The sequence below is a fragment of the Globicephala melas genome, chromosome 6 (genome assembly GCF_963455315.2).
Source record: "Globicephala melas chromosome 6, mGloMel1.2, whole genome shotgun sequence".
Classification (NCBI taxonomy): Eukaryota; Metazoa; Chordata; class Mammalia; order Artiodactyla; family Delphinidae; genus Globicephala; species Globicephala melas.
In genome coordinates this window covers 26,104,319-26,176,407 of record NC_083319.1, presented here as the reverse complement: position 1 = coordinate 26,176,407, position 72,089 = coordinate 26,104,319, and the positions used below count along the sequence as shown (strand labels likewise).

At 39.7% G+C, this 72,089-nt stretch overlaps 1 protein-coding gene across 2 annotated transcripts; it reads left to right on the top strand.

Moving 5' to 3' along the window:
* The first annotated feature begins 18,372 nt into the window (after positions 1 to 18,372).
* On the top strand, positions 18,373 to 61,857 carry RAD23B (RAD23 homolog B, nucleotide excision repair protein). Of its 2 annotated transcripts, XM_030859101.2 has the most exons (10): positions 18,373 to 18,833; positions 31,592 to 31,673; positions 34,541 to 34,620; positions 37,523 to 37,797; positions 42,698 to 42,753; positions 49,173 to 49,300; positions 52,530 to 52,662; positions 54,531 to 54,658; positions 56,203 to 56,373; positions 61,284 to 61,857. In XM_030859101.2, the coding sequence occupies exons 1-10, from the start codon at positions 18,768 to 18,770 to the stop codon at positions 61,395 to 61,397; spliced, it is 1,233 nt and encodes a 410-aa protein (XP_030714961.1). In that variant the 5' UTR covers positions 18,373 to 18,767; the 3' UTR covers positions 61,398 to 61,857. The 2 variants fall into 2 exon arrangements, with proteins under 2 accessions (XP_030714961.1, XP_060156644.1); XM_060300661.1 differs by lacking the exon at positions 31,592 to 31,673 and having other exon boundaries at positions 18,374 to 18,833.
* Positions 61,858 to 72,089: the final 10,232 nt, after the last annotated feature.

Below are 72,089 nucleotides of genomic sequence, written 5' to 3'. Positions count from 1 at the left end.
AGTAAGCCTTGACCTTTGCTCTTGGAATATTTTCAGCTACACACCTCCCTAGAGACAGTTTGGAAACTCTCTCAAGTAAGATAAATGGAGTTCTCTAAATTCTTTGCTTTGATGCCCTCCCTGCACCATTAAAAAATTGCCAAACATGCCAGCTTCTGTCCTTGGATATTAGAGATATTGCAGGAGGTTACTGCGGTGGTGATATGCTGGACTTGTCATGACATGCTCAATTTACCATGGCAACCTGAAGGGTCACTGCAGCCACCAAACCCCTTACTGCCCGATCCAGGAGCTGGCTGTGGCACACCCCTCCCTTAGCCAGCATGCCTAGCAAAGTGAAGGTCCTTAAGTTCACAACCCCACCCAATTCTTTGCATCTCAGGGCTGGCTCCTGATAGCATTGCCTCTGCTCTGAGCCTGGAACACACATAGGAAGGTCTACCTGCGTTTGTTTGTTTACTGTCAGTCCATTTCCAGATGCTTTATAGCTTCTACAATGATAGCCAAGTATCAATCAACCCAAAATTTCATGGCTTAAAACATTAACTTATTAAGATCTCTCATGACGTTATGTGTTGACTGGGTTCAGCTGAGCAGTTCTCCTGGTGTCATTTTAGGTCTCTCACGCAGTTACACTCAGACGGCTAAGCTGCATGGGGACATCCGAGATGATCTCACACATCTGGCCCCTTGGTGCTTCTCCAAATGGCCATTCTCTCCATCCTCAGGGGTATCTCATCCTCCAAGGTCTTTCTACATGGCCTCTCTCTATAGCATGGTAGTTGGACTTCATACATGGTGGCGAGCTTCCAAGAGTGGGTAGGGGCCAGAATATGCCACCCTGAAATATGCCATTGGCATAAGGATTATTTTGAGCTAGAGGCAAATGAGAATTGACAAGTGCAGAAAGACACCTTCCAGGAGCTTCCCTTACCTGACAAAAAGCAGAAACTTCTGAGAAATGAGAGCTGCCATAACTCCCTCTCCCAGGGAAGTTTTATGGCCATGAAAAAGATGGAAAGTCAACACCGATATGGACCTGCAGAAACCAACCTCACTCCATTAGCTTCCCCCACATTTTTACCTTCCCATAGTTTGTCACCCTTGGAAGCCTAAAACTATCTCCCTTTGTCCTGTCACTTCTCTACAAATTTATTGTTCTTTGCTAAGATCCCATACAAGCCCAAGTTCTAGCCACTCCTTTGAGCAACTCATCACTGAGCATACACATAATGCAAGTGTTAATAAAATTCTTTTGTTCTTCTCTCTGTCTTTAGGCAGTTTAATTGGCAGGGCCCCAGTCAATGACCTAAGTTGGATACAGAAAAAAAGTTTTTCTTTCCTTCCCTGCAAGTGTAAAAGAGGAAGCTGCCAGGACTTTTAAAGGCTTAGATACAAAATGGTCCAGTACCACTCTTGGTATTCTACTGGCTAAAGTCCTGCTTCAATATGAGAGGAGAACTACACAAGGACCTGAGTACCAATGTGCCTGTTTCACTGGGAACACTTTTATATAACTATCACATCACCTTCCTGGTTTTCCAGAGCTCTTATTTAAAAAACAAAACAAAACTAGATTATTTCAAAAAGATTTCAAGGAGAGAAAAATGGTGAATTCCTAGTTTTAATTCATCTTCTTCAAAGTGGAAATATTTGTTTTGAAGATGGCTATGCAAATTATTTTTTGCTATTTATGTCATCCTCCTTTTACATATGTGTATTATGTAATACAACATTTACAATACTCTACTCATTCTCCAATCCTCTCAATATCACTTAATTGAAAAAATAACCTTTCTTGGACAATGAGATCTCGCGGAATAAGAATATATTTAATTCTTATTTTAATAAACATTTTAAAAATGCCAATTATGTGCTGCGTCCTAACAATTAGGGTACAAACAGACTAATATTTTCAATTCAATTCAATAGTCAGGAACAAGAAAGCATTTTTTTAGAGGGCATTAAGCTGTTGTTAAATGCCTGGTACTGTAAGGGATATAAAGAATTATAAGACACAGTGCTGTCCTCAAAAGGCCTTCTTGCAATATGGAAAATTAGCAAATGTAATAAAAATGAACATCTAATATCCACGTGCCAAAGAATGAAACTGGACTCTTACCTAACACCGTATACAAAATTAACTCAAAATGAATCAAAGACCTAACCACAAGTTCTAAAACTATAAAACTTTTAGAACTGGGGAAAGCTTCATGACATTGGATTTGACAATGATTTCTTGGATATGACACCAAAAGAACAGCTACAAAAGAAAAAATAGGCCAATTGGACTTCATAAAAATTAAGAATTCTGTGCACCAAAGGACACTGCTATGTTTGTGTCCCCTCAAAACTCCTATGTTGAAATCCTAACCCCCAAGGTGACGGTATTAGGAGGTGGGGCCTTTGGGAGGTGACTGGGTCATGAGGGCACAGCCCTCATGAATGAGATTAGTGCCCTTATAAAAGGAACTCCAGAGAGCTCCCTCATCCCTTCTGCCACGTGAGGACACAGCAAGAAGACTGCTATCTATGAACCAGGTAGTGGGCCTTCACCAGACACTGAAGCTGCTGACACCTTGATCTTGGACTTCCCAGCCTCCAGAATGGTGAAAAGTAAATTTCGGTTGTTTATAAACTACCTGGTTTATGGTAATTTTGTTATAGTAGCCCAAATGGACTAAAACAGACACTATTATTAAAATAAAAAGGCACTCACAGGAGAAAATATTTCTGGATTATATATCTGATAACGGAATAACATCCAGAATATATAGAGAACACCCAGAACTCAACAACAAAAAAACAAACAACCCAATTCAAAAATGGGCAAAGGACTTGAACAGCTGTTTCTCCAAAGACGATACACAAATGGCCAAAACAGCACACGAAAAGATGCTCAGCATCACTAATCACTAAGGAAATGCAGCTCAAAACCACAATGTGATACCAGTTCAAATCCATTATGACGGCTATTATTTAAAAGAAGCTTTGGCAAGGACGTGGAGAAGTTGGAACCCTTGTACGTTGCTAGTAATAATGTAAAATGGTGCAGCCACAGGAAAAACAGTATGGCAGTTCTTCAAAAAATCAAACACACAATTACCATTTGATCCAGTAATTCCACTTCTGGTTATATACCCAAAAGGACTCAAAGTAGAGATTTGAACAGATATTTGTACACCCATGTTCACAGCATTATTCACAACAGACAAAAGTGGAAACAACCCAAATATCCATGGGCAGATGAATGGATAAACAAAGTGTGCTATATACATATAATGGAATATTATTCAGACTTAAAAAGGAAGGAAATTCTGATATATAATACAACATGGAAGAAGGTTGAAGAAATTATCCTAAGTGAAATAAACCAAACACAGACCAAACACAGAAGGACAAATACTGTATGGTTCCATTTATATGAGGTACCTAAGGTAGTCAAGTTCATAGACAGAAAGTAAAAGGGTTGCTAGGGACGAGGATGGGGGGAGGAGTCGGGGGGGCAAGGGCAGAATGGAGAGTTATAGTTTAATGGGTACAGAGTTTCAGTTTGGGACGATGAAAAGTTCTGGAGATGAACAGTGGTGATGGTTGCACAACAATATGAAAGTACTTATTGTCACTAAACTATATATTTTAAAATGATTAAAATGGTAAATTGTTATGTTGTGTATATTTTGCCACAATAAAATAAATAAAATAAACATATAGAATAGAAAGTGATAAATGCTATAAGAGAGACATAAGTAACCTTTCCCTAGGATTTCCCTCAGACATGGAATCTAAAATTTCAATCCTGGACTTCCCTGGTGGCGCAGTGGTTAAGAATCCGCCTGCCAATGCAGGGGACGTGGGTTCGAGCCCTGGTCCGGGAAGATCTCACATGCCACGGAGCAACTAAGCCCATGCGCCACAACTACTGAGCCTGCACTCTAGAGCCCGTGAGCCACAACTACTGAGTCCATATACCACAACTAAAGAAGCCCGCACGCCTAGAGCCTGTGCTCTGCAAAGAGAAGCCACTGCAACGAGAAGCTCACGCACCACAACAAAGAGTAGGCCCTGCTCACCGCAACTAGAGAAAACCCGCGCACAGCAATGAAGACCCAACGCAGCCAAAAATAAATAAATAAATTTAAATTTTCAATCTTATTTCCACTCTGATACTTCTTACCCCACCCCCACGTGTGCTTTCTTTGTTCTTACCGCTATTTAATATTCTATAAATTTAACTTTATTTTTATTGTCTGCCTTCCCCCTTAGAATGTAAGCTCCATAAAGGTAGAAATTTTTGCCTGATTTATCCATTGCTTTAACTGCAGTGACTAGAACATACAGTAAATGCTCAATAAATATTTGTTGAATGAGTAGATAAAATGATAAGGGAATTGAGAGGAAGGAAAAATGATTTACTGAGCAGTTGAAGGAAATCTTCAAGGAGAACGTGCCTTTAAGGATGAATAGGATTTGAATTCTTGAGAGGCAAGAGTGATGTGCCCATCAGATTGGCAAAAAAGAAAATTATAGAACCTATGAAGTGTTGGCTGGGGGGCAGGGGAAACTGGTACTCTCAAACCGTGTTGATAGGAATATACATGGCAATTTCAATAGAACTTTGGTAGGCTCTATTAAATTGAAAATCCACATTATCTGTTGACCTAGCAATCTCACGTCTTTGCATCTTTCGTGGAGTAATTCTCAGACATGTTCACGGAGGAGGGAAACTGAAAGGCACAGAAAGATTAAATAACTCGACCAGAGTCATCTCATAATGATGTGAAGATTAAAAGTTAATATATTAGGCATTTAGAAAAGGACCTGAACACATAATAAGCACTGTATAAACAACGGCCCACGGGACTTCCATGGCGATCCAGTGGTTAAGACTTTGCCTTCCAATGTAGAGGGTGCAGGTTCGATCCCTGGTCGGGGAGCTAAGATCTCACATGCCTCGCGACCAAAAAACCAAAACATAAAACAGAAGCAGTATTGTAACAAATTCAATAAAGACTTTAAAAATGGTCCACATCAAAAAAAAAAAATCTTAAAAAGAAAACAACAATGGCCCACATTATTATTTACTGGCTAAATGTACTTTTCCTGCAAATTTTCTGTATAAACCATTTGTGCTTTTGCCTAATTGGATTGTAATGTTTTTCTTTTTAATTTGTATGAGTAATTTGTATATTAAGGCTATTAAATTTGTCACATGTTGGGAATATTTTGCAGTTTGTTGCATGCTTTTTATTCTGTTTATATTGTTACCACATGATGAGATAATGAAATCTTTATCTAGTCAATCCATTATGGCTATTTTTTTTAACTTGGATATTTGCTGCCAACCAGAAATTTGATAAATATATGCACCTTATTTATTCTGTTTCCATAGTCTGACTTTTTATATTTACTAATCAATCCATCTGGAATTGTTGTTAGTGTTCCTAGAAGTTTTGGTATTAGTTTCCTAGGGCTACTGTAACAAATTACAGCAAACTGGGTGCCTAAAACAATAGAAATGTATTGCCTCACAATTCTGGAGGCTAGAAATCTGAAATCAAGGCGTTGGCAGGGCTATGCTCTCTCTGAAGGCTCTAGGGAAAGATCCTTCCTTGTCTCTTCCTAACTTCTGGTGGTTGCTAAAAATTCCTGGTATTCCTTGGATTATGGCAGCATCGCTCCAATCTCTGCTTCCATTGTCACATGGCATTCTTCTCTTTGTCTGTGTCTGTGTCCAAATTTCCTCCTTCTTATCAGATCACCAGTCGCTGGATTAGGGTCCACTCTAATCCAGCATGACCTCATCTTAACTGGATTATATCTATAAAGACTCTTTCCAATATGGTAACATTCACAAGTACTGGGGGTTAGAACTTAAACATATCTTTTGGGGAGACACAATTCAACCCACCACGGTTTCTACATAGCTAACCAATTATTCTACCGCTAACACTTTTCCCTATTAAAGATTATTAAATAGTCTTTTATTGTGCCATCAGATCCTAAATTGAATGGGTATATACTAAAGTCTCAGGCTGTCAGTTTTTACTCTGTTTCTTATACCAATATGAGAGGTGATATTTCTTTAAGTGGCTTATAATCACTTTTTATAAGTAGCTGAATATGATTCCTTTTTAAAATGTCATATAATCCAACAACACAAACAAATTATTTCCCTCTGCCAAAAACCTATACTTTGACCAGCAGAGTCTTCTTCATTCCTAACTTTCTCAGAGCCAGTGGTTTCATCATGAAAGCTACATGGAAGAGCAAGAGGTACAGCTCTGCTACGTTTAGGAGCACACCCTATTCACAGCCCCCGTATTTTTTGGTTTTATTTTATTTTTAGCCCATATTTTATGTAGCCCATAAACTACAACATGGCTTACAACTACTTTATAATAATTTGGAACTGGCAGTAAGGAGACTCAATAAGAAATGAGACAGATTGGGAATACCAGTAGGAACTAAAACCATAAAACCAATTTCACTCAACAATGAATATGCAAGAAAAGATGTATCAGTGCGACAACTATCTAAGCTTCAAACACTTTGGGTCCTGGGACTCTTCTTAATTAATATCTAGTGCAACAGCTCTGCAAAACACATGTATTGCATGTATTGCAAAACCACAAATTATAAGCATGGGTCTGGGAAAAGGAACCCATACTTTCTATTTAAAGTAGAAAAAAAATTTTAAATGCTCTAAAGTTTCTTTAGAGAAGCCCATAGGATTATATTAATTTATTCATAGTTTCATTTGTGACAATATAATATTATAACTCTAATATAATTTTCAAAACACTTGACCAATATATAGATTAGATAACCAGCTGTGAAACAGAGACAGACAGAGAGCTGAAAAGATGCTGGATCCCTGTGTCCATCTCCTACCCCATCAAGAGCCAATCAAGCCTTACTGCCTTCCTGGAATCTACCTCAATCCCAGCACGTAACAGAGATCTTGGACTTGTTTATTTCTCTTAGTAACCTCCTGAGGGCAGAGATTCAGAGACTCATCAGACATAGGTAGGGCCTGGCATATAATTGCTTCCCAATAAATATTGGAGAAAAAAATGACAATAAACTAATAAACACATAAACGTGATTTCAACAAAAAGCCAGCTATGCTTTTTAGCTCAAAAGACAAGCCAGGTATACTTGAAATAAATCATAAGTAAATCAGCTTTAGCTAGTAATGAAAAAACCTGCTGAAAGAAAAAGAATGATGAACTGGGAAAAAACAAAAGAACCCAAACTATTTAAACATATTGAACTTCAGCAAAAGATCTATTTCACAACTTGTTGCTAACAATTTTTCGACTCTCTCTTGCAAAATGAATGAGAAAATCAGTTCAAATGAAAAAAAAAGAAATTGGAAAAGAAGTAAAACTGTCACTGTTTGCAGATGACATGATACTATACATAGATAGTCCTAAAGATGTCACCAGAAAACTACTAGAGTTAATCGATGAATTTGGTAAAGTTGCAGGATACAAAATTAATGCACAGAAATCTCTTGCATTCCTATACACTACCAACGAAAGATGTGAAAGAGAAATTAAGGAAACAATCCCATTCACCATTGCAACAAAAAGAATAAAATACCTAGGAATAAACCTACCAAGGAGGTAAAAAACCTGTACTCAGAAAACTGTAAGACACTGATGAAAGAAATCAAAGATGATACAAACAGATGGAGAGATATACCATGTTCTTACTTTGGAAGAATCAGTATTGTGAAAATGACTATATTACCCAAAGCAATCTACAGATTCAATGCAATCCCTACCAAATTACCAATTGCATTTTTTACAGAACTAGAACAAAAAATCTGAAAATTTGTATGGAGACACAAAAGACCCCGAAGAGCCAAAGCAATCTTGAGGGATAAAAAATGGACCTGGAGGAATCAGACTCCCTGACTTTAGACTATACTACAAATCTACAGTAATCAAGACAATATGGTACTGGCACAAAAACAGAAATATAGATCCATAGGACAGGACAGAAAGCCCAGAGTTAAACCCACACACCTGTGGTCAACTAATCTACGACAAAGGAGGCAAGGATATACAATGGAGAAAAGACAGCCTCTTCAATAAGTGGTGCTGGAAAAACTGGACAGCTACATGTAAAAGAATGAAATTAGAGCACTCCCTAACACCATACACAAAAATAAACTCAAAATGGATTAAAGATCTAAATGTAAGGCCAGACACTATAAAACTCGTAGAGGAAAACATATGCAGAACACTCGTTGACATAAATCGTAGCAAGATCTTTTTTGACCCACCTCCTAGAGTAATGGAAATAAAAATAAACAAATGGGACCCAATGAAACTTAAAAGTTTTTGCACAGCAAAGGAAACCATAAACAAGACGAAAAGACAACCCTCAGAATGGGAGAAAATATTTGCAATTGAAGCAACTGACAAGGGATTAATCTCCAAAATACACAAACAGCTCATGCAGCTCAATGTCAAAAAACAAACAACCCAATCCAAAAATGGGCAGAAGACCTAAATAGACATTTCTCCAAAGAAGACATACAGATGGCCAAGAGGCACATGAAAAGATGCTCAACATCACTAATTATTAGAGAAATGCAAATCAAAACTACAATGAGGTATCACCTCACACCAGTTAGAATGGGCATCATCAGAAAATCTACAAGCAACAAATGCTAGAGAGGGTGTGGAGAAAAGGGAACCCTCTTGCACTGTTGGTGGGAATGTAAATTGATACAACCGCTATGGAGAACCATTTGGAGGTTCCTTAAAAAACTAAAAATAGAATTACCATATGACCCAGCAATCCCACTACTGGGCATATAACCAGAGAAAACCATAATTCAAAAAGACACATGCACCCCAATGTTCACTGCAGCACTATTTACAATAGCCAGGTCATGGAAGCAACCTAAATGTCCACTGACAGACGAATGGATAAAGAAGATGTGGTACATATATACAATGGAATATTACTCAGCCATGAAAGGGAAAGAAATTGGGTCATTTGTAGAGACGTGGATAGACCTAGAGACTGTTATACAGAGTGAAGTAAGTCAGAAAGGGAAAAACAAATATTGTTTATTAACACATATATGTGGAATCTAGAAAAATGGTACAGATGAACCGGTTTGCAAGGCAGAAATAGAGACACAGATGTAGAGAACAAATGTATGGACACCAAGGGAGGAAAGCGGGGGTGTGGGGCATAGTGGTGGGATGAACTGGGAGATGGGGATTGATGTATACACACTAATACGTATAAAATAGATAACTAATAAGAACCTGCTGTATAAAAAAAATTAATAAAATAAAATTTAAAAAAAAAGAATGTTTGGTTGCATAAATGATACTGTTTAAACATAAAACATGTGAATGCTAAGCCTTCGCCCTAGTGGCTAGCTGACTGCACCATTGTATCAACTTTTCAAATCATAGTTAGATAGCTAAGCTGAGAAAAGTAGTTTCAGAGGTTTCATGTAGTGTGTACAAGAGTTGAAATTCCAGAAGTTAAGAACCACCTATATGCTAAGTGGCTTTCCAAAAGGTTGTAACAAATAGTAAAATCACCAGCAAACTATGAAAAGCATTTTTCCCATATACTTTTTGATATTATTGGAGGTTATTAAGTCTTAAATGTTCATTTTAACATGTAACAATATCACCTTGTTTTACTTTGCTTTTTTTTGATGGGTGGCTAAATTTTCCTTTCATTGCTTAGTTCTTTCTGTTTCAGGCACTCTTCCTGGTGCTTAAAGAATGTAAGTAAAATAGACAAAGATCCCTGTGTTCTAGCAGGGGAGACAAACACTAAAGAAGAAACATAATAAATAAATAATGCACTGTGTTAAAAGAGGAGGAAACAGGGTAAGGGGTATAGGGAGTGCTGGACTGGGAAACGGGCATTTTGTCATATTACATAGGGTGATTAAGGGGTTAGAGCAGGTTTCATTGAGAAGGTGAAATTTGAGCAAAGGTTGGAGGAGGTGAAGGAGAGGGCCGATATCTGTAGAAGAGTATTTCAGGAAGAGAGAACAAAAGATCAGGTAGGAGTGGACCTGTTCAACTCAGGGGACAGCAAGGAGACCAGTGCGGCTGGAGCAGATTGAACCTGTGTAGCTGATGACGTCAGAAAAGTAAAGAAGAGGATGGGGGAGGGGGCAATGTGAAGATTTGGGATTTTACTGATTGAAGTGGGTAGCCAGGGTAGGGTTTTAAGCATGAGTGAACAGATCCATGTTTTAAAAGAATGTGGCTATTGTATCTAGAATAGACTATAGGAAGCAAGAGTAGAAACATGATGAGTGGAGTGACCATGGTGGCAGAGATGGGGACTATGTATGGCCTCTTGGCATGAACTCTCGGTAAGGCTAATCTAGCCATCATCACCTCTGAATGTCCAACCTGCCGAATTCCCAATGTGGTACTATTCTCTGAGGGACCAACTGGTCCCTTGGTGACAAGTTGACTTCGTTGGGCCCTATGCATGCTGGAAGGCCAAGCAATTCATTCTCACAGGAATAGACATTTATTCTGAGTACAGGTTTACATTTCCTGCCAGCAGAGCTTCAGCCTATACCACTCTACAGGAGTTTACAGAGTGCCTGATCCATAGACCAGAACCCTACCTATCACAGCATCCAACCAGGAGACCCACTTTACAGTGAAGGAGGTTTGGGAGTGGTCCCATGGTCATGGGACATGTTGGTCTTATCACATACCACCCTTCCCCAGAAGCGCCAGCCTGAGAGAGTGACAGAACAATCTGCTGATGGTGCAGACGAAGCACCATCTCAGGGGCAATATTGTGTAAGAACAGGGTCTCATTCTCCAGGGTGCAATCTACAAACTGAATAAAAGTACCCTCTAGGCTCTAGAGTCTAGGGCACGGTGTCCCCAGCAGGAAGACTAATTGGGTCCAGGAATCAAGGCAGGGAAGCAGAATGGTCTCATTTACCACTCCCAGTGACCTACTGAGGATTTTTCTGTCCCCACAATTCTGGGACCTGTGGTGTTAGAAGTCTTGGTCCTCAAAGGGGGAGTACTTTGCCAGGGGACACAGCAATGGTCCCACTGAACTACAAGCTTTGTTGCTTATATTAAGAGACCAAAAAGCAAGAAGAGTCATCAACTTGGGAGGGGCAATTGATCCTTATCAGCGAGAGAAGGTAGGACCACCTTATACTCAGAACAAGAAGGAATATATGTGCAATTGACTTGGATGCCTCTTGCTACTCCCTTGCCCAGTTGTGACTATGAATGGACAAGTACAGCAACCAGACCTGAGAACAGTGGAAACACCAAAGGCTCATTCTCTTCAGGAGTAAAGGTTTGGGTCACACCACTAGGCAATGCACCAAGACCAGCAGAGGTAACTGACGAGAAAAAGGGGAATTTAGGATGGATAGTGGAGGAGGGAAATGATGAGTACCAGTAGTGGCCCCGAGACCAGCTGCCAGTATGCAGTGTGGGGTTTGTCCCACTGTCCCACTTCATTTAGGTTTCCCTTTAGTAAGAGAGGCTCAATGGGCCCCTGGAACAGCTGTTTCCTGAGTGTGTATGGAGAAGCGGGTTTACATGGTGCAAGCAGAGGCCTATTTCAGCCAAAAAAGTGCACTGCCTGGATAGCCCTTCAAGAAAAAAATTACCTGTGAGAACTTAGCTATGAGGAGTACAGTTAGCTGACAGCTCTTCCTGGGCAGCCTCTAGCCACTGAACATGGCAGGGATACCAGAGTCTGGCAATTTCATCCAAAGAGTGACTGCTCTAACAGGTGATCTGCACACCATTTACTCCCGTTGGGTTGGCTAATACTTTGTCAGATCTACATCACAATCTGAGTCTTTCTCTACCCAACGTTTCCTTCTCTCTTTCCTTTCACAGCAAACATATCAGCGTTGTGCTCTGAAGCATTCTGCTTCCTCCCTTGTATTCTTCACAGTTGATATCCACCAAAAAAACTTCTTGTACTCCTAACTCCATTTCAGTGTCTGAACTGACCTAGTGACTGAACAATGAATGAGACTCACAGGGCTGAGAAACTTGGGGTGGGGGAGGCAGGGTGGAAAATGAGGAAGGAAGGCAGAGCTAGAAGACAGAAGAAATTTTCAAAGCTCAATTGTTATGGGCTGAAGTTGTTTTTAAAAGTATATTTAATTGCAAAAGGAAATACTTTTAATAAAGAGTTGAAAACTTTAATTACAATAAGGAAATATTTGCACCACTCTATAAACATCTAGAACTTGGAAAGAGGTTCTATTAACATAAAGCTTACATCATAAATCACCAATAGGTTTTATAACCAATGGAGATGGGAGCCATGCGCCTTGCCTTTGGAAGGGCTTAAGTCAAACACTGCTATTTTTTTTTTTTTTTTTTTGTGGTACGCGGGCCTCTCAATGTTGTGGCCTCTCCCGTTGCGGAGCACAGGCTCCGGACGCGCAGGCTCAGCGGCCATGGCTCACGGGCCCAGCCGCTCCGTGGCATGTGGGATCTTCCCGGACCGGGGCACGAACCTGTGTCCCCTGCATCGGCAGGTGGACTCTCAACCACTGCGCCACCAGGGAAGCCCACTGCTATTTTTTTGAATAGGATCCCTAATCAGTCTTTATCCATTACTGTATATCCAACACAATGCCTGGCACAGAGTAGATGCTCAGAGAGTATCTGCTGGATAGGGGTGTGCCACACGGAACACCGTCAGTCAGGACAGACACTCTTGAGTCAGGAGGACCAGAGAATTCCAAGGAAGTTTCCTAATGTGAAACTCATGTGCAGTGAGGCTCTTTCTCTCACATCCCACATCAACCCCATCAGCAAAACCTGTAAACTCTATTTTCAATAAATTGAGAATCCAGCTACTTCTTACCACTTGTAAAGTTTCCACACTAACACAAGTCACCAGTCTCTTATGGATTACTGCAATAACCTGCTAACTGGTCTCTTTGTGTACATCCTTGCTGTCCCCCCAGCCCACACCAAGAAGTTCTCCAGGCAGCACTCAGAGTAATCCTTTTAAAGCCTAAGTCAGATCCTGTCACTCCTCCCCCTTAAAATTTCTAATGACTTTCCAAGTTACTCCGAATAAAAGCCAAAGCCTTTACAGTGGCTTTGTGCTCACTGCCCCACTTCCTTTACACCTCTAATGCCACCAGCTACTCTCTCCCCACAGCTGTCCCAGCTCCTTCACCCGACATCCTGGGTATTTCTCCAATATGTCAAGGATACTTCTACCTCATGGCCTTGTACCTGCATGTGACAAATGCTATGTGAGTGTGAACATTTATGGCTATTATTGTTGTTCCCTCTACTTAGTCCCCTCTAATTCTACTCAGCAGCTGAATGTCTCCCTTCCTCACTTCTCTCTACTCTAATATCAACTCTCAGGAAGACTTTCCTTGATTGACCCATATATCAGGCAGTCTCAGCAGAAAAATATACCACATTCAAATGAGGTATTGTTACAGATTGAACTGTGCCCCTCCAAAAGATTTACCTTAATTAGTTAAATTAAGTCATACTGGAGTACGGTGGGTCCTTAATCCAATATGACTGCTATGAAATAATAAGAAATATACCTATTGGTCTCTGCCCCTGGTTCTTGCTAATATTTGGTCTTTGACCTTGGTTCCTGACACAGGGCTCTCCAAAACTCTTATAATTTTCTGAGTGATAGCAGTTATCTGACACAGAGCTCCTAACCCCTTGGAATTTCCTGAGTAATAGGAATGTCTTTTGTTGTAATGAGGGGACTCTTGGTGGGCTCCTGGATGGGGGCTGGTCACCAGAGAGACTAAGCCATGATTAGAAGGTTGTAACTTTCAGCCCAACCCCCCATTCTTCAGAGAAGAGAGAGAGGCTGGAAATTGAGGTAAATAATTGATCACCCCTGCGTGATGAAGCCTCCATAAAAATCCCCAAAGTGCAGATTTTGGAAAGCTTCTGGGTTGGTGAATGTATCCACGTGCCAGGAGGGTGGGGCACCCCAACTCCACAGGGACACAAGCTCCTGCATTTGGGACTCTTCCAGATCTCACCCTATATATCTTTTCATCTGGTTGGTCATCAGTATCCTTTATCATATGCTTTATCATATAATAAGCTAGTAAACAAGTTTCCCTGAGCTCTGTGAACTGTTCTAGCAAATGATCAAACCCAAGGAGGGGGTCGTGGAAATCCCAGTAGGTAGCTGCTCAGTCTGAAGTACAGGTGACAAGTTAGGACTTGCAATTGGCCTCTGAAGTAGGGGCAGTCTGGTGGGACTGAGCCCTTAACTTGTGTGATCAGGTGCTAACTCCAGGTAGTGTCAGAACTGAACTGAACGGCAGGACACCCAGCTGGTGTCTGCTGAGAACTGGGGAATTACTTGGTGTGGGAAAAAAGCCCACACATTTGGTGATCGGAAGTAAATATTAAGAGTAGTAATTGAGCGGTGAGTAGAGGAGAAACAATAGAGTTTTTCCTATTCTACTGGTGTCCTTATAAGAAGAGACACAGAGGGACAGACATACAAGAGTTGAACGTCACATGACGATGGAGACAGAGACTGAGGTGATGCAGCAAGCCAAGGGATGCCAATGACCGCCAGCAAACCACCAGAAGCTAGGAACAGGCAACAAAGAACTCACCGTGACAGGTGTCAGAGAGAGCACTGCCCTACCAACACCTTAATTTTGGACTTCTAGCCCCCAGAACTGTGAGACAATAAGTTTCGATTGTTTTAAGCCACTCAGTTCATGGAGATTCAATTAAAGGGACTCTTCACAATCATGTAGAGAAGCATACAGGGACACTGCAAGGACAGTACAGCACCCTGGAGTGAGAAGTAGGGGCCCTCTAGGCATGAAGGGGCAAGGTGGGGAGCAGGTACCAGAACCTGGAAGGAGAGAGTCACCTGGAAGGTCAGGATACAGAAGCAATGACCTTGTATCAAGAGCATTGCCAACCACAAAGAGGAATACATGGCCTAACTTCATTCTCCTCCCTTAGTCCTATCTCCTGCTGGGACTCCCCAGGAAGCCAACTGTGGTAGCCCATACAGGGCAGCCCTCTTGGGGCCAACTACTGGGTGAAAAAGGGGTAAGAAGATGGGGGAGGGGAATGAAAAATATCTGGCACATTCGCTGTAGCAATACTATTTCGGCTCTGTACTATTGATCTTCTTCATGTTTTTTTTTTTAAAAAAAAGCACTTATCAGTACCCCATATACTATAAATATTGATAACTTTGATTTTTAGTTTATTATCTGTTTATCTATTATTCCACTAGAATACAAACTCCATGAGGGCAGGGACTTTGTTTCTTGTTGTATCCTCAGCACCTAGAACAGTTCCTGGCATGGAGAGAGTCTCAAGAACTATTTGATGAGTGAATGGCTTGGAGTGTGGCATTTTTACCCTGGTATTTTCTAAGTCAGCAGCTGCTGCATCTCTGCTTGCTCATCTTCTTCCCTGAAATTACTTGACTGATTTCCAAAAATGCAAGCAAAATTCCCTGGCTTGTTACCAAGTATTTGGAATCAATGACTCCCTCCTGTCTTTTTATCTTGGCCCAATAGCTCTTGAAGAAGCCCAAGGCCTATCCTACAAGGCCTTGCTCATAAGCACCCTCATCTTGGTGGCCTTTGCGTTGGGGGGTTGGAGGGGGTCTTATCATCTGTCATGTGAACGGTGGGACTCTTGGCAAACACATCTACATCAGACGAGGAGGCATACAGGCTGTCCAACCTGTACTATTTAGCCAAGCAAATAAAAAGTAATAATTTCAGGTAGAGCCATGAAAATCTTTAAACCAGGGTACTGTTGTACTATCACATGGAGTTTTGTGGGGCTCAGATGAGATTATCCATGGAAAGTGCCTCAAATGGTGCCTTGCCTAAAGCGTTAATGTATGTTTATTATATATATTATTAAAGTTGTTGAAGAAGTCCTCTGTGAGGAAGTAAATTATGACTTGGACCCTGAATGATGAAAAGGAGATAGTCAATTAGAGATCTGGGAAGAGAGTTTCAGGCTGAAGTAACCTCAGCTGCAAAGGCCCAGAGACGAGAACCAGATTGGCCTGTTCGAGGGATGACAGTGAACAAGAGGGAGACAGAAGGAAAGAGATGGGGCCAGAGGGTTTGGCAAGTATCAGATCATGTGAGCTCCCCAAGGCCAGGTAAAGAGTTTGAATTTTATTCTTAAGTATAATTAGGTATTAAGAGTAGATGTGACATGATTTATATTTGAAAAAGACCACTCTGCTGGGGAGGTTGAAAAAAGAGTAGAAGTGGAGAGACCAGTTGGGAGGCAGGGGAAAGATACTGATGCACTAGCCTAGGGTTGTAGAAGTAGAATTGGGAGAAATGGCTGAATTGGGGATATAACTTGGAGAATAAAGTTGATAGGACTTGATAATGGATTAGGTGTGGTGGTTGGCAGGGGTGGGGTGGGGGGAGGAAGAGAGGGAAGAGATTTATCAGGGATGATGACTAGATTTTTGGTCTGAGCACCTGGGTAGATGGTGGTGCCAGGAACTAAGATGGGGGAAAACTGGGAGAGGAGCAGGTTTCAGAGGGAGGGGAGGTCCAGAGGGAATCAACGGTTCTGTTTGGCCATGGTAAGTTTCAGAGGCTTACTATATTTCAAGTGAAGATATTGTGTAGGCAATTGGCTAACTCTATCCATAGCTAAGGGGAGAGGTCCAGGCTGGAGGTATTTCAAAACAAGGGGCAGGATGAGATCACCTGGTGACTAGCAGTAGATATACAGGAATACAGAGGGCGGAAGGTTAGATACTGAATTACAATACAGGGAGATATGTGCTGTGAATGGGGCAACACCAGGTTAGTGGAGAGGGAGGCTGGTCAGCAAAGTTCCGTGGAAGCATTATATCCACAGAAAACCAAGCAGTGACATTTTATCAGTGAGGATGCTGGTCCAGAGAGGTAATTTGCAATTAGTCACACAGCTAGTGACCTAACTGTAACTTTATACTTGAACTACTTTAAGTCAAACCCTATTAAGAGGCAGGATAGTCAGGCACCTAGGAACACAGGCTCTGGAGTCATTCTGCTTGGGTTCAAATTCTGGACCTGCCACTTACCAGGTGGGTGACTCCAGGTACATTACTCATCATCTCTATACTTCAGTTTTCTTATCTGTAAATAGGCATACTACAAATAGCTATCTACTTAGGGAATGCTTACTATGTTTCTGGTACTAAGATTTTACATACATTATTCAACACCCCCCTCCAATAATCAATGAAGTTGAATGCTATTATTATCCCCATCTTACTGATGAGAAACCGAAAGCATATTTACGCATTCACAAATATTTACTGTGCCTGCATTACATGTTTCTTCATGCTAGGGGTACATCAGGAGATACAACAAAGTCCTTGCCTTTGTGCAGCTTGTCTGTGATTTACTGAAAGGAGAAAGATGATAAACCTAATAAATATGTATACTATATGGCAATTAGAAGATGATAAATGCTATAGGAAAAACACCAGGGTAATGGAGCTAGGAAAGTTGCTGTTTTAAGTCGGGTATCCAGGGTAGACCTCTCTGAGAAGGCGACATTTGAGCAAAGATTTGAAGGAGGTGAGACAGCGAGCCACCCAGGTAGCTAGGGAAAGAAGACTCGGAGCGGAAACAGCAAGGGCGAAGGTAGGCTCTCAGGTGAGAGCGTTTGTCTAACATCCACCAACAACGCCTAGGGCCAGCCGTGAGAGTAAGATATGAAAGGAAGGGGCTGTGTATCCAGTTCTAAGAACTTTGACTTTTACTCTGGGTGAGATGAGGAACCACTGGACAGTTCTGCCCGGGGGAGTGATATAACTTGACCTTGTATTTAGGCTCAAGGTCCATCAAGGCAGTCTAGCGCTGGAGTCAATGCTCTCAGAATAAAAGAATCAGTCGCCGGCACAAGGACTCAGCCACACAGCGAGCGCCCTGCAAGCGCCGGCCCACTACTGTGGCTGTCACAATCCTTTCACTTAAACCCCACCCCGACCTACCGCCCTCTAGTTCCCCAGCTCCAGGGCTCCGCATCCACTCAGTCCGGTCTCCACGTAGCGCTTCCCCGGCTATGGATTGCGCAACTCAGACAACAGGGCGGAGCCTGGACGTGGGCGGAGTCTGGACGTAGGCCGAACCGCGGCGGGCTTGGAGAACGCCCGGGCCGAAGACTCTCCATGGAAGCCCCGAGAACCCCGAGACGCCCACTGACTGCGCCTGCGCACGCGCAATCCAGGCCGCCGACATTCCAAAACGGTAATCCGCGCCGCCCCGCCCCAATTCCGGGGCGGAGTTCTTGGCTGCGCCTGCGCACAGGCTCGCCGCACCCTACGCCTGCGCGTTCAGCCAGCCCGACCCCATCCCCCAGGTTTTTCGGGTGGGGGAGGGGGTGCGTCTCGGCGAGTCACGATGATGGCGGCCACCATCCTGTGGTGAGGTAGCGGATTCTCTGCTGATCTCGCAGAGCCCCTGGCGCTTCCTGCAGACTCAGTGGCTGGCGCCGGGCTCGTGAGGAAGCACGGTGGCTCGTGCTCGCGAGGAAGGCCGCAGTCGCGGAGGCAGCGGCGCGGCCCGGGGCCAGGGCTGGGGGAGAGGCCGCTCTGCAGGGCGAATGTGACAAGCCCCCACCCCCACCGCTTTCCTCCCTAGTGCGCGAGGAGCGCGGGCGACCCCGGGGCCCCGCCAGGCCACAGACCCCGCCCAGCGGCCAGCACCCGGAGCAGGCCCGGCAGCGGAGCTGCGCGGCGGCACCATGCTGGTCACCCTGAAGACCCTACAGCAGCAGACCTTCAAGATCGACATCGACCCAGACGAGACGGTGAGTGCGGCGGGAGCGCGGAGCCCGGCACCGGGCAGGGGCGGCGCGCGAGGCGCCCACCGGGCCTGGGCTTGGGGCGGTGCGGCGGGGCCGTGTGCGGGGCCCCGGCCTCAGCTTCTAGAGGGGCCCGGCGGCGCGCCCGAGCGGGGAGACCTCCGGTACACCCTAGAGGGCCCGGCGAGCGGGGTCTTGGGCCCCGGGCGCTGGATGAGGCCTGCGGGCTCCGAGCGCGGGCACGGCCCGGGGGCCCGGCGGCAAGCGGCCCACCGGACCTTCAGAGTTGGCTGTGGGCTTTGTGGCAGGAGTAAGGGGAAGCAGTGGTCGGACACCGAAGCCCTGGTGGCAGATGGCGTGGAGTACACGCCCGCTGGGCACAGGAGGCCTCGGCCTGGGCGCTCTCGGCGGAGGGTCCAGAGGGGGAGGGGAGGTCAGGGCTGCCTCGGTGGTCTAGCCGGGCTCCCCGATGGTGGGTGCACGGGTGGGGGAGGGAGATGTCGGCGTCACCACTGTCCCTGAGTGGACCTGGTTAGGCGCTGAGGTCTAGGAAGCGCTAACTGGAGATAATGAGCCTTAAATAAAAAGTATCAGATTCCGTCTGCTGCACAGTGAGAGGCGAGTGGTGAGGGGTGGTGAAAATGCATTCTTTGCCCCCTTCGCCGCAGAATTGGTGACCCTTTTATTTGCCTATATCTTGAATCGTTTCGCTGCAGTTCTCCCGCCACCCAACCCACACCCATGTGTAGATTGCCCTTTGAGCCCTCTTTGGTGGTGAAGTTTGTTGGGTTAGAGCCCTTGAAATCCAGGCTCAAACTTAACTCCAGATTAATGAGTTCCCTGTGTTAGAAGTCTTGAAGTTGTAGGAGTCGGAACTCTGCACCCAACCCCCAAGTAATAGCCTTTCAGGGGAGAAAAAAAGAAAATAAAAACTTTGAATCTCTTCTGTAAACTCTTGAACACCTCAGAAGTTTACGTGTTAAATTCTCATGTCATCCTGTGTATTTGTGAGTGCAAAAAGGCACTGTGTTGAAATCAGTACAACTTTTTGCCGAGATCTAAAAATGCCATTCAGTGTAAACTTATTTGTGTTCTGGAATTGTGATGCTGTACACCATTGAGGTTGTCATAAGGCTGTATTTAAAGCAGCAACTTTCAGCCCATCTGTATTTTTAAGAATAGGTGATTCAATTTTGGTGGAGATCTGGGGCCTTAGTGTTAGTTAATTAAATAATCCTGAGCTCCCATGTGTGGCTCTAACTTATTTGCTATGTGCCTGTTTTGCAAAGATGTGAAGATTAAATATTATTTGATTGGTGGTCAGTAAATGGAATCGATTATTAATCACTCCATACCTCTGAGTGAGGGTATAGTGTTATGTTTTACCTATATCATTTAATCTAAAGTTTTCTACACCTTTAATTATTTAAAAAAAGTAGTTCCCAACCTTTTGGGAATTGTGGTACTAAATGATTTTAGTTCAAGATATTTAATTATATGTGTACATATGCTGTGTGGTAAATTCTTAAAGGTGCAGGAGATAGCAATTTTAGATGAGAAATTCAGTGTTCTCAGAAGTAATTGACAACACCCTGTGGATTGCTATTACTAACAAAAATCATATTCTTCCTGAGTATTCCTTTACTGCTTGGTGTATACTTGGAAGTTAAAGGATGAAAGTTAATGCAGCTGTTTAATGTTTTCAGACGAAACTTTTCATAAAATGTTATTGACTTTGGATTTTTGTAGTGACACGTGTTGGTGCTGCAGGAACTTTACCAGCTTATATTCACAATTAATTCCAAGATTATTGAAACCTAAAGGATTTTTTTTTTTGGTAAATATCTGTGGATTTATTGAAGTTATGCAGTGACTTTCTACAGCTCCACTGAATTATTTATGTTCTATAAAGTTTGTATAGCTCTTTAGGCATTTTATGCATTCTTTATCTTAGAGCCAATATTGTATTTGTATAGATTCTTAACTGTACTTGCTGTTTTCCAGTTTATTTCCAAGGGGATTTAAGTTATATGAAACATACTTCTAGAGGTATATTTTCAGAAAGCTCAGTTGTTACAGAGAATTGCTTCTTTAGCTTTTTATTGCTGTTTGTCCAAATATAATTTTGTATAATTTTGTATAAAAATATTTTATATTTTTTATAATATAAAAGCTAACATTGTTAGGCTGGGACAAGAAATGAAAACACTTAATCTGGATATACTGGAACATTTACATTAAAATGACTTGTGGGTTTTTACTTTAATGGACTTAAATTTTAAAAATGGGAAAAATGTTAGAACTATTTTAATTCCATCTTTATAGTGATTTTTAATTAAATATTTATTTTTGATACAGCATTTGAGAAAATTCCAGTAAGAAAAGAAGCAATGAAAATTACATAAATAGAGGGAGGCTGTAAGTGTCCTGTTTATAATTTGTGAAAGCTAGATAACCAAGGATATTAGAAATAGATCTAAAATAAAGGGAAAAAAATAGGATTTTACTGAGACCTCTAGGGAGATTCACATAAAATGAACAGATTTTGGTCTCTAAGACCTCTATTTTGGCTGCTCAAAGGTTTTATTTTTACCTAGAAGGAACTAAGAAACCTTAAGGAACTTAAGTAACTTGAGGTGGCCGGTATAGAAACTTGTGAGCTTGAGATGAGCAGGAGCGAAAATGAGTGAAAGGACTCAGAGATAAGAGGAATCATGGGAGTGAATCATTTGCTCAACAAGTGAATGTTCAGTGAGCTTTGACTGGCAGAACTGGAGGAGTACAGGGACATGGGAGACATGGTCTGGGTCTTCTTGGGAGCCATATTGACATAGTCTTAGCTCCGTCAGTGGCTATAGAGTAGATGCACAAAGTAGAAAAAGCAAGAGGATTTGTTTTTAAGGTGTTTGTATTTGCTTTAGTGTTTGAATGTTGAAAGTCCTCCCTTGCCTCTTTTTTAACAAGAGAAACTTTCTTAACATTCATTTGCCATTTTGTACCATTTACTTGACCATTACCATGCACTGCCTTTAGTGTTAACCATTACAAAACAGTGATTTTATTATTACAATAATAATTCATCTCCTCATAGAATAACTGGGGAAAAAACCAACAGTAAGTTTCAGGTGAGACTTTAAATGCATAAGCTGAAATATGATTGTATTATATAAGTGACATCAAAGTTATGTGTATACATTGGAAGTTTTTGGTAAGAGAATTGTGAAGATACAGTAGTTTTAATTTCTATAGACAGTATATCTAATATGCTATGCAGTAATCTGCAAAGAATTAACCTCACTTTGTGGTATATTTGTGTAATGGTGATTATGCTATAAAATACTACTTGAGTACTAGTCTTGTACATGGGATTTACTAGCCATCATTTATTAGCAAATTGTTCCCATTGTGGCTTATTGTATTTTAACAGAGTTGTGCTGAAGATAGTACCTTATTATGGAAGTTCCCTCGATTATTAAAACATTAAGTAGTAAACATATTAAAACACTGTATCACAGAGGTAAAAACTAACGTTTCTTGGCATATTGGTAAAACAAAATACTGTAGTACCTGGGAAGCCTGGTATGGTTTGTATCAGACCTTTGCTCTTTCTATACTTGGCACACAGTAGGCATTTAATAAAGATCTTTTGAATGAATTAAATACATTTTTTGGTGAATTGCCAAGTCAATGATCCCTCAGTGTTTGCATGTTGATTTATTTACTGTTTGTTGAATACTTACTAAAAATATCAGGTCTTGCTGTCATGGTGTGTACATTATAGTGGAATAAATTAGTCGAAAGCAAATTTTAAAAAACAGATAGTGGTAAGAGTTATGTAGAGAATTGAAATAGGGTGAGGTAATTTGATAGTGTATGACTGGGTGGCTACTTTTAAATTGGTCACAGAAGGCCTTTCTAAATAAGGTGACATTTAAACTGAGATCTGAATAGTAAGCACTCAGAGATGGGGAGAGTGTTTTCTGTAGGGAAAGACCTTTAAGAGTGTGTTTTGGGAATCAAAAAAAGGCCTGTATTGTTGATCTAGTAGTTAAAGGAGAAGAGAGGTAAGGGATTAGAGTTAGGCAAGGGGCCAGGGCCTGTAGGGCTTTGTAATAAACTGAAGGTTTTCAGTGTAAAATAGGAGGCCTTTGGGGGCTTTTCAGCAGAGGAGAAAAATTATTTTTTTTATGATTTGAAAAGGTTACTTTGCTGTATGGAGAATAGATAGTAGGAAGACCATTTAGAAGGCTTGCACAACAGTCTTAAGAGGTCAAGGCTTTGACCAGGGAAGTAGGAGTGGAGATACAAAGAGAGGTGGAGGGATTTGAGATATGATTGGGAGGATAGAGTTGAGAGAATTTTTTGATGCGTTGGAGTGGGGAAAATTGAGAAATCAAAGATTAAACATAGGTTTTGGTTGTATAACTTGTGTGAATACTTGTGTTCTTTCCTGAGATGTGGAGGGCTGGGAGAGGGGCAGGTTTAGGGGTTGGGGTGGAAACTCAAGACTTACGTTTAAGATGCCTATTAAACATTCAGGTGGAAATGACAAGGAGATTTGCTATGAATTTCCGTCCCAAAGGGGCATTTGGGCTGGAGTTAGAGACATGACAATAAGCAGCATATATGTTTGACCTCAATCCATTGGACTGGATGAGACCATCTTGCCACAGTCTTTTTCAGTGTCCATGCCTTGCAAAATTGAGTCCAAGTGCCTAGATTATCCCTTATGTGTAATTAACTTCTCTGCTACTGGAATTGAGGAACCCTGGTGAGAATGTAGTGGGATGGGGCTTAGGGCTGAAGCCTGGGATGCTATAACACGTGGAGATTGAGTACTGAAGAGGTCAGTTAAGGAGCAACCTTTGAGGTAGGAAGAATCCAAGAGAAGAAAAAAGTTTCAAAGAGGAAGAAAAGGTCAAATGTATCTACTGCTTGAGAAATCAGAAGTAGGATTGAGGAATGAGTGGGAAACATGTGAAAATGATCACAATAATTCTGAGCGTCACAGCCTATGGTAGGCATCGTTTAAAACACACACACACACACACACACACACACACACACACACACACACACACACACACCAGAATTGTGGAAAATATGTAATAGTGTATGTTTTAAAAAGAAGAAATGGAGACCAGCATGATTGGTAACTTGCCTGGGGTCATACAGCAATGGCCTTGGTAGTTTTACTGTCTGTGAATGATGTTCTTGCCCATACTCTGACCTTCTGTTCCTTAATCGCTCATCCATTGATCTTTCCTTCTACTCTACCTCAGTTATTCAGACTCATGACTGGTAACCACCTCTTATCACAACCAGTAACTGTAGCTCTTCCCCCCATCCACAGTAATCAGTTTTTAGTATCCCACTTTAACTTCCCTCTGATTCCAATGCTAATGAGACTTACAGTCTATTCCATCCATACTCCTTTTCACTGGCCTTCCCCTCGTGCCCAGCTAAGATAGAGTCAGTGACTATAATCACTCCCTTGCAAGGGTCAGGTATAGCATGTCTCTTGAGCCAGGCTGCCTAAGTTTCAATCCTGGCCTTAGTACTTGCTGTGTGATGTGACCTTTGGCAAGTTACCCGATTTTGTGCCTGTTTCCTCATCTGTAAAAAGAGAACACAGCCATGGAAGTACTAACCTCACAGGATTGTTTTGATGGTTATATGAGTTTGATGTGATACACAGAGTGCTTAGTGATAGTGCTTAACAACATGGTCCCACTCTCACTCCATTATTCTTGTTTGAAATACTCCAAATATGATTAAACTCAAGTCTGTGTCTGTACCTGTGCAGCTAGAAGGCGAACACATAGGCACCTTGACTTGTCTCACTTAAATTCCTGAACAATAATCGTAATCAGGCCCTTGTAGTGACAGTCATACATTTCACTATTCACTTTTCCACTGTCATAGGCAGATTTCATATCATCTTCTCTCTTTATTTTCAATCAGTGACCCTAGATTTTAGGTTTTATTGAAAATATAGAAACAGTCGGGACAGAACTTTTACAAGATCCTACTGGAACTCCCTACCTGCTAGCCTCCTTTTATTGTGGAGATAGCTATGTATTGTGGATGGTGCTATCTAAGGCCAATCCCCCCCCACTTTAACACAGCATCCTAAACTCTTGTCATTTATGAAGGACATCACTCCATCAGTTCTCCTTTTCTACAATCATTGATTTTTCCATTTCTAAATTTATTTAATTTATTTCTGCATTGGCTCTTTGCTGCTCTGCGCGGGCTTTCCCTAGCTGTGGTGAGCAGGGGGCCACTCTTGTCTGTGGTGCTCGGGCTTCTCACTGCAGTGGCTTCTCCTGTTAACGGCGCACGGGCTTAGTTGCTCCGTGGCACGTGGGATCCTCCCGGACCAGGGCTCGAACCCGTGTCCCCCTGCATTGGCAGGCAGATTCCCAACCACTGTGCCACCAGGGAAGCCCAATTTTTCCATTTCTAGAGTATCTAAACATTTTCCTTGTCTTAATAAAACCCTCCCTTGTCTCCACATTTGTCTACTCCTTCATTTCTCCCTCTTCCTCACATCAGAACTTAAGAGTAGCTCTTGAGTCTGTTTGCTTTTTTTTTTAACATCTTGCTCTTTCAAATACATCATGCTATTCCTAAACTAGAGGAGAGTTTTCTCCCACTTTATAGTTGCCCTGTGCCCTTGAGCATAGTACTTAAATCTCTTTTCTTGTGAGTAAAATGGGAGTAATAATACTTTACCTGCCTTCCTCGTAGAGTTGATCTGAAAATCAGATGAGATTATGGATCTGAAAAATTTTTGGTGAATTGTGAAATCAGAAATAAATCTATGCAATTTCTTTTTTAACAAGTCCTGTTTACAGTTATTTTGATCAGTATTTTCACTGTCCTTTTTGAACAAGGTTTGTGTAAGTGAGATATCCTCATTTTCTTAGCTTGATGTAATCAGCAATTTCAGTGTTGAGAGCAGTGTTCTAGCTTTAGCTTGGAAATTGAGATTATTTGATAGATAATGTATAAAATTTCTGTTGCCTTTGGAAAGAAATGTGCTAAATTTAAGCCTGCTGTAGAACAGTGAATCCTGCTGAAGGACACCATGTCTGTTGCCTATAAGTTTGGATAAATACATTCCTTGTGTAATGTCTCAAAGAGCTAATTTTATAATAGAATGAACTTTATAAACCCTTTAACATTACGTATACCTATTCCAGCAGAGGAAGTAGACCAACTACAAATGACTAATATGTACGAATAGGTCCTAGATACTTCAACAGGTAGATAAAAATTGTTATTTGTCTCTCCCTCTGCCCTCTCCGCCACACACTTCTGGTTGAATGAGGTAGGTGGCTTCTTTGTAGTATGTTAGATCCATTTTCTGCCTATATAGAAACTTGAAAATTTACAAGTAACTTGGGAGTTTCTACTTTTCAGTCTTCAAAGTCTGTGTCTGTTTTGATTGTTGAAACCATACTGTTAGGGATATATTTTATAATAGAAGAGATTAAATTGGCGTAAATAGGTAGGTTTAGGAGCCTGAATACCATAGTTTCTGTGGGGGGAAATTAATTCTGTATTTAAAATTATATTTTAAAAAGTAGCCTTTTGGATCATAACCCTAATTTGAGAATTGGTTGCCTTTGTTTACTGTTTATCCACATATTATTAATACTGTAGTCTTAGTTATTTCAGTTAAAAAAAAAAAAAACAAAACTCTTGTGCCACATTTTTTTCATTCCTTGGGTCCAGTGGGGAGATTTTTCCTGTTGCACTGATGTCAACCAACATCTTCATAATTCTGTTTTTAGAATTAGCAGAAACCAACTTTGTGGAAGAGATTCAGGAAATACTCCTTGGTGCCTGCACCAGTTTCTCAAATGGAGGGATACCACCCAAGGAACCAAAGAGGAAAAAGCTTTGCCCATAGCGTAAATCTGTGAAATTCTTTTGTAAACATATTTGGCTTTAGGTCTCTGTTTCCTTTTGCTAATCGTTTAATTGCCAAAACTTATTTGCTCTTACTAATTTTTTTTTTTTTTTTTGTGGTACGCGGGCCTCTCACTGTTGTGGCCTCTCCCGCTGCGGAGCACAGGCTCCGGACGCACAGGCTCAGCGGCCAGGGCTCACGGGCCCAGCCACTCTGTGGCATGTGGGATCTTCCTGGACCGGGGCACGAACCCGTGTCCCCTGCATCGGCAGGCGGACTCTCAACCACTGCGCCACCAGGGAAGCCCGAAAGAACTACTTTTAATGGTGGTTGGCCTGAACTAGGGTAGTGCCATGGGATGCAATATAGTGTTCACATTGGGAAGTAGTTAGATGGTAAGTTGGAACAACTGAATAAATGATTTAATGTGAGGAATATAGGAGAAGGAAGAGACAAATACCTCACAAGGGAATGGGATGAAAAAGGATAACTGATCTGCTTTTGTGTTGGCACTTTTTCATAGTGATTATCTCCCTTTTGGGGAAAAAATAAAAACTACGTCAACTATGTTTAGTATTAGATGTTGAGTATATTTTTCTTTTAAAATGCACAATTTTGTAAGAGAGAAGTATGTGGCTAGAAAAAATTTGACTTCTTGAGTGTTAACCATGCATTGTCTCTAGTTGAATCAATGGTAAACTCCCATTCTTTATCTAGGGGGAAATAAGCAGCAAAATGAAAGTTTAGTTCCTGCTTCTTGTTTGTTAGCCTTGGAGAAGCCTGGTTATTTACTGGGATCATAGTGCTCAGTTTTAGATCCATCCTGTTGAGATGACTTATTGGAAGTATTGGCACGGGGCTCAGCACAGAGAAGTCATAACTACATTGGCTGTTGGACATAACCTTTCCAAGGGAAACCATGTGCAGAGTTGCTACCTTTTCCTTCTTTGCAACATCCAGAAAGAAGGCCTTTCTTTATAGCTGTTTTAAAGTATGCTCAATTTGATTGAGTTAGGGAAGACTTAGACAAAGTAGTCTAGAAACCATCTTTCAGCAATTACATTATGGTTGAGATGCCTATGGGACATCCAGTGAAGGTGTCAAGTAGAGTCAGGAGAGAGCTGGGCTAGAGATACACATGACATATGAATGGTTCTTAAAACTAGGAGTAGTTGAAATGGATTATCCTAGAAGTCTGTGTAGAAGAAAAGGCAGTCTTGGGCATAGCCCTAAGTAACACTTAAAGGTCTCGGCAAGGAAGAGGATTTCAAAAAGGAGTAAACAGAGATAGGAGGAAAACCAGAAGAGTGTGGTGTTATGGAAGCCAAAGAAAAACAGTGCGTAAAGGAGAGATGAGTCAGTACTGTCAAATGTGGCAGAGAGGTCAAGTAATACTACAGAGGAGGACTAAGAAGTATCTGATGATGATGTTGCTGAATTTAGTGGTACTGGTGAGGGCAGTCTTAATGGAATTGTGGGAGTAGCACTACTGCAGAAAATAAACTGCAGAATGAGAACAAAGTCTGTGCCTCAGTTTATCAGCATTGTGTTGCACCCTGGAGTAATAAGTGTGGGGTTATGAGTAAGTAAAGACAATGTATAGTTAAGTTTTTGAAAATTACTTGAGACTAAGAGGAGGAGGAGACTGTGGGGGATTTTGTGTGTTTTTAAGATGATAGAGAATTGGGTCTGTTTAAGTGTGAATGGAAATGAAGTGGCTTTGAGGGAGAGGTTGAAAATACAACTCGGCGGGGTGGGGGAGTAGGCAACAATGAATCTAGCAAGGTACTGGAGAAAGGAATTAGATTTGAAGAGAGGGATAGCTTTCATTTAGTAGGGAAGAAGATTGAGATTAGGTGGATCTGGACGCAAAAAACCATGTGTCAGTTTGGTAGCAGAAAGTTGAGGGTGTGAGTTCCTGTGGTGTCTTCTGTACCTTGAAGTAGAAAATGGTCATCTGCAGGGGGTTGCGGGGGAGTGTTGGGAATCAGATTTAGAGGAGAGTACAGGTTTCAAACAACCTCTTGGAGGAGGGAGAAGAGGGCTAACCAGGGGAACAGAAGGATTGGGGGTGTCGTTCTTTTTCTCCAGTAACATTTAGAAGACTGGATATAAATGTGGATAGGCAGCTGGTTAGACATTAAAGGTGAGATGTGTTAGATAAGTGAGGTAGAAGAGTATGACACCACAGTGGTTGAAGTAAATTTTATTTTGAGTACTGACAAATAAATTCAACTGTGCTGGTCCAGATGTGGAGTTTTACCTGGTAGGAGCAACAGAAAGGCAAACAAGTCTGTGATGTTAGGAAGAAAGTGATAGAAGCAGTGGCATTATTGTCTAAGCTGAATAGAGCTTGCAGTAAAGATCAGAATGAATGAAAGTAGAGGCTCAAGGAACCAAAGTGGTAATGAGATGCAAGACCAGGTGTAGTGAACAGTTACTGAGAGAGCTGGTGGGAATAGGAGATTGGCACTTACCATTTCAAAGAGCATTTTGGGGATGATGAGATTCAGCCTGTGTCCTGAATGACTGTGAGTAGATGACTTAAGTGGATTGGAAGTAAAGATCATTGGGTTGAGGTTAAGGAACAATGCCAGAAGTTTGGACAGGTCAGGGAACCTGGTTCCAAAGTCTGGTTCACTTCTTTTCTTTTTTTTTGATGCCGTTGTAAACAGGATTGTTTACTACAAGGTATGTTTTTCATCTTTATTGAGATATACTTCAAATACTACAAAAGTTCACGTATTTTCTTTGACACATGACCCAAGGTGGTTTTGCTGCGTTGAATACACACACACACACACACACACACACACACACACACACACACACACACACACACACACACACACACACACACACACACACACACACACCCTCTGCCCCCAAAATGTCAAGGTGTCCTGGCATATTGCCCACAAAACATTATATCATTTGATACCCTTGTTCTGAGTGTGTCTCTTCACACTTATCACCAAAAATTGTTCAAGACAGTCTTTTTCCAGTATGACCGTCTATTGGATTAATGATGTCTGACATTAAAATTTGTGCTTTTGGTTACTAATGATGTTGAGCTTTTCTTTTTATTGGGTGTATAATTGTGAATTGCCTGCCCCTGTCATTTGTCCATTTTTCTGTTGGCACAAGAACCATTTTCTACCATTTCTCTTAACTTTTTATTTGCATTTTTTCTTTTGTTATGTGTCTTGTTATTTCTATTTGAGTTGCGTGCTTAGTTTATTAATTTTCCTTCTTTAGTAATAAACATGTTTAGTGTTAGTCTATGATTACTTTTTTAACCACATCATATAGGTATTGTTATGTAGAGTTCTCATTGTTATGTTTTAGTATTCTTTAATCACAGTTTTGATTTTTTGAAGCAATGTTATTTAGTAGTAAAATGACTAGAGGGTTTTTTTGTTGTTGTTTGTCCTCCTTTCCCACTCTTAATCATATATATAGCGGGTTGAGATTCTTGTGATGGATTTCCACTTTGGGGATATCAGAATAGCAGTGATGCTACTGGCCCACTTCAGGAAGATCAGTATAGCAAGGGTGATTTATGTGGCATTTGCAAAATACTCTGCTCTAAAGCTTGGAGTCAGAAGAGCTGGTTTTGGATTTCAGCTACTACTTAGAGTAGCAATGTGATTTGGGGAGGAACCCTACCTTTTGTATCCCTATTGTGACAGTTTTCCACTTAAAGCTCAGAGCTATCAATTCAGACAATATTTTTTTTTTTTTTTTTTTGCGATACACGGGCCTCTCACTGTTGTGGCCTCTCCCATTGCGGAGCACAGGCTCCGGACGCACAGGCTCAGCGGCCATGGCTCATGGGCCCAGCCGCTCTGTGTCACGTGGGATCTTCCCGGACCGGGGCACGAACCTGTGTCCCCTGCATCGGCAGGCAGACTCTCAACCACTGCACCACCAGGGGAGCCCCAGACAATTTTTAGAAGAATTCTGGGAACTGAAGGAAATGGAATTTTCCCCCTTGATTCTTGGTCATTTAAAGTAGTGAAATTTAGTTCCATTATGTCTCCTTGCCTTTTTTTTTCCTACTCCTGTGCCACCCTACTTCAGAAATTGATTGCACTCTTTTTCTAAGTATCAATACTTCATAATGAACCTGTGGTCATGTAATTTTAGGGATGGAAGACCATAAAGATCATGTATTCCAGTCCCTCTTTATAGATGAGACTGATGTTGAGAAAAACTGAGCTACCTGTTCAAGATCATTGAAGTAATACAGTGGTTCTCAAGTTTGGCTGAACTTTGAAACCAACTGTAAAGCTTTTCAAAAATATTGATGTCCAGACCCACCCTCAGAAATTATATTTTAATTGGTCTTTGTAAAGCTCCCTCAGGTGATTATAATGAAACATTAGCCACTTTTAAAGTGAATAATTTGCCTTTTAACATTCACATTTAACTTTTTTTTATTATTGTGGACAAGACCACTTTATTTCTTAGACCTTTTAGATTAGAGAGCTTTTCTTTACTTTCTTACTCTGTGAGAAATAAGCCCATAAACTTTATAGTGAGAATCAAAACTTTCTGCTTTTGAAACCTTTATTTTGAATAGACTTATAAAGTCAACTGATAAAGTCTTTTTTTAAAAAACTGTGTACGTGGAACAGATGGTAAAACAGTTTATACTTCTACCTAGTAGTATGGATTGTTAATAATAGGTCTTTTTGACGTAATATTATAAAGACATGATCTTTGAAGTTTTTGGAGTCATTGATAGTATGTATAAAATTTTTATCTTGCATCATTTGTTCAGATTCTGGATTTTCATTTGCTTAGACTTTTTCAAAAATCAAAAAATTTTTTCCTATAGGTAAGAGCACTGAAAGAGAAGATTGAATCTGAAAAGGGTAAAGATGCCTTTCCTGTAGCAGGTCAAAAATTAATTTATGCAGGTATGCATTAAATGCTGAAATTAATATGCCATTTTCTTGTGTACTGTGACATTCTTTAGTTTTAGAAATTGCCATCTTACAAACTGTAGTGTATACAAATTGATTGTCAGAAACATTGTACAAATAAAAGCAGAGAATGAACAGTCATTTGAATGTTATTAATATTCAGTCCTCTGTTTTTTCACATTTGCTTTATATATTTCTCCATGCAGTGATGTTAGATAGTTTTGCTTATTAGTTTTATCTTTTGTAAGTATTATGTAACTGGCTGTATTTGTTTTGTTTTGTTTTTTGAATTTAAAAATTTTTTTATTGAATTAGTTTGTGTGACATTGTATAAGGTGTACAGGGTGTTACTCTGATACACTTATATATTGTAATATGATTGCCAGTGTAACGATCTTTATCAGATTACATGGTTAGCAGTACGGTGTTATTGTCTGTGTTCATTATACTGTGCATTAGATCTCTATGGCTTATTTACTACTCATTAGAAGTTCGTACTCTTAAACACCATCACTCTTATCTCCCCCCAAACCCCATACCCTTGGTAACCACCAAGGTAAAATACTTTTTTTTTATAAGTTTAGGTTTTTAGAGTCCACATATAAGTGATATCATACTTAGCATAATGTTCTCAAGGTTCATCATGTTGTCGCAGACGGCAAGATATCTTCTTTCTCATGGGTGAATGATATTGTGTATATGGGTCACGTCTTTTTTATTCATTCATCCATTGGTGGGCATTTTGGATTGTTTCCATATCTTAGCTATTGTGAATAGTGCTGCTGTAGAGATGGGAGTGCATATGTCTTGTCAAAATCCTGTTTTCATTTTCTTTGGGTATATACCCAAAAGTGGAATTGCTGGATCATATGGTAGATCTATTTTTAATTTTTTAAGGAACTTCCATATACTCCATAGTGGTTGGACCAATTTACATTCCCACCAACACTGTATAAGTATTCTTTTTTCACCACAACCTCACCAGCCCCTGTTGTTTCTTGTCTTCTTGATGATAGCTATTCTAACAGGTGTGAGGTAATACCTCGTTTTGATTTGCATTTCCCTGATGCTTAGTGATGTTGGGCATCTTTTCATCTGTCTGTTCACTATTTCGATGTCCTCTTTGGAGAAATGTTGGTTTACTCTGATGATTTTTAATCAGATTGTTTGGTTTTTTGTTATTGAGTTGACTGAGTTCTTTATGTATTTTGGATATTAACCCCATATCTGATATATGGTTTTCAAAAATTTTCTCTCATTCTGTAGTCTGTTCCATTCTGTGGAATTCTTTTCATTTTGTTGTTTCTTGCTGTGCAGCGCTTTTGAGTTTGGTGTAGTTCCATTTGTCCATTTTTTTTGTTTTATTTTTTGTGCTTTTGGCATCATGCCCAGAAAATTATTGCCAAGACCAAAATCTCTGACTTTCTTCCCTACACTTTCTTCCAGGAGTTTTATGGTGTCAGACCTTATGTTTAAGTCTTTGATCCATTTCAAGTTAATTTTTGTGAGTGGTGCAAGATAGGGGTCCACGTGTTTCTTCAGTTTTCCCATCAAGCTGAGCATCTTTTTTAATCTATTGGAATGAAACCATTTATACTGATTATGTGTATTAATGTACTTGGAATCATTCCTGTGAAATTAAATTTCAGTTTATCTGTTTTTTAAATAAAATATCAAAATTGAAGAATACAGAAGACCTTATATGTCAAAAGACACTATAAATAAGCGACAGGAGAAGAAAGATTAATATTCAGATTATATAAAGAGCTCTTACAAATCAGTAAGGAGAGGATGACCCAATTAAAAAGCAACAAAGGATATGAATAGGAAATTGTAAATTAACTAGCCTCACTAGTAACCAGAAAAATGTGTGTTAAAAATAGACTTGATATGTGAATTTTGTGGAGAAAATTCTTTTCTTTGTTCTTGAGAAGAAATACTGAGCACTGTCATTGTAGATGTCGGTAAGGTGAATCTTGAGTTGCCCATGGATTCTTGTCTCTTCCTACATAGAGATTTTAAAGTATTTTCTTAACTGAGGTGGTTTAGAGGAAACACCAGCCCTGTGATGAGGAATCAGAAGCCTGAAGAGATGCATGTAGTTGATGGCAGACATAAAACTAGAATTTCTGCTTCCTAGTCTTGGCCTGTTTTTTCAATCCTATGCTGAGTAGAGACACTATTCCCTTTTGTCTTAATGCTTGCAGCTTTTGATTCAATAACTTTTTAAAAATGGAAAACGAATTTCAAGGAAAAGGAAGCCTGAAGGAATCCTGACCTTTCATTTGTCCTTCTGCATGACTAAAATCTTACATAGTCTGTGTGCCTTACTCAGTTCTATATTATCTTACCATTTCTGTGTATCAGGACACTATGAGTATCTTATTTTTATAGCAGTGGAACATTTCTGTGTTGCAGGTATCCAGTATTTGTGGGAGCAGGCAGTTCGTTCATTTTTTCTTCCATCACGAGGGATTATAGGTTATTCCGGGGAAGGGGTGGGGAATCCTTGAGCATCTCAAAATTGAATTTTGTTTGTCTAAATGATCTCCTCTTTCTCAGGACCTAGTTAATATTTCCTTACCCAGCAAGTCTTTTTTATTATAAGTAATAATTTTTAAGAAATGTTTGGGATTGAGATATCTACATACAGTATATGAGTTTGCTATCTTTTAGTCAAATGCTTATTTATGCCTTCTTAACTAATCATGTATCCACTTATGTTTATCTTGGCTGACTGGTTAATCTTTTTCTTTGGGGAAAGTTTTAATAGAATTGATGTTGGTGATTGTTTTAACCTCAGTTAGTGTAAGACAAAGTTACGGTGCCTTCAGTAATATGTTTTTTTCTTAATGTGCTAGGCAAAATCCTCAATGATGATACTGCTCTAAAAGAATATAAAATTGATGAGAAAAACTTCGTGGTAGTTATGGTGACAAAAGTAAGTTTCAACCTCGTTGTATATATCTTTATGCATGTGAGTTTAAAAAGAAAAAAAAGATGATCCCAAGTCTTGCGTTACACTTTCAAGTGAAAACAGTTTATACACATCCATAGTGGCATGCACTTAATTGTTATTAAAGATTTTAACAGTTTGCTTTGAGTCAACTATAAAGTTAATAGTTTCATATATTTGTAGTTTGAGCATAACTTTAAATATGTCAAAACAACTGATATGTGAAGTGTCATGTTAAAAATTATTAGGTATTGTTGGATTAGTAAAATCACTAATTGTATAATTATTAGAGAATGTGATTCTTAGAAATTGAATAAGTGTTTCTCATTTTGTAGTTTTTAATAAGAGTGCCTTAAAAGGATTTGCTAATTGATGTACTAGACCTAACAAATACTTCAGGGCCAAAAAGACATATAGATTAACAATTTCAGTGATATTTCTTAGCCAGTGGGATAGATTTTTAGAAACTAAAAAAGGGAAAAGACAGCTAAGCGAACGATGGAATGATTATTGTGAGAAGGTTTTTAACAGGAACTTTTTTGTGATTTATTGGACTGAAATAAAAGTCAAAAGTTTTTCTCTAAAGCAGAGAATGAATATGGATTCTCTCAGGATTTTTGTTTTATTTATATACTTGTTTAAAGATACGTAAACATGCAGTAGAGAGTTAAGACAGATAGAGGAGTGGTGGTGCTCATGATACTTTTAGGACTGAATTATGATCCTAAATTCTAAACTCCTAATAATCTCAGAAGAGTAGTGTTACTTGTAGCACCCAAAATAAATTTAAATAGGTAATTGGAAACCAGTTTGTCAAAGACTGTAGATAGAGTAAATGTGAGTTTCTTTTAAAGTCTCAAAGTAATTGATATATGCAGTAGAAAACAAAGTTGAACAAGTAAATTTTTTTTAACATCTTTATTGGAGTATAATTGCTTTACAATGGTGTGTTAGTTTCTGCTTTATAACAAAGTGAATCAGTTATACATATACAAATATCCCCATCTCTTCCCTCTTGTGTCTCCCTCCCGCCCACCCTCCCTATCTCACCCCTCTAGGTGGTCACAAAGCACAGAGGTGATCTCCCTGTGCTGTGCGGCTGCTTCCCACTAGCTATCTATTTTACATTTGGTAGTGTATATATGTCCATGACACTCTCTCACTTTGTCCCAGTTTACCCTTCCCCCTCCCTGTATCCTCAAGTCCATTCTCTAGTAGGTCTGTGTCTTTATTCCCGTCTTGCCCCTAGTGAACAAGTAAATTTTAATTATGGAATACTTTTGTAGTGAGAAATGAAAAGCAGCTGAACAGTTTACATGTACTGGACTTAATTTTTTTTAATCTATTAAGAACCGTATTGATTTTGCTGTATTTAAGCACTTATTAAATGTTAAACTTTAAATACACAGGAACAGAATCATATGAGGAAACTTTGCCTCATCTAGTTTTTTCAAAAACTGTGGTACACAACACAAAATTTACAGATTTAACCATTTTTAAGTGTTTGGTTCATTGGCATTAAATGCATTCACATTGTTGTGTAGCCATCACCACCATCTGTTTCTAAACCTTTTTTCATTTTCCCAAACTGAAACTCTGTACCTGTTAAACAGTAACTACCCATTTCCCCTGCCCCCCAGCCCCTGACACCACTGTTCTCCTTTCTATGAACTTGACTACTTTTCGTACCTCGTATAAGTGGAATCATACAGTATTTGTCCTTTTGTGACTTGTTTATTACCCTTAGTATAATGTCTTCAGGGTTCATCCGCATTGTAGCATGTGCCAGAATTTCTGTCCTTTTTAAGGCTGAATAGTATTCCCTTGTTTAGTTTTATCATACATAGTACATAGTGGAAAATGTGGTAGCCACATATTTGGGTATGTATTTGTTATGGTCTTATTTCCTTTATTATTATAGTAACGTTGACTATTTAGAACATAACTAAGAGTTAAGCAGGATAGGTAAGTCCCATCCCCCTACCTTGCACAAGGCACTTTTTTCCAGTACACTCTATACTAGCTCAAATAGAACAAGGCACAAATCCACTCATTGCATTTACAGTTTGTTGATTTATACTTGGGGCAAATTATGTTGAATTTTAATCTCATCTTCCATCAAATCAGTTACCTTTTCACCTTAGGTAAGTTATGAGCTAAGCAGGTAGTGAGTATTGATAGGCTGGAGAAGAATAAAACTCATATAATATGATTTTTACCCATATGTAATTGCTTTTTTGCTTGGTGGGAATGTTTATGGCTCTGATTCTCGTTCAGAAAGTGCTGAGCATGCGGTTATAACTTTATTTGGCCTTTATTTGTCGGTTTAACTGTATATACATCTCAAAAGTTATGTTAATCTCTTTGTACTTACACCTATTGGCTTGTAGTCAATATTGGGATTTTCTTCCCTCCTCTAAAATACAGTAGACTTTCTGGCATGTTCATTAATCATACTTCTGTTTATACTTTCATTTCAAGAAAGTTATTTTTGTTGCTTTCAAATGACGATAAATACTTTGAAGTTGTAACCAAGAAACTTTAATTGTGAAGTTTTGGGGGGAATTATGTGGTTCTTTTTCTGGATACACATTCTGTACGTTTTAAAATATTTGCTTCTTTTGGTTCTTTTTCATAATGATCCGAAGACTGAAACCGTTGGCTAAAGCTAATGGAAGTTGATAGTTAATGTATATGCTCTCATCAGCTTTGAAAGAATAACATAAATAGTGATTCAGATTGCCGCTATTGATCACTCATTATGTCACCTTACAAAATTATTTTCAAGTTACAAACTTGTATTAGTGTTATGTTTGTAGCATCCAGAGATCAGGTAATAATGCAGTGTTTTATCATAATGCATTATTTTGATTTGTAATGTGTTTAGCCCAAAGCAGTGACAACACCAGCACCAGCTACAACTCAGCAATCAAATTCTGCCACCACTACCACAGTTAGTTCCTCCACAGCACCAACTGTGGTTCAGGCCCCAACCCCTGCCCCCACTTTGGCTCCCGCTCCCACTCCCACACCTGCATCTGTCACTCCAGCATCAACGACAGCGTCTTCTGAACCTGCACCTGCTAGTGCAACGAAACAAGAGAAACCTGCAGAAAAGCCAGCAGAAACACCAGTGGCTGCTAGCCCAACATCAACTGACAGGTAAGAACTGGATTCTAGGAAATTGTATAGGAATATGTTTATAACAGTGACTTCATGAATGTATTTATTTTGATTATTGTTTTGATCAAACTAGCTTTCTATCTACTATGTTAAACTTTTTCTAAACTTTGAACCCTGACTAAAGCAGTATGCTTGTGTCTGTTCGGTAATCTGAATTTGTATACTCTGCATTGTTTTTTTTCTCCCAGGGTGAAGGGAAAGGGGTCAGTCATTATTCATTTTGTGTAGAAAAGTTAGGAAATACAAATGACCAAAAAGAAGAAGAATTATAAAATAATCTGACAGTATATTATAGCTTGACACATTATAAATAACTTGACATTTGTCCCCCAATCATTATTATATTTGACCTATATTCTTTGACTATTGTCACATCTATCATAAACATCCTTCCATGTCAGTAAATTTTTCCAGTTGCTACGTAGTATTGTGTTTGGGTCTAACATTTGTTAGGTCTTAACCTTAGAAAAGAAATTAACGTCTTTGGATTTTTCCTCATCTGCAAAATGTGGATGACAGCAGGACCTATCTCATAGAGTTGTTATAAGGATTAAATGAAATAAGTAAAAGATATGATATAGCACATGGCACACAGTATGTGCTGAGTAAGTATCTACATCTTTGTGAAGTTGTATAGAAATTTAAGTTTTTGCCTATGTAGATCTTTAGAACAGAAGAAAAAGTGCTGGGATATTTGGGGAGCAAAAAAAAGTTCTTGTGGGAAGTTGGCAGTTAGGATTATTGAGTAGTTTGTGACAAAGGTTTTTTTCCCCAATGATAAATAAAATAACCAAAACAATGCTTCAGTTCTCTTGGCTGGAAATCATACACGGGAATCTCTTCTTTATCTGAGAGCCTGAGTTGCTTTGTGTCCAGTATGTATTGGCACTGAAGCAAGCGGTTTGTATTTTGTGACTTTGGTGCAACTCAGGACCTCAGTGGCAGTAGCGTCCTGGAATCAGGACCAGTCACAATGGAAAACTATGCAGCATTTGGAAACACTGACATAGAAGGATGTCTGTGATAAATACAATGATGAGAAAGAATTTAGTCATGAATTCTTTCTCATCATCTTTCATTTTAGTGTTTTGTCTTTGAGTGCCGTTTCTTTGAGTCAGTCAGCCATGTTGGGAGGGGTTTGAGTCACCTGGTTTGTTGCTGCTTCGGGCCTCTTTTCAAGGATTTAATTCCCCAAGAGAACACAGGTTCAGGTAGTAAAATATTTTCCCTATGTCAGCCTGCTGTACTTTGCTTTAGGCATTCTGAAACACTGTTGCCTAATTTGGTACTTCTCCCATGTGCAGCTAGAATTGCATACAATCACCCTTAACTAGTGGGAGACAACCCAGAGTCGGCCTATGCTATTGCATCTAAAGGCTGTTACATCTTTTCTGTGTATGGGAGGGAACTTATAAATTTCACAAATTGGTTTTCCAAATCATTTAAACATTGTAAACTTAATTAAATATGTCTTGAGTTGGTACAGTATATCATATTTTCTTAATTGCTTTAAGCTCCTTTTAAAAAGCTCCATAGTGTAAGAATTCCCAAATTGATCAATCCATTTTAATGTGCTAATATCATCAATTCAAGTTTTTTTATTATCTCTATTCTTTTTATTTCTTCTTGGGGGTACAGTTTTATTCATCTGTTCTCAAGAGTCAGGATTATCTTTTCAGACCCATAGAGATTACATAAAGGAGTTGATGGTCAGAAAAGCAGACTCCAGAGTTGCCTACTTACTTGGGCTTTGTACACCAACCTTTTACTCTTTTTTTAAAAAATATAAATTTATTTATCTATTTATTTATTTTTGGCTGCTTTTGGTTCTTTGTTGCTGTGTGTGGCTTTCTCTAGTTGCGGTGAGCGGGGACTACTCTTCGTTGCAGCGTGTGAGCTTCTCATTGCGGTGGCTTCTGTTGTTGCGGAGCACAGGCTCTAGGCGTGTGGGCTTCAGTAGTTGTGGCACGTGGGCTCAGTAGTTGTGGCTCACGGGCTCTAGAGTGCAGACTCAGTAGTTGTGGCGCACGGGCTTAGTCGCCCAGTGGCATGTGGGATCTTCCCAGGCCAGGGCTCAAACCCATGTCCCCTGCATTGGCAGGCGGATTCTTATCCACTGTGCCACCAGGGAAGCCCAACCCTATACTCTTATTTCCCCAAACTATACACCTCAGAGAAGGATAGCACAGAAAGGGAAGGGAGGGAAGCTCAGAAAACCAGCTGCTTAAATGTGCCTTAGTTTCTTCATTTGTGCTATAAAACATTTAGTGTCTTATAAAGCACAGAACTCAGTGAGATAATTATCAGGAGATACGCTGGTATGAATTTTGAGGAGTGTCAGAAAGTTTGTTTATCACCCTGGCCTGACATTTCATTATTAGGGATTTGTTTTTTTAGGTCAGTTTTGTTCTTTTAAAAACCACATATTGCAGTGCAAATTCCACTTGTTGATATCTACATTAGAGAAACTGCACTTGTGCACAAGGACTGCATTGCTTGTAATTGAGGACAAATTGGAACCAACCTAAATATCCATTAGTAAGGGCATGACTCGACATGTTATTTGTATTAGAGAACTGTGCTATTCCAGTGTGGTAGTGAATAGACAACATCGGCATCACTGGGAGTTTGTTTGAAATTAATTGTTAGGCTCCACCCTAGACCTCTAAATAAGAATTTCTGGACGTGGGTCCTAGAAATCTGTATTTTAACAAGCTCTCCTGGTGAATTCTTGGGCTTCCTAAAGTTGGGGGAGCTCTGATATCCAATACTACAGGCCAGTTAAAGTATGCAGTGTATATGCATATTAAATAAATGTGGTTTCAAGGCTTTGTTATCAAGTGAAAATAGCAGATTGCAGAACAGTATAGGCAATAACCACAAACCAAACAAAAGCCACATAACAACATTGCATATTTTCTGTGGGTGGCATATTAATGTGTAGAAAAACAGTAGCAGAGGGACAACACACTAACGGATAAAGTGGTTTCCTCTGCGGATGGGGAGGGGAGGAGTGTTGAGGCAGAATCAAGATTGAATGGTGGTTAAACGGTTGAGGCAGAATCAAGATTGAATGGTGGTTAAACGGTGGTTAAATGGTGGTTATCTCAGTCTTATCTGTAATGTTTAAAAAGAAATTTTAAAACAATGTGCAAAAATAGCACAAATTGTTCTATAAAAGAACAGTAACAAAGGGGTCTAATTCTACCAGATAGTAAAATGTATTATGCATGGTAATGATTACAATTTAGTATGGCTCTTAACTAGAAAGACTGCTTGGTGAAATAGTAGTCTAGAAACAGACCAAAATACATACAGGGACTTAATATAAGATAAAAATGTAATTGCAGACCACTGTGGGGAAAATGCTATTAGGATAAATGTCTAGCCTTCTGGAGGTAAAAAAAAGATGGATCACATCTTACACTCATAAAAATAAATTTTAGATGGATAGAGATTTAATGTAAAAGTGAAACCATAAACTAGAGGAGAGCATGGGAAAATAATCTTAACCCAAAAAAGTCATAAAAGGAATGATTAATACATTTGACTACAGAAAGAATTTAAAGGTTGGAAACCAAACAAAAAATGTCTTTATAGTTTGATTTGGTCAATTAAATGGAATACTATGCACCCCTGGGGAAAATTTAGGCAGTTGTAGTTCTGCTGACATGCAGTAATTGTTCAAACACACAACAACAAGACACAGGTCAGGTCTAAGGCAGGAGAATTTGTTTTCCTATATATATAGTATAGAGCTGTAGTATATAGTTCTTTTTGATATTTTGCCTTCTACATGTTAATTTTACTATCTAGTTGATGAAGATATGTTAAAAATTATACCGAAGTATTGTCTTAATCATAACAATCATGTTGAGTGTTATGATACCAGGCACTTTGCGGAGCACTTTACCAGCAGTAACCCTACCCACAGCACTTAGGGATACATGGGTACCATTGTTGACCTCATTGTATTGGTGAAGAACTGACTGAGGCTTACAAAGTAATTTAGGAATTCAAACTTAGGTATTTCCGTTACTCTTACTATGCTGTAGGGTTTTCTCAGAACTGAAGTCTACTGTGTTTTGTTTCTAAAATTGGGACAGAGGTATATGTGTGTATTGTGTTGTGTGTATGTTTTACTCCAAACTGCTAACTGCTGTCTTTACCACTTTTGTAAACCTCAATTTATTTTTCTTTGGCCTTCTCTTTATGGTCTTTCATTATTGTGTTTGTGTCTTCTTTGTTTTCTAGACTCATCTTCTGCAATTGCCTAACAAAACTTAGTCCTTCTAAACTGGCTTAAAACTTGGTTACAGCTTGGGTCTATCCTCCCTCTGCATCTTTTTGTTTATGCTGCGTTCCTTGACCTGAAGGCTTTCTTGCAGTTTCTGTGTTCAGAACTTAACTATAAGACCTAATGAAATTCTACTATGTAAAGACTTCCCAGGCCTTTCCAGCCTAATGCAGCTTCTGCATGTGCTGTTTATCATATACAGCTTTTGATATTTCTTTTACTGTGACTTGACTTATAGATTATTTAATTTTTCTTGTAAATTCTTTCAGGGAATTAGTTGTATGTTATCTTTTTTGTATTCCTTAAATGGTAAGCTCTCTGTAAGGATGTTCTTTTATATCTTTGGACATTTTAAATGATGGATTTGCAGAACAGAATGAGTATTAAAATTGAAAATTCTTCCCATGCCGTAAATGTTATGGATAAAGCTTTGGGGTTTAATCTGGAAGCCTTTTTGAACACTGTAGCCAGACTTCTACATTCAATTAAAATCAAAGAATCTCTACAAATTGGATAGCTACTAAACTTTAAGGTAGATTTTACATACTTTCTGATACATGATTTTCTAAAAACATTTTACAGTACATCAGGTGATTCTTCTCGGTCAAACCTTTTTGAAGATGCAACAAGTGCACTTGGTAAGTATCTACATTGTAAATTACCTTGTAAGAGACAGGGAGGAGGTTTAAGTTTCATTTTTCTAGATCACGAAAATGTTCATTTTCATGGTTGCTTACAATCAAGTGGCTAAATGATTTAGATAATTCAGTTGATGTTACTGAAGACTTTTGTAAGTTAATGTATTATATATTGAATCCTTTAAATTGTATTGTTAGAGTTAAGCATACTTCTTGCCTTAAAGCAGATAGTTTTCCATTTTCCAAATGTGGGTTTTAAATGAGGTTTTACAAAGTTTGATCTGTGTACAGGTTTATTACAAAGTATCTTTGAAATGAGTATAAGATGTTACTAAATCTGTCTCACATTTCATCTTTATTCACCTCCAGCCTTCATTCCACCTTGTAGCCTTATAGGTCCCCATCTGCATCTTGTTGCTTGTATTGTACTTGCAGTGAAAGTGCCTTTTTATCCCGACTTTCAGTTTTACCTGTTGAATAATGTCTTTCCATCCTTCCCTTCACATCTAATCTGTCAAAATCAATTTGGGGTTTTTTGCCCATTTTCCCACTGTAACTATACCTGGTACAGTGCCTGCTATAAGTACTCATTATTGGTCTGTTGGGTGGCAACCCCATTCCTTCCCTTTGGTACTCTTCTGTACTACATGAAATGGTAGGGAGGTAGAAGGCTGGGAACAGGTGGGAATGGCAGCTTCAGTAGAGTATGGGCTTCTGGATTCCTTGTTTAGCTGCTACAGCAGCAAGGTTCCAACAGCAGTAGTATCTCACAAGATATGGGATTGGCCCTCTGACCTAATTGAACTTGAACTCCATGGTGCCCTCATTGCCATGGAAAATGGCTGGCTGATTTCCCATAGCACATAGGGGCAAAATAGTTGTTTAATCAACTTAAGATCACCTGGATGTACCAAACCCACATTCCTATCTTTGAGAGACTGTTCTCTGGGATTACTCTGCTTCATATGAGTTAGTATCCAACAATCAGGAAAACAGAAATCACTCTATTTCAAACAGGAAAAGGCTTAATCTTAGGAGATTGTTACAGAGGTGCTGAAACAGCTCAAGATTACCCAGAGATGAGTAAAGGGCTCTGTACCCTCAGAGCTGAAACCAGCTAGCACATGCCCCTGCTGCTGTCGGAGGCTGTGGCTGTTGCCGTTGCTGCTTCAGCTGGAATGCACTGATGCTGCTGGGCGGAAGCCCAGGAGTCCACAGCTCTAGCTGCTCCTGCTCTAGTCTCTGGTGGTGGTGTCTTACCTTTTACACCTTGCATCTCTTAGAACAGCAGTTCTCAACTGTATGGTCTCGAGACCCCTTTACTCTTTCATCTTTAATTTATCCAGTCTTTGTGTTGATACCTTGCTTCTTTAAATATTTCTTCTTTGACTTCTGTGACACCACTCTTTTCTTGAACCGTACCTCTGACTATTCCTTCTCAGGCTTTCTGTTTAATTCTTTCTATCTCACCTGGCTTTTAAATGTATGAGTTTTCTTTGGTTCTGCTCTAGGTCATAGTTCAAAGTTCAGACATGGGAATGGCAAATACCACCCATATACAGTTGACACTTGAACAACACAGGGGTTAGGGGCGCCAACCCCATGTAGTCAAAAATCCATCTATAACTTTACAGTCAGGCCTCTGTATCCACGGTTCTGCATCTGCAGAGTCAACCAACTATGGATCATGTAGTAGTGTACTAGGAATAGACTTAATCTGATTATTAGTGGATCTATGCAGTTCACACCCATATTGTCCAAGGGTTAACTGTACTACAAGCGTTCTCAAAATTAAAACTCTAGTACATATCTCCCTCTGACTTCCCAGACTCATTCTTTAAGCTGCCAGCTGGAAAACCTATAACCTCCACAAACTCCTTAGGTTCTAAATTTATTCATTTTTAATTCCCCCATCTGATTCTTCTCCTTTGTTCCCTTCTTGCTTGCATCATCTTCCACTCTCTACCAAAGTATTGGCATCAACCTTGACCCTCTGCCTCTCTTGGCCCAGTGAGGCCAGGAGTCCTATATTGATCCTCCTTCCTAAAGTCTCCGGAATATTTGTTTCTACTGCCACTTAATTGCCTTGGTTCATGTCCTTACCTTACTGATGCTCTTCTGTTACCCTCTTTTAGCTGTTCTATTCTCTGCCACAGTGGAGTTTCTAAAAGGCAAATCTAAATGAGGTCATTGTTCCTTTCACAGCACCTCCTAACCTAGAAGATAAGTACAAGACTTTTTTTTTTTAATATTTATTTATTTTTGGCTGTGTTGGGTCTTAGTTGCGGCATGTAGAATCTTTCATTGCGGCGTGCAGGCTCTTTGTTGCAGCGCGTGGGCTTCTCTCTAGTTGTGGTGCGTGAGATCAGTAGTTGCATCATGCGGGCTTAGTTGCCCTGCGGCCTGTGGGATCTTAGTTCCCCGACCAGGGATCGAACCCACATCCCCCAACCAGGGATCAAACCCACATCCCCAGGGATCAAACCCACATATACCTCTGTGTTGGAAGGCGGATTCTTAACCACCAGGGAAGTCCCCCAAAACTCATTCTTAATGACATCTTCTTCATCACTTCATCATTAGCTCTGTCTCATGTTGTTCATTGCCCCTAATTTTTCTAGGAGTCATTTCCCTCATACTTTCAGGATCTAAAGAGTATCAAACTTGAGTGTAGGCATTTCTTTTTGAGTTTTAATAACTTAGTCGACTAAGAAGTGTGATTTTTAGGACGCATAGCATCAAGGAGAGGCATGGGAGCTCTGGAGTCTAGACAGCTTGTGTTTGTGTCTCTGCACCATGACTTAACAGCCGTTGATCAAATTGTTAATCTTTCTAAGCCTCAGCCTCATAATCTTTAAAAGGAAGGGAAAATAAACCTTTCTTATAGAGTTCCTATAAGAATTAAATGAGAAACACTACGTTAAAATAGTACAGTTATGATATTCCACAACTCTTAATTTTGTTTATTATTGATAATATTTTCTGTTTCTGGGAACTAGATTACTGAAAGTGTATTGGCACCTGAGTGATTTGTGCTAGAATTATATCAGTGGGTATTTTAAAAGATAAAAATAGCTTAAGTACTTTATGGAATAGGTAGGGAAAAGTCATTACTCTAAACCAAGGTATCAAATGCTAAATTTGCTCAGTGATACTTAGTTTTTTAAGCTATGCTTTCGTAGTTACTAGATAACTTTATTGAAAATTTTGCCATCAACAAAGTAGAAAGGCAACTTATGGAATGGGAAAAAATATTTGCAAACCATGTATATAATAAGAGGTTAATATCCATGATATATAAAGAACTCATACAACTCAATAGCAAAAAAAAAAAACCAAACCAATTTAAAATGGGCAAAGTACTTGAATAAACATTTCTGCAAAGAAGATATACAAAAGACCAACAAGTATATAAAAAGATGCTTAACATCACTAGTTGTTAGGAAAATGCAAATTAAAACCACAATGAGATACCACTTCGGGCCTGTTAAAATGGCCATCATCAAAAAGACGAGGTATAGCAAATGCTGGTGAGGATGTGGAAAAAGGGAACCCTTGTAAACCGTTGGTGGGATTGTAAATTGGTGCAGCTACTATGGAAAACAGCATGGTGGTTCCTCAAAAATTAAAAATGGAACTACCATATGATCTAGCAGTTCCAGTTCTGGGAATCTATCTAAAGGAAATGAAAGCACTAACTTGAAAAAATACCTGCATCCCCATGTTCATAACAGCATTATTTACAATAGCCAAGACATGGAACAAACCTAAATGTCCATTGATGGATGAAGAAGCGGGTTGTGTGTGTGTGTGTGTGTGTGTGTGTGTGTGTGTGTGTGTGTGTGTGTGTGTACACATAATGGGGTATTACTCAGCCATAAAAAGTGAGGAGTTTCTGCCATTTGCAACAACATGGATGGACCTTGAAGGTATTATGCTAAGTGAAATAAGTCAGAAAGACAGCTCCTATAGGATCTCACTTATATGTAGACTCTTCAACAAAACAAATCATCAAACTCAAAGTGGTTTCCAGAGGCAGAGGATGGGGGATAGGAAGTTGGAAGAAGATGGTCAAAAGGTACAAACTTCCAGTTATAAGATAAATACTAGGGATGTAGTGTACAACATGATGACTAGGTAGCTAGCATTGCTGTATGGCATATAGGAAAGTTTTTGAGAGTAAATCCTGAGTTCTCGTCACAAGGAGAAAAAATTTTTTTCTTTTTTTTGTATCCATATGAGAAGATGGATGTTAGCTGAACCTGTTGTAATCATTTCACAATATACGTAAGTCAAGCCATCATGCCCTATGTCTTTCACTTATACAGTGATGTATGTCAATTATTTCTCAATGAAACTGGGTTGGGGGGGTAGATAGACCAGAGTTTTAGTGTAATACACTATATGAAATAAGAAAAAATTCTGCAGAAAAAAATCATTCAACTGATTTTGTCACCTGTATATCAGGGAAACAGTAAAGCAAAAATGGCATGGTCCCTAGCAAGGTTGAACCTGTGATGGGGGAAAGAAAATAGAGTGAAACATAAAATAAATTGCAAATCATGATAAATGATATTTTAAAAATTAATGGCTTCCATAAAGAAGAACAAAAGGCACTTATATTTAGGCTAGTCAGGCAGTACCTCTCTGAGACTGTAGCGTTTAAATTGAGAACTGGAGCATGTAAAGGAACAGACCATCAAAGAAGCCTGGTGTGTGTGAAGGTCCTGGGGCAGAAGCTGTGACTTGTGAAGCAAGAAATGGATTGTTTGGAGTGTGGCACATGCAGGGTTGTTGAGGTTGGGAGCCCAAAATGAGATTAGGTTTTCTTTCTTAAAAGCTCACTTTTGCAACTGGCTGAAGAATGGATTGTGGGCTTGGGGGCAGAAGAGGAAGCAGGGCATAATCTAGACCAGAGATTGTTGTGGACTGGTCTTGAGTTAAGGCAGGGAGAAAGAGGAAGCTTGATAGGTTTGGGGTATATTTTAGAGATAGGACCTACCAGGTATGCTAGTGGATTAGATGCAGAAGGAGGGGAAAGGGAATTGAAATCACCAAGGTTTCTGGTTCAAGCACTTGGATGGATAGAGGTGCTGCTAATTGAAGTGGAGAAGGCAGATGATAAATGGTGAGGCATGTTTGAGGGGGAATCTTTGAGATCCAAAGTCACATGCTGGTATTGGTTGTGGAGTGAGCAGAATGTGAGAAGTGGACACCGCGTGTACAGACAGCTATGGCTGTGAAGGGAGGAGAGCAGACGGATGGACCAATTCCTGAAAGAGAATTGGGATGCAGTCAAGGGAGGCGTGTTTTTGTTTTTAGGATGACATTCTAGGACATAGTTAACTGCTGATCAAGATAATTAGGTGGGCAGGAAAGGGTGGGAGATGGACAAGAAGTGTGGTAGCTTTAAGTTTAGTGGGAGAGAGTTGGCTTTCTTTAAATCAGAGTGTTGTCTGACATTTCCATGAAGAGTGAGTCAGAGTTGGAGAGATCCTGTGGGAAATGCCTTACAGGGATAATTGTACCAGTTTTATACGGTATGGGACATTCTAACTTTCTAGCTTCCAACCTCCTTTTCCCCTCTGCTTTGATAACGGAAGGTGTCCAAGGAAAACAACTTATTACAGCACAGTTGATTTTGTGAAGTGTCCCTGCTACTTGTTCTCAAAAATCAGTTCATCTGTCTCTTCTTCCAGTTTGCCTGCCCTGACTTGCTAATTCTTTTCTATGTTTGTGCTACACTTGTACTTGATATTTTTATTATGTGTATTAAACATACTGTATTTTCCATTGCTGCTCTGTACCACAACTTAGTGGTATAAAACAACAGATTTATTATCTTATTATAGTACTGTAGGTTAGAAGTCTGGTATGGAGCTCACTGGGCTAAAATCAGAGCTGCATTCCTTTCTGGAGACTCTAGGGGAGAATTTGTTCTGTGTCCTTTCCAACTTCTAGAGGCTGACCACATACCTTGGCTCATATCCCTTTCCTCTGTCATCAAAGGTGGCAGCATAGCATCTCTGACCCTGCTTTTGTCCCTCTCTTCCTTACATCTATTTCTCCGACCCTCTCATCTGTTTCCCTCCTACTTTTAAGGAGCCTTAAGATTACATCGGACCCACCCAGGTAATCCAGGATGATTTCCCTATCTTAAAGTCACCTGATTAGCAACCTTAATTCCCTTTTGCCTTGTAACCTGACTTACTTAATAGTTTCCAGGGATGGGAGGGGGTGGATTATTCTACCTACCACATATATGTTGTAGTTGATAACTGTTACTCATCTTTGTATTCCTGGCACTGTAGTGCCTGAAACAGTGTATACGTATATGTACTCACATTACATGGAGATTGTTTATTTATTAAATTTTCTTTTTCTTTCCCCTTCTTCCACCCACACACACCTTTTTTTAGTGACAGGTCAGTCTTATGAGAATATGGTAACTGAGATCATGTCAATGGGCTACGAACGAGAGCAAGTAATTGCAGCCCTGAGAGCCAGTTTCAACAACCCTGACAGAGCAGTGGAGTATCTTTTAATGGTGAGAAACATTTTGCTTTCTTTGTTCTAGTTGTTTAAGAACAAAATCTCAAAGAAACAGAGATTTTAAAGGGATAGTAACAATTCAGAAGATAATAATGATGTATGCTAGATAATTTACATAACGCTTTTATTTTTCTTAGTATGTTAACATTTTGTGTTAATAAAATGTAACCTCTTCTAAAAGATTTTGATAGGATTTTCAATTAGAAAACAACGTGGCTAAATGGGTTGTAAAATTTGCTATCCACTTGGAGTAGTACCCTCAAAGGATGACAGCTGTGTGTTAGAGGGGTAGGGGTGGGGCAGATTTTAAATCTAATTGAATCCAACATTTTAGTAGCTTTTTTGCCTGCCAAGCATAATCCTGGATGTGCTATTTAGAGCAAAAGTTTCAAGTTGGAAGCCCAAGCCAAATTTTGTACTATGTGTAAATTTCTTAATTCGTTGCCAGCTTTTAAAAACGGGGAGATTTCACTTAAAAGTTCAGATAATCTGGTTTATCTGGACAACTCAGATCCCAGATTTAGGAAAAGTTTTAGGTTGTAGACTCTTTAATTCACTGTCTTCCTGTCCATTCCCTATTACCTGACAGCATCATGCATTTAATTTAATGTATGATATTATGACTGGTTCTGTTGGCATTTGAATTGTTAGCTTATTTATAGTCAGTAGCAGTCGAGGGAATTTTGAATAAATTATTGGGTTTTGTTTTCTACTAATGAAGGTTTTTGAGAAATAGATTGTTGTGGGCATGGACTGAAACCCGTGATATTTTATGACAATGAATGTCTGTTTTACAAATGTGACATGGGTCAAAAGCAAAGTGTAGAAGTTTGCAATAACATTGGATTAACTTTTTAGTCTTAACATTTTATTCTATAATTCTTTGGTGTGTTGGAATATTATCAAAAGTCTCAATTACCTTAAATATCATCTCAGATCCTAACTCTTTGGGGAATACCATCTACAAGTTTAATCCATTCCTTTGTTTCCAGTTGTACTTCTGTTAGAAACTCCTTTTGAGAGCGTAGTTTCAGGAGAGTCCCTGTCATGAGCAGATAACTGTGCTTCTCTACCACCAGTCATTTGCCTACTTACTTGCATGAGAGTCACAAAACCTTTTCTTAGCATATCATTTGAATTATTTTTCCCATTGTCCTCTTGAGAGTCTTTAAAATGCTGGCAGTTCATTTAATTATCATTTTGTTTGAAATTGAGGAATCATACTGGATTGATAGTTACTGTGGATCTGTTTGTGGTTGCCGCTCATTCCTCCCCTCCCCCAAAAAATACATATTATGTTAAAATATTGCCTTTCCTTTCATAGAATGGCTCTAATTTATACCTGATTTGGAATTCTGCATAAATTTAATGATATCAAATATTTTGATCTAATAGATTTGAAATTTTGAGGTATAAAAAAATGGATCACTCTTCACAGTTGCTGCTATTTAGCATCAAATACAAATGAATAGATGAGAGATAAGTTCATGAAACAGTTTAAAGTTTTATATATTTACTGTTTGTTTCATAGACTGGAAAAAAGGGGCTACCTTTAACTGTGAGGGTGAGTGTATGGGAAAGGAGAAATAATGATCTAATAAAGGGCTAAATACTATGAGAATTTGAGGTAGATCTGTAGCAATGGTGATTAACTTTTTAGTTTAACAAATTTGTTTGAGAATTTGATGGAGGCTTTTGGATCCTCGGTCTATATAGTTTGTTAGCACTTGATAGCTCCTCATCTAAGGGTTTGAATTGGTGGATTGTGAAAAACATTTGTTTGCAATGCCTACAATAAACTTCTAATATAGGCAGCCATTATCCTGCTGTTTATTACCGTTCATTCTTCATATGTTTATGATTTTGGCTTCTGATATACTGGGAAATGGAAGCAATTACTATTACCATCTCATATTCAAATACAATATTTTCTCCTTTATTCTCCTTCCAAAATCTATGAAGATTTCATAAAGACTTTAATAAGTTATATATGAGAAGTCTTATAAATCGTTTATCAAAATAGGGGTGTTCCAAAAATCTTAGTGCAGTTTTAAGTTATAATAACTTCAGAAGATAAATGCCACAAACTTAGAAAAAGCATTACCTAAATACTTAATTATTTAAGATTCTTTTATACCTATTTACTTTTTTTTTTGGCTGCGCCATGCAGCTTGTGGGATCTTAGTTCCCTGACCAGGGATTGAACCCATGCCTTTGGCAGTGAAAGTGTGGAGTCCTAACCACTGAACCGCTAGGGAATTCCCTTTATTTTTTGTAATTTTTGAATAATCAATTTTAAGTTTTTGTATGTGATACATTTCTGGATGACGCTTTCTCAGAACCATGGATCAGTAGAGGACATCCTCCTCACTTGGCCGCTGTCATCACCTGCTCTGTCTCCATTAGACTCTTTTTCCAGTGATCACTTCACAACTGCCATGTGTGCATCAAAATCTCTTTGGATGATCTTAAGGCTAGGGTTAAAAATACAATCCTTTCTGTCACTGAGCTGGTGAAAGTTTCTGTGAGGTTCAAAAATCAATTAGAGTGATATATAACATAAAAGCCAGATATGTCTAATTTTAATAAGATTTGTGTTGATACTTTGAAAATTTAAATAATTAGCCTTATAATGTTAGACACCATTACTTCTATGTAAGTTTAGGGTCTTGCCCAATACTTTGGTGTTAGATGTTAACATGTGTTGCTGGATAAACATTTCATGATTTATTTTTTTAATTGCAAAATTATTTACTTCATATCCTAGATGTACACTGTCTAGTAGGGTAGCTGTTGAGTACTATCAAGTACAAGTAGCTATTTAAATGTAAGAAAATTAAAAGTAAGTTAAAATTTTAAGTGTCTTAGTACCATTAGCCACATTTCAAGTTCTCAGTAGCTACTTGGGGCTAATGGGTATTTTATTGGACAGCATAGATATAGAGCTGTTCCGTCATCATGGAAAGTTCTGTTGGACAATGCTACTGTATATTATAGCAGTATGGGTTTATCTATACCACATTGAGGCCATTTCTAATCTGATTTGAATATGTGAAGATTTCAGATATGTCTTGATCCTTTACATTTAATTGAAGCAGACATCTGTTTGATGCTTTTAGAAATTAGACAAGGATATTAAATAGATTCATAAGTCTCTTACTCTGTGTAATATTTAACTAACTTTGAATGATGAGCTATGTTAAAGCTTGGAAATTGTGTTATAGGGAATTCCCGGAGATAGAGAAAGTCAGGCTGTGGTTGACCCCCCTCCAGCAGCGAGCACTGGGGCTCCTCAGTCTTCAGTGGCTGCAGCAGCAGCAACTACGACAGCAACGACTACGACAACAAGTTCTGGAGGTAAAGTGGAATCTTTCAATGGGGAGGAAATGGTCCTGAATCTTTAGTAAAAAATAATTTAATCTAAAATGCTTTTGAGATGAGGTTCATTCCCAGGGCATCTCAGTAACTCTTAAATTCTCTATTCAGTGTTAGAGAAGGGCCCAAAAGAAATTATAAAAGATATTCTCATGTATATTAAACATCATTACTACAGTTTTGGTAAAGGGCATATTCTGTTTAGCTTATTCTAAGGAAGAGATGCTTTCCAGTTTGCATTTAGTGTTATATTCTGAAGCCGTTTGGAACGGTTTGCTCACCTTGTCTCTTTCTCTCCCAGTAAATGTCTTCAAAGCCAGTAGGATCTTAATGGTTATTATAGAACCAAGGAAATAAAACCTGGGAGGTTTAATATCTTGAATCTAGAGGTGAAAGCAGAGCTTGAATTCAGGTGTCTTTACAGCACCCACTCTTCCATTGGCAAAGGTTTGACTAGAAAGCAAAGCCTGGAGCCCGTGGTAGTCCTAGGAATTATTTAATGCTCTCTTTCATTATTTCTTTGTAAAATTGATAAAGTAATTCAAACTGTTACTTTTATTTTATTTTATTATTTTATTTTATTTTATTTTTTTATTTTATTTTATTTTTTTGGCGGTACGCGGGCCTCTCCCTGTTGCGGCCTCCCGCTATTGTGGCCTCTCGCGTTGCGGAGCACAGGCTCCGGACGCGCAGGCCCAGCGGCCATGGCCCACAGGCCCACGGGCCCAGCCGCTCCGCGGCATGCGGGATCCCCCCAGACCGGGGCACGAACCCGTGTCCCCTGCATCGGCAGGCGGACCCTCAATCACTGCGCCACCAGGGAAGCCCCCAAACTGTTACTTTTGAAGAGACCATTCTTTTATGTATTTCCTAGCTCTAATTGTGGCAGTCATCTCTGGTTGACAGAAATCCCTAAGCACTTTGTGTGCAGTCTCCCGGAGGATAGGCTCTCATTTCCTGAGATTCAGCATGGAAATAGAAGAGGAGGCCACAGCTTTGGTTCAGATTTGGGGTGCTGTCCCATTCAGTGGCAGTTATTGGGTAACTTAGTTTCTGAGTCTTGTTTTCTTCTTCTGTAAAACTGGTGTTACACAAAGAAGAATAAATAACCATATGATGTGGCCTTTTTTTTTTTTTTTTTTTTTCCTTGGCGGTACGCAGGCCTCTCACTGCTGTGGCCTCTCCCATTGCGGAGCACAGGTTCCGGACGCGCAGGCCCAGTGGCCATGGCCCCCGGGCCCAGCCACTCCGCAGCATGCGGGATCTCCCGGGACCAGGGCACGAACCCGCGTCCCCTGCATCGTCAGGTGGACTCTCAACCACGGCGCCACCAGGGGAGCCCGATGTGGCCATTTTTAATTTGAATGATTGTCTTGAATAATTTAGATGACAGTGTACATCTAAAAAATTCTCATTACTCTTAGTAACCTCAAAAGCATAATTCTTTTGAATCAATTAAAGTAGGTAAGTTTTTTGCGTTTCTTAATCCTGGTATATATTTTTCTTAGGAACTTTTGAGCATCAAGAACAACTTTTAATACTTTTTATTTTGATAGAGTGCACGAAGGGCACAAGTTCTCCGTGTTACTTGATAATATTGAGTGCCCAGGGCAATTGTAGGAAAACTTTGTTTTTTTAGTGTTCTGTACTCTCTACCTTAGCTAATAGGAATAATTTCTGCAGTATGAGACTTGCGAGCTGGTGCAGTTTGAAGATGTTTTCATTATTTACTTCATTTTATATACATCTGAGAATTCAAATCATATTTTTTCTTGACAGTGTTTGCTGTCTAGATTATGTTTGTATATGTAATTGCTATTTTTGTTTAAAAATGTTCATGTGTATTTTAGGACACCCTCTTGAATTTTTACGGAATCAGCCTCAGTTTCAACAGATGAGACAAATTATTCAACAGAATCCTTCCCTGCTTCCAGCATTGCTACAACAGATAGGTCGAGAAAATCCTCAGTTACTGCAGGTGACTATTTAATCAGTTAATTTCCAAAAATGGGTTTAGAGTATATCACATTTTGTAGAAGTCCATGAGCACCCCTTCTCCTTCACCAAATCTATAAACTGTTCTTCTAAGCTGCACTTAGTAGAACATGCTATAGATAGATGTACTGATAAAACGAGAATTGGGGGTGGGGATTGGGTTAGATATTTGTTTGGGAAACACTTTATAAAAGAATCTGAGAAACTCTAGCAAAAAGAAATGTTTAACTGTCTAGGTCTCTCTTTCCCAAGCTTATTACTAGTGGCGCACTACCTCATAGAAAACATACCTGTGGGCTTATTTTATTTTATTTTTATTTATTTATTTTTTTTGTGGTACGCGGGCCTCTCACTGTTGCGGCGTCTCCCGTTGCGGAGCACAGGCTCAGCGGCCATGGTTCATGGGCCTAGCCACTCCGCGGCATGTGGGATCTTCCCAGACTGGGGCACGAACCCGTGTTCCATGCATTGGCAGGCGGACTCTCAACTACTGAGCCACCAGGGAAGCCCTGTGGGCTTATTTTAATGCTCAGGTCATGAAATATTTGAGTTTTGTATAGCAGCAGTCCCCAACCTTTTTGACACCAGGGACTGGTTTCGTGGAAGACAATTTTTCCATGGACCAGGGTCGGGGGATGATGGTTTCGGGATGATTCAAGCACATTACATTTATTGTGCACTTTATTTCTCTTATTATTACATTGTAATATATAATGAAATAATTCTACAACTCATCATAATGCAGAATCAGTGGGAGCCCTGAGCTTGTTTTCACTTGCCACTCACTGATAGGGTTTTGATATGAGTCTGCAAGCAGTTGATTTATTATGGTCTCCGTGCAGTCAAACCTCTCTGCTAATGATAATCTGTATTTGCAGCCGCTCCCCAGCGCTAGCATCACCACCTCAGCTCCACCTCAGATCATCAGGCATTAGATTCTCATAAGGAGCACGCAGTTCATAGTAGGGTTTGCGCTCCTATGAGAATCGAATGCCTCTGCTGATCTGACAGGCGGAGCTCAGGCGCTAATGGGGGGCAATGGGGAGCGGCTGTAAATACAGTTACAGCTTGGCTCGCTTGCCCGCCACCCGCTCGCTCGCTCACCTCCTGCTGTGCAGCCCAGTTCCCAACAGGCCACAGACCAGTACCGGTCCATGGCCCGGGGATCACGGACCCCTGTTATAGCATTCTACTGCCTACTAGTGTGGAGGATAAAATATATATATATATATAACTTCTATTTTTTCTTATACATCAAGTAGTTTTTTAACAATGACGGGGGTGGTGGGAGTGTTTATGAAAGAGAATTTGGATTCTTTTAATTCTTCACTGTTTACCTCAGAAATACGAAGTTTCTTTAATGTACAAGAAATCATATCCTTCCAAAGACTGAATAATCCAGAATCATTCTAAAAAAATGCAGTTGCAAAGTTATAACTTTCTCTCTTATTTGTATTAGAATTCTTATTTTCCTGAAGATACTTTATATCAATGTCTTGTTTTTCTCTGTCCTTCAAATCACTGCAGCAAATTAGCCAACATCAGGAGCATTTTATTCAGATGTTAAATGAACCAGTTCAAGAAGCTGGTGGTCAAGGAGGAGGCAGTGGAGGTGGCAGTGGAGGAATTGCAGAAGCTGGAAGTGGTCATATGAACTACATTCAAGTAACGCCTCAGGAAAAAGAAGCTATAGAAAGGGTGAGTTTCAGTAAAACTTAGAAATTCAGTTCCTAGTCACACTAGCCACATTGCAGGTGCTCAGTAGTCACATGGGATTAGTGGCTCCTGTACTGGATAGCCCAGATATAGAGTATTTCCATCACAGTAGATAGCTCTTACTGGACAGAGCCAAATAGAGCATTACTAACCTAGGGACTGCAGTGGAGAGTCTCTTCTCAGCCCTGCTCTCTATTGTGTTCTTTGTGAAGCCAAGGGACTAGCACTGAATACCAGTCTAGCATGAAATAGTTATCAATATATCAAGAAACTAAAATTTTCATTCATGTTTTAGAAAAATGATCTTAAAGTATATACCCAATTCAAGATTATCCATTTTTAATTTATATTTAAAATTTTATTTCACTGTTGTCTCTAAAATGTAAATAGATATGTATATGAATATTTTCATAAAATACATGTGTAGTAAACATCAGAACCTGGTATCCTGATTCTCTTTTCATCCTATGTCTGCCCATACATGTGTCACTGCAGTAACCTAGTTTTTATGATACTGTGACTAGTCATTCATTTTTCTCTAGGCCCCATTGTTAACATTTGTAAATAGGAAATCATAGTACTTGCCCTGTCTTATCCTACAAAGTGTTTTGAGATGGAAATCAGAGAAAGTGCATTTTAACTTAATACTTAGAAAATCATTGGAACTATAATTAGTCTTTGTTTATGACAAACATATCAAGTGTTCAGGTTTGTAACTATGTATTTCAAAAAAGATACTTTATATATTGCAGTGTTATTTTTTCCCCCTCAAATAAATAGAAGTGAAAATAGACAATTGCCTCACTTGTTCTAGAGCAACTTTTTTTTGAGGTTACAGTTATCAAATCTTGATTTCTGTGTTGGAGAAATTTTTTCTTTTGTTGCTTGTGCTTTTGGTGTCATAGAAGAGAACATTGCCTAACCCAAGGTCAGAAGATTTAAGCCTCTATTTTGTCCAAAGAGTTTTATAACTTTATTACATTTATGTAATGTAAAATGCCTATAATCCATTTCGAGTTGCTTTTTGTTTACGGTGTGAGGTGTAGGAGCCTAGCTTCATTTCCTTTGCCTGTGTATATCCAGTTGCCCCAGCACCATTTATTGAAAATACTGTTCTTTCCCCATTAAATTGTCTTGGCATCCTTGTTGAAAATATGTTGACCATAAATGTGAGGGTTTATTTCTGGGCTTTCAGTTCTGTTCTGATCTATATGTTTATCCTTATGCCAGTCCTTCATTGTCTTGATTGCTCTGGCTTTGTAAGTTTTGAAATCTGGAAGTGTGAGAGCTCCATATTTGTTCTTCTTTCCCAAGATTGTTTCGGCTCTGTGGTTCCCTTGCAATTTCATATCAATTTTAGGATTAGCTTGTCTAATTTCTGCAAAAAGAAAACTGGCTAGAATTTTGATAGATACTGTGTTTTTTTCTGTAGATCAATTTGGGGAGTATTGCCATGTTGGCAATATTAAGTCTTTACCAAGCCGTGAACACAGAATGGGATGTCTTTCCATATTGAATTTCCATAATTTCTTTCAGAAATTTCTTTAGTCTTCAGTTTGCTAAATTTATTTCTAAGTATTTTTATTCTTTATGATGCTGTTATAAAGAGAGTTGTTTTTCTTAATTTCATTTTTGGATTGTTCATTGCTAGTTATATAGAAATACAATTTAATTTTGTGTATCTTGCAACCTTTCTGAACTCATTTATTCTGATAATTTGTGTGTGTGTTCCTAAGGATTTCTATATGTAAGATATCATTTGCAGGTAGATGTAGTTTTACTTCTTTTTCAATCTGGATGTTCTTTATTATTAATATGTACATATTTTATATATATATATATATATTTGCTTAATTGTTCTATCTAGAGCCGCCTCTGTATAGTTGAATAGCAGTGGTGAGAGCCAACATCTTTTATCTTGTTCCAGATCTTAGAGGAAAATAAAACATTTAGTCTTTCACCATTAAGTTTGATGTTAGCTGTGCGTTTCATTAGATTCCTTTTATCAGGTTGAAGAAGTTCTATTCCTAGTGTGTTGGATGTTTTTATCACAAAGGGTGTGGGATTTTGTCAAATTGTGTGTTGATTGAGATGGTTGTGTGGTTGTGTCCCTTTTTCTGTTAATATGCCTTATTACGCTGATTGATTTTTTTGTATGTTGGCCTAACCTTGCATTCCTGGGGTGTTGCTGGAATTGGCCTGCTAGTATTTTGTTGAGGATTTCTGCATCTGTATTCATAAGGAATATTGGTCTGTAGTTTTCTTGTGATGTCTTTGTCTGGTTTTGGTATCAGAGTAATATTGGCCTTACAGAATGAGTTCCCTCCTCGTCTGTTGTTTGGAAGAGTTTATGAAGAATTGGTGTTAATTTTTCTTTAAAAGGCTGGTAGAATTCACCAGTGTAGTTATCTGGGCCTGGCTTTTGGGGAAGTTTTGTGACTACTAATTCAATCTCTTTGTTTGTCATAGGGCTATTCAGATTTTTCCTTTTTTTCTTGAGTCAATTGGGGTGGTTTTTATCTTTCTAGGAATTTGTCTATTTCATATATGTTACCTAGTTTGTTGGCATACAACAACTTAGTTGTTCTCAGTATTCCCTGATAGTAGTTTTTATTTCTATAAAAAGTGGTAATGTTCCAACATTTATTTTTGATTTTAGTCATTTGAATCCTCAGATTTCTTTTTTTTTCCCTGTCAGTTTAGGTAAAGGTTTGTCAGTGTTGTTGATTTAAAGAAAAAAAGTGAGAATTTTTGGTTTTGTTGATTCTGTGTTTTTTCTAGTGTCTATTTTATCTCCTTCTGCTTGCCTTGGATTTAGTTTTCTCTTTTTTTTCCTAGTTTCTTAAGGTTGAAGCTTAGATTATTGATTTTATATCTGTCTTAATACATAGGCATACCTCTTTTTATTGTACTTTGTTGCATTTTGCAGTTAATTGCATTTTTTATAAATTGAAGGTTTGTGGCAACCCTGTCCTGTCAGATGATGGTTAGCATCTTTCGGCAATGAAGCATTTTTTAATTAAAGTATGTACATTGTTTTTTTTAGACATGATGCTGCTGCACACTTAATAGACTACAGTATAGTGTAAACGTAACTTTCATATGCATTGGGAAACCAAAAATTCGTGTGACCCGCTTCATTGCGATACTCGCTTTATAGCAGTGGTCTGTAACCGAACCTGCAGTATCTCTGAGGTATGCCTGTAGATATTTATAGCTAGAAGGTTTCCTCCAAGCACTGCTATAGCAGCATCCCATAAGTTTTAGTGTGTTGTGGTTTTATTTTCATTCATCTCAAACTATTTTCTATTTTCTTCTGTCATTTTTTTCTTTGATCTGTAGGTTATTTAGGATTGTATCAGTTTCCACATTTATGAATTTTCCAAATTTCCTTCTATTGTTGATTTCTAAGTTCATTCCCTCGTGGTCAGATAACATAATTTGTATAATTTTAATCCTTTTAAATGTATTGGGGCTTGTTTTATGGTTTAACATGGTCTTTATGGAGAATGTTCTGTGTATTCTTGAGAAGGATGTATAATTTGCTGTTGTTAAGTGTTCTCTAAATGTCTGTTAGGTCTGGTTGGTTTATAGTATTTTTCAAGTCTTCTATATCCTTGTCAGTCTTCTGCCTTCTCGTATGCATTATAGAACATGGGGATATTAAAGTCTCCAACTATTGTTGAATTGGTTATTTCTCCCTTCAAGTCTGTCAGTTTTTGATTCATGTATTTGGGGGCTCTCTTGTTCTCTATGTTTATAATGAAGTCTTTCTGATTGTTTTATCATCATAAAATGTCCTTTGTTTTAGTACCAATTTTAATCTTAAAGTCTGTTTTGTCTGATATTAATATAGCCACTTCAGCTCTCTTTTTGTAACTGTTTGCATGGTGTATATCTTTTTCCATCCTTTTACTTTCAGCATATTTGTGTCTTTGAATCTAAAGTGTGTGTCTTGTAGAAGCAATATAGTTGGATCGTGCCCTATCTACCTTTTACTTCAGCTAGCCCAGCTTTAATCTGGACAAGACCTAGGTAACAAAATCATTTTTGAGTTTCTTCTCCTTTCATGGATGAATATAATCATGCTGAATCGGGACTTTTGCCCAGTTTTTAGAAGTCATTTCTTGATATAGTCTAATGCAAGACGATTGAGACAGTTGAGGAAGGGGGTTCATAAATAACATTTGGCTGACATAATAACATTTGGCTGTACCTAGGGAATTAGACAGTTGACCTGAGTGTTTAAAGGCTTTTAATAGCAGCAATTACTGAGTTACAAGTGATTTTTAATAGACTAGGAAGGCAAAAATTAAATGGGTCGTATCACCATTTAAAATGCTATAAAAATTAAGCAAATAAAAATCAAACACCATATGTCTTGATTTCAAAAATATATCATGTAATATTACTAATAATTGACCACCCATTTTTGTAGTATGAAGTGTTTCATAAGGCAAGGAGGTTGAGTAATATATGACCCTAATGAAAGATGTGGCTCTCTTTACAAATAATTAGCAACCTCTGGTTGCTCTCATCCATAGCTTCACCACTTATGTACTAAAAGCCATTTGATTTACAGATTTCTGTAAAGTCATTTATTTTTAAACCACCACAGAAGCTAATTTCTAGTGTTAATGCCAATGAGTGTTATCAAAGTATCTGTTAGCCTAATAGCTTTAACTAGGAACAAAGAATTTGTAGGTGGTTACAGGAAAGGGCCTGGGTTCTGTCTACCCCCTTGAATTGGACAATGACTCCATATTCAGATAGGGGTGAATTCATGTAAAATTCTCAAGCTTCTTTGTGTCCTTTATAGTATGTTTTCAAGTGATGATCTGTCAGTAGTGCTACGCTGGACTCCATAATATGTTTTCTTTCTTTTCTTCCAGTTAAAGGCATTAGGATTTCCTGAAGGACTTGTGATACAAGCATATTTTGCTTGTGAGAAGAATGAGAACTTGGCTGCCAATTTTCTTCTACAGCAAAACTTTGATGAAGATTGAAAGGGACTTTTTTTTATCTCACACTTCACACCAGTGCATTACACTAACTTTGTTCACTGGATTGTCTGGGATGACTTGGGCTCATATCCACAATACTTGGTATAAGGTAGTAGATTCTTGGGGGTGGGGAGGGGGGTCTAGGATACAGGGCAGGGATAAATACCGTGCATGTCTGCTTCAATTAGCAGATGCCGCAGATCCACACAGCGTGTAAAATATTATACAACCAAAAGTCAGCTTTTGCAGGTCTTTATTTCCTCTATAAAACAGTAGGTAACTTTTCCTAGGTTTCACTCTTTTTAGTGTACTAGATCCAGAAATTTAGTGTAATGCCCTGCTTTATATTTCTTTGACTTAACAGTGGTTTCAGAAAGAATCTTTGCTACCTAGAATCTACAGTCCCTGTTTTATGGCAACACTGGATAATGGCTTTGTGAAATTAAAAAACAAAAAAAAATTGGAGCAACTGTAAACAGAAATGCCAAATTATTGATGGTTATTGTTGCTGCTTCAAATAAGTATAAAATTAATGTGTAAGAAAGCCCATTCTTTCATGATAAATACTTGGGGTTGAGGGGGGAGAGGGGGGAATCTTTTCTTAAAATGAAAATAATTACTGCTATTTTAAATTTCTTGATCATTGAATGTGAGACCCTTCTAACATGATTTGAGAAGCTGTACAAGTATAGGCAGAGTTATTTTCCTGTTTACATTTTTTGGGTTTGTTTTGGGGGGGAAATTGGTAGGTGTCTAATTACTGTTTACTTCATTGTTATATTGCAGTAAAAAGTTTTAAAACCACAGTTGCATGTTTGCTTTTGATGTATCCCGTTGTGGAATTAGCACTTTGGGGCCAATGGAGAAATGCAGCATTCACTATCCCTGTCTTCCCCTTCCCTCAGCAGAAATGTGTTTGTCAGCAAGTCATGAATTCCAACTGCTGCCTTTTTTAAAACCCACAAAATGCTGATTCAGTTCAAAATTAATGCAAATGTCTCAAAACTGGGTTTCTGATCTTTGTAAATGTTTTTCCTTATTAGATAAGAATGTATGACCATTAAAGTCATTTAGGATTATTTGCTTTCGAAAAGAGAAGGTGGACAGAACTATAATCTAGCATCCTTTATTGCATTGGACAGACTGGAGAAATCTTTTGGAAGGGCTGGGAGATGCGGCTGGAAAAGTACTTTGGAAAATATACAATCAAGATATCTCATGGCATATTAAAAGAAAAATCTTAATAGCAGTGTTGGCTTTTATTTGGATTTTTTTCATCTCAGCTTTTTTCTTTGGAATCTCCTTCATTGTCATTGTTATTTGATCATAAAGAGGGAGCAGGTGTCTACTTGTTCAGTTTTTCAAATCTGTTTTCCTGAATATAAAAAAAACTGTTTAAAGAAATGTTTTTTTTCTACTATCTGATACTGAGTGAAGAAGATGAATTTGCACAGATTTCTTCCTGCATAATCTCTAAATAATACTTAGCACAGTTTGGTGACAACTTTTAAGCTTTTACGTCATGCACTCATGAACTATCTCATGAAAATAAACCATGATTTCTCCCCATGGTGTCATCATGTAGTTTAATCTTCACGTGTTTATTCCATAAACAAAACAGGACCTTTGGATTTTGTATTACCTGTATGTTTTATAATGGATTATGCAGAAATGTCTCAGAATAAAATGAGGATTTCTAAATATGTTCATCTTTCAAAGCAGAACAATGAGTTGGGAAGAGGGCTGGCAGTTCTGGTGGGAAAATGGGATACTTTATTTTAACGATATTTTATCTGCCACTAATTGCTTAGAGCATAGTGAAAGCTGGAAAAGGGAAAAAACAACCAGCAGCAGCCTCTCTTTTCTCTGGAAAGTGACAGCAGAAGGTGATCGATCACATGGAGCTTTTGTCCTTGGACAACAAAACTACAAATAGTGGGATTAATAATTACCAGAAGACAGTTCAAGCCAAGTTTTGACCATTCTTTACAGTACTTTGTTTATCTGCTTAAAGAATCACCCATGACTCTATGAAAGAAATAGGCTTTTTGTGACCTTTTGCTGTTATCTTTTAATTTACAAACAATTTTGGTTAATCTAAGTGTCTACATGACTTTGGAATTTTGCATTTGAGGTATTCTGTCATCTGTTCCCTGAAATATATTTATTGTTGAGTTGCTTTGTGGAAAATGAGGAAGCTTAGGTTTATATTTGTTCAATTCTTATTGCCATCCCCTAGTCAAATATGTCTTTACATTGTTTAAAAATACTGAAGTGTTCCACCATACAATTTTTTCTTGTACTAGGTGGCTAGGATTCTAGAGAATTAATTATAAAATATTTTCAATATATCCAACATGGCATTTCTCATTTTTTAAATGATTTTACCGTATGGAATCTTAGATTGGAAATTGATGGTGCCTCTATCACTTATCCTTCTGTTTTCTTCACTAATTGGTGAACATAGTGTGTAGGAGGCCAGGCACTAGGTCGATTTTATTGGGTCTCCTGTTTGTGTTCTCAGCTGAAATATCAACACAGAGATGGGATACTTGATAGAATGTAATCAAAGTTCATGAGAGCTTTTAGAGATTTCAGTGAGTTCCCCCTTTTCCATACTTCTTTTCTTGTATCAGCCAGCCGAAGATAGCTACAAAATATTAAACCCAAAGTAAGCAGTTTCGGGGAGTCTTTCATGACCACGTCTGTGTTCTGGTGAGGTCCCTAGCTGTGCATCTCAGGTACAATGTGTCCTTCCAATTGACGGCCCAGTGTCCATTTTGTTCCACTTTGTTCTAAGCCAGGGGCTGGCAAACTGCAGCCCCATGAGCCAAATCTGGCTCACCGTCTGTTGTATGAGCCATGAGCTAAGAATGGCCTTTACATTTTTTAATGTTTTTTGTTTTTGTGTTTGTTTTTACAAAAAGGATTTTATGACACGTGAAGATTGATTCAAATTCCAGTGTCCATAAATAGTTTTATTGAAACGCAGGCATGCTCATTTATTTACATATTGTCTATAAGCAGCTACCTTTGTGCTAAAGAGGTTTGCTGTTGCATAGTTGCAACAAAGACTATGGCCAGCAAAACCTAAATAATTATTATCTGGCCCTTTACAGAAAAAGTTTGCCACCCCGTTTTAAATTGCAACCAAGGGGCTTCCCTGGTGGCGCAGTGGTTGAGAGTCCGCCTCCTGATGCAGGGGACATGGGTTCGTGCCCCGGTCCGGGAAGATCCCACATGCCGCGGAGCGGCTGGGCCTGTGAGCCATGGCCGCTGAGCCTGCGCATCCGGAGCCTGTGCTCCGCAATGGGAGAGGCCACAGCAGTGAGAGGCCTGCGTACCGCAAAAAAAAAAAAAAAAAAATTGCAACCAGGTCCATCATGTGTTAAATTATGATGTTTTCCCCCCTCGATTTGGCATTCTTGGCCTCTTGAGGTCTTAGCTTCAGTTTGCTTTGCTTGTGACCCTCGTGGGTTCTTTCCAGAGGGGTGGTATCACCCCCATATATTCGTTATCAAAGGGAGGAGCGCATCGTGTGCCTGGTGTGCTTGTTTGGCATGTATGCGGTGTCTAAAATTATTCTTTGCTGTTCCTATGCTATGTCTTTCTCTTTAGCAAGATAACTAAATTCAGCACTAAGCGGTCAGAAGCACCTGGCATAGTGATGAATCAACCAGAACAGAAAAGTCAAATGAATGCATCTGGGAATCCCTGCGCCCTGGGATCAGAGCTGGGGCAATTCGAACAAGGATCTTAACCACAGCTGGAAGAGAGTAGCTGGAACCTTGGAGGGAGGGATATAGCAGTTGGACCTGTTGGGTGACAGACTAGTTTCCAGAACTGTGTGTGGATAGTTTGGGGATGGGAGGAGCAGTGACAAGGAGGCAGGAGAAGGCTTGGACTTGGTAGGCAAGAGATACAGCGCTGTGCACTAAAGGTTGGGGAACCACAGGGACGCTGCTAGTGACAAATCGGTTATAAAAGGCCTTCCCTATCATGATATAGTTGACGGAAAGTGGCCCCACAAGCAGGGTTTGCACTGTGGAGAGGCGAGGAGGACCAAAGAAACGTCAGCGATGACAGATTGCTTCACGTGTGGTGCTGTGGATTCCAAAGTGAATGGAAACACGGTCTCTGCCATTGAGCTTGATATACTATCTTAGAGACCGTTTGAATAGTAATGGATCCTTCAACAGGTGCAGCATAGCTTGTCTTCTAGGAGCACAGATTCGAAAATCTTCATCCCAGACTTCTGCCTCATGTCTCACTCAAAACGTATTTCCCGTTCTTACTGATCCTCTCTTCTCACCTGGCTCAGAATGAGTTATAGATGTTTGTAGATAGTATTCCTCTCCAGACCGTGAGGTGGTCTTCAGGGTGCCTGGGGAAGCTGGCCTCCAAGCCTCGCCCCGAGCAGCCTCACCCTTTTCCTCCAATGTTTTGTTTAACTATTAGGTTTTCTGTGATGAAAATGTTGGGCACCTTTATCCTACACGTGTACTAGCTGTAGATGGGCTTCCTGTCCATGGCCTTCCACACTTCAAACATGTGTCTGCCAGGATTGGTTACTGCTTGTTGAATTGCCACCTTAAGGCTCAAAGGATATTTGATGCAGATCCTGAGTTTTGTTATTGACAGCTTCCATCTATAACAAAGTCCAAAATTGTAAATCATAGAAGCCAACTGGGTTTTATTTGCCAACAATAGCAGATTAGAAGAACATGTGATAAATTATCTCAAAATTGGTTAAAAATAGATGAGAATGAATGGGACTGGTAAGGCTATGCCTGAGAACAGCTTGAGGTTAGAATTATTATTATTTTTGGTTGGGTGATTTTATGATCCCTGGAGTTGATTTCTTTTTTTTCTTGCAACTTTTTAGCATTTTAGTCTATTTTTTGGTGGGGGCATTTTGTGGGGTTTTTTTTTGTTTCATTTTCAGATGTCTTTTTTTGTCAGTAAGGCCTGCTTCTGCTTGTTTGACATCATTTAAACTACTTTTTATATTATCTCCACTTGTAAGGAAATTACGAAGGAGAGAAATCTTTTCACTAATTTATTGTTACTTTCATTGTAAAATATTTTTGTATCCTTACACAATTTCAGGCTTCCAGAAAAGTTTTGGGAACAGCACAAAAAGCTCCCAATTACCCCCACCCCATACTTCCCTAAACCCATTTAAGTTTTGCAGTTGTCCTAGTAATGTCCTTCATAGCAGAAGACTTCAATCCAGAATAATACACTGCATTTAGTTAGTCTCCTTCAATCTGTACTCTTTCTCAGTCCTTCCTTGATCTTTATGAGCTTAACTCTTTTTTTTTTAAGATTACAGGGCCCTTGTTTTATACCACGTCCCTCAATTTATGTTTGGTGTTTCCTCATGACTAGACTCAAGTCATGCATTTTTATAACTCATTATATTGATGCTCAAATGTCCCATTGTTCTGGTTCTCAAAGGTAACTTCTGTGTTTGGCGTGTCTTTATCTCTTTTGACTACTTCCTTATTTTCTGGCACAGTAATATATTTCAGGCTCTTGTACTTTCTGTGCACCAGCCCTGGAATTCACCATTTCTCCAACGAGCTCTGTTCCCTTTCAAGTAGAAACCAAAACTTTGTTCTAGGTGTGTTCATTGCTACTGGAGTCTCACTGCTCCCAAGCATTTCAGTAAATGCATAGAAAATAAATACACAAACATCACATCTGTATTCCTGCGTCTACATATGGGTACTGAACACCTCAGTTCACACTGGCACCTTTTTTTCCTAACAAGTTGTCATCTCCCTTTATTTTATTGAAGTATAGTTGATTTACAATGTTGTGTTTCTGGTGTACAGCAGTGACTCAGTTATATATATATGTGTAATATATTTTATATATATATTTTTTGTATTTTTTTCCATTCTACTATTTCTTTTCCAAACTACTGTATATAATAGCATCTCTAGGTCCATCCATGTTGCTGCAAATAGCATTATTTCATTCTTTTTTATGGCTGAGTAATATTCCGTTGTATACATGGTACCACATCTTTATCCATTCTTCTGTTGATGGACATTTAGGTTGCTTCCATGTTTTGCTATTGTAGATAGGGCTGCTATGAACATTGGGGTGCATATATCTTTTTAAAAATTTTTATTTATTTATTTACTTTTGGTTCTGTTGGGTCTTTGTTTCTGTGCGAGGGCTTTCTCTAGTTGCGGCGAGCGGGGGCCACTCTTCATTGCAGTGCGCGGGTCTCTCACTATCGTGGCCTCTCTTGTTGCGGAGCACAGGCTCCAGACGTGCAGGCTCAGTAGTTGTGGCTCACGGGCCCAGTTGCTCCGTGGCATGTGGGATCCTCCCAGACCAGGGCTCAAACCCATGTCCCCTCCATTGGCAGGCAGACTCTCAACCACTGTGCCACCAGGAAAGCCCCAATGTATCTTTTTGAATTAGAGTTTTCTCCAGATATATGCCCAGAAGTGGGATCGCTGGATCATACGGCAACTCTGTTTTTAGTTTTTTAAGGAACCTCCATACAGTTTTCCATAGTGGCTGCACCAATTTACTTTCCCACCAGCAGTGTAGGAAGGTTCCCTTTTTTCCACACCCCCTCCAGCATTTATTATTTGTAGACTTGATGATGGCCATTCTGACCAGTCACACTGGTACCTTTAATTCTAGTCCAGCACCACAAGGTTCATTCTAGCTTCTCCCTTTCATTATTTATAAGTCCTTTCTTGCACAGTGAGAGACTTAGCTCCCATTATGCTCAATGTGTTTACTTATTTGTCATCTCCCCTGCGTGTAACCCATCTTCATAGGCACTCAGCTGCCTAAGTGTGTTTCAGGTGCTAGTGGTGGTCAGGGAGACTGCAGGAGGAGCAGACTAACGGACAGGAGTGCAGCCCACGTGCTACACTAGTCACGCTTCCCCTGCAAGGATTGCGCTCTGTGGTGTCTTTGTCTTGGCACATGCTACCACCCTGATTCATGCATTCAGCAACTAATGAGCAATTGCCTAAAGCCAGGCAGGCACTTGGTTTGGAATTGTTCCTACCGCTTTTATCTTGCTGGTTCCTCTGTTCAAAACCATACAAGACCCCTCTTTCAGGAAGCTTGCCCACGACCCCCTTTGCCCTCCAATTTGGGCCAGAGACCTCTTTTTCTCTATTCCCTCAGCCACTTGTACGTACATATCTATCATAAAAGTGAAAACCCTGAATTGAAAGTGTCTATTTGTGTCTCCCATTAAACTGTACAGTGAATGAGAGAACACCTGACAAGCTCTTTAAAGGCAATGTGCCTTTAATCTCTGTACCCCCAGAACAAGTGAAGGGTGGAAATGCCTTGTCAGTTTTGGATGGATAAACAGGCAATGAACAAATAGTTGGGACAACCTCTGTCATCTTTACTAGGGCTCCAGGCTCTCCTTACCCTGTCTGCCATCCCTTCAGTTCTAAAAGCCGACTAAGAAGCTGAGGGACAATGAACAGAGTCCCAAAGCCTGCTCTGTTTTTCTTTCCTCAGCCCAGGGACCTTGGCACCAGATTCTGAAGACCTGACACATAATACAGTGAGCTGGCTGGTTGCAGGGACAGCGGGATTCTGTTGACAAATTCCAAATGGGCCTACATCTGAGACTTAAATGGAGAGCAGAGCAACAGCTGCAGTCCCAAGAATCCCATGCTGGGGCCAGGTCAGAGGGTCTTGGGGGTCAGGGTTTGGACTTAGGCCTGGATTTCTGTCTTCACACCCCATGCCAGCTGTGTGACTTCGGCCATGTGTCCCGATTTCCTCATCTGTAAAGCAGAGCCCGCCTTACAGCTTGCTAGTAGGGGTCAAATTAGAGAATGGATTGGTGAACATCTCTCCCAAGGCCAAGGCTTTAATGTGGCTGCAGACTGCCTGTCCTGAAGGCTGGGAGAAGTTCTCTGCCTTTCTGCAATGATGAGGCTTGGCCCCTAAAGGACTGAGAGAGTGACTGAGTTCTTTTCAGTGATGCTGAGTGTGCCTCTTTGATCTCTGGGTGCCTTGGTCCTCCCTCCTTCACTGTTGGCCCCTCACATTCCCAAGGGGCTGGGGGGCTTCCCCCTCAGCGGGGGCAGCGCAGCACAAACATTGGCATTTCAGGCACAGAAAGCTTTAATGTTTACGAACTTTCTGAGCAATGCTGAATTTTCTCCTGTCCATTTCTAGGCCAAGGAATTAGCAGCTACATCTCATCTCTGGATCAAATTTGGCAGAGAACCCAGCAAAAATGCCTGGCGGAATGCCCACTGCCCCTTTCACCCACCCCTAGGGACTCTCAGTGTTCCCTTTTGATTTCCTCTGACAGTCTCCGAGGTGCCAGAGGCACAGGAACTCAGACTGGGAAGGGCCTATGGGTGCCACCCAGTGACCAAGCACAGGGCCTCTTTCATGCCTCATCTCCAGCCTCCACTTGGACACTTCTAGTGATGTGGCCCTCACTACTGCCAGCTCTGACTTCCTACACTCTAGGGATTGTCAAGCTCCCCTCTCCCCTCTGCCTGTCTGGACAGGCCATCCTCAGGGCCTAATTCATTTCTGGGGGTCACCCTGAGCCAGTGTGCCAACCTCTCAGGTCTTTTAGAAGAGTGATTGTGTCTCCCTGACCGCCTCCCCACCTCTGGCCAAGTCTTCTCCATGCTGAAAAAAATCCCTCACTTGGAGTGAGTTACACAGAGTGCTTTGCCCATCCTGATGAACACAATACTTGAGGGGGGGTCTGAGCAGTGCAAAGTATTGGGTTGGCCAAAAAGTTCGTTCAGTTTTAAGTAAATAAAAGACATTTTTCGTTTTCACGAAGAACTTTACTGAACAACGTATTCACTAACCAAACGAACTTTTTGGCCAACCCAATACTAGAGGAGCTCTCACCTCCCTTGTTCTGTGCATGGTGTCTCCATGAATGCACCCTGAATTTGAGCTTGCTGGTTTGACAGCCACATTACACTGTGGACTTGGATTGAGCAGCTGTGCGAATAGTACCAAAGTTTTCAAGGTGCCCGTGCATTTGGAGTTCACGTCTGACCCATGTTACAGAAGCAAAAACAGCCTATCCCAGACTTACATGTATCTCTTAGCTACTGAACCAAAGCTGTTTTCACAAAGTCCTCTTTTGGCCCAGGAGGAGGGAGCTAACCTTCAGAAGTCCAAATGTCTCACCCTGTGCTGCATGCTTTACTTATACTAGCATTATTGCCATTTTACAGATGGGTTAACTGAGGTCAGTCAGGCCAAAGCTACACAGTTACTTAGTGGCAGAGCCAGGAGGCAAACCTGTGTTGCCCTAGGTGACACAGCCTTGCTTTCACCCCTGCCTCTTCATATCCCCTGAATTAAGTCTTTTTCCTTCCTGTGATTTTTTTAAAAGCCCCTCCTTGCTGTTCTGACAGCTATTTGCTCCTCTGATGATTTGCCTGGCAGTTGCAGGAGGGGTCTATGAGATAAGAGCCATTTTCATAATAACACTGACTCTGCTTGCTGTTTTCACTCCCAGTCTCTCATAGGTGTATAGTGGAGTTTCCCAGAGGCTGCATGGCATGTGATATCACAACAGATGGAATGAAGGAGCACATGTGGAAATCCAGCTGTCGTCTATGAAGCCAGATAACAGAGATTTGCAAAAATCAAATACAACACCATTCCTGTCATTAATTCCTTTAACAATAATTATTTTTCATAAAGATTAAAAAACACTTCAACATACACTGTTTGTTTCAAATGAATTAACTTTTAAAATTTCTCAATTTCTAATCAAGTAAATATTGATAGAGGCAACCACACGAACAAAACCTCTTGGGTTGCTCAATTTTTAAGAGGGAGAAGAGGTCCTAAAACTGGAAAGTTTGAGAACTGATGGTTTTTCCACTTTAGACTTGTTAAATGACCCCAAAAACACTACTTGGGATGGTCACTGGGTTGCTGGTGAAAGGTTTCCTCCTGTCTGCTGCAGATATGGTTGGGAAATTGATACCTGGAGCTCGTTTGGTACCCCTCTGCCATAATGCCCTCCATTCCTGCTTTCAGGGTAATGAACTCCGAACTCCTCTCTTTGGCTTTCAGCGCCCTTTACAGGCTTGCTTCAGCGTATGCCTTCAGCCCGTCCCCCTCCCTCTCCACCCCATACCACACGACTCCATGACCCAGGCCTTTCCACAGCTGTACACACTTACACGTGCTGGTCACTCTGCCTAGAAATTCTCCCATGTTCCTCTCTCCTCATCTGAACTCCTACTCCACCTTTAAAACCCACTTCAGCATTACATGCACTGGGAAGGCTTTCCTACCCAGGAGCCAGCAGAGGACTGCTCACTTGTTCTACTGTCTGAACATGTAGTGCACTGACTGCATATCTGACCATAATTGTTTATGTGCACATTTGTTTTATGGACACGTCAAAGCCAAAAACAAAACTTGCCATATCAATCAGCAGCAGTAGGAGCTCGGCACTCACAGCTAACAAGGGAACTGGAAGGAACTGTGCTTTGAAGCCCTGGCTACAGGTTTGGGGTGGAAGGGAGGCTGGTCTGGCCCTGGAGAGGGAAAGTAAAATGCAAAGCCCAACTGAGTGATGGGGAAATGCCAGGACCTGACGGAACAGGTTGGGAAGGGGAATGGAAATAATGGAAAATGCTCTCCACCATACCCTGATACGCCCCCTTGTGGTGAGGGAGAGCCAGCAGT

Coding starts and splice junctions, on each gene's coding strand:
- RAD23B (XM_030859101.2), top strand. CDS start 18,768: ATGCTGGTCACCCTGAAGACCCTACAGCAGCAGACCTTCAAGATCGAC. Junction 37,798..42,697: donor AGCCCAACATCAACTGACAG/GTAAGAACTGGA, acceptor AACATTTTACAG/TACATCAGGTGATTCTTCTC. Junction 52,663..54,530: donor TACGACAACAAGTTCTGGAG/GTAAAGTGGAAT, acceptor TGTGTATTTTAG/GACACCCTCTTGAATTTTTA.